General features: G+C 47.2%; 3 non-coding genes across 3 annotated transcripts; 2 read left to right on the top strand and 1 right to left on the bottom strand.

Annotated features, from left to right (window-relative positions):
- Window positions 1–9629: 9629 nt before the first annotated feature.
- On the bottom strand, window positions 9630–9711 carry trnas-gcu (transfer RNA serine (anticodon GCU)). Its single transcript has one exon. It is a non-coding gene; the product is annotated as a tRNA-Ser (tRNA).
- Window positions 9712–44114: 34403 nt separating this feature from the next.
- trnal-uaa (transfer RNA leucine (anticodon UAA)) lies at window positions 44115–44197 on the top strand. Its single transcript has one exon. It is a non-coding gene; the product is annotated as a tRNA-Leu (tRNA).
- Window positions 44198–65316: 21119 nt separating this feature from the next.
- Window positions 65317–65407, top strand: trnar-ucu (transfer RNA arginine (anticodon UCU)). The gene is given in 2 exon segments: window positions 65317–65353; window positions 65372–65407. It is a non-coding gene; the product is annotated as a tRNA-Arg (tRNA).
- Window positions 65408–72089: the final 6682 nt, after the last annotated feature.

Here is a 72089-nt window from a genome sequence, read left to right as displayed (position 1 = left end):
ACCAGGATACAATCCCTCGTTTCATCAGTTTTAATTTGGTGTCTCCATCAGTTTAAGTAGAGAGAATCAGAGGGGAGATTTTCCACTCTTGACCCCATGGGCTGAATTTTAAACGAACGGTGCTGCTCTCGGCAGAGGCACCGGAAGCGGGTGTCGTCACCACACGAGTGAAATGTGGCCGGCCGACCCCGATCACGGAGCAGCCGACCAATTAATGAAGGGGAGGCGTGAGGCCCATGTAAACAAGGACCAGAGGTAGGGAACGAGGCACCGATGGCACCGACATCTGACACAACGGCAGGTGCTGACACCATATTTAAAGGGCTGCCAACCCTGCATTCACTGCTGCCTGGTTTAAAGGAGTGTCTTCCTGAGAGCCCTCTGATGCCCCAGGACCCGTTCTGCTGCCTCTGCTGCCCCAGGACCCGTTCTGCTGCCTCTGCTGCCCCAGGATCCGTTCTGCTGTCTCTGCTGCCCCAAAACCCGTTCTGCTGTCACTGCTGCCCCAGAACTCGCTCTGCTGCCTCTGCTGTCCCAGGACACGTTCTGCTGCCTCTGATGCCCCAGGACCCGTTCTGCTGCCTCTGATGCCCCAGGACCCGTTCTGCTGCCTCTGCTGCCTGCTGAGTAAGGAGCTGAATGCGAGCCTGCAGTGACCATGGTCCCACGGTTTAGCGATGCCTCCCTGCAGGTTCTCCTCCAGGTGGCAAGAGAAAGGTGGAAGATCCTCTTCCCCATGGATGGGAGGTGGAGACCTGCCCACCTGACCAAGCAAAGCTGGCTGAAGATAGTCGGTGAGGTCAGCAGACGTGGGTCACCCCCAGAACATGGATCCAGTACAGGAAGTGGGTCAATGACCGGATCCAGGCTGCTCAGGCGAAAACTCAAAACACTTTGGACCCTTTGGACATTGCATGTGGCAGAGTGAGAGGGAGTGTTTGGTGGAAAGGGAGTGACCACCCAGTCATGTGTATTGGGGAAGGGCAGCAGGACATGCTGCCTGAGGCTTGGCTGCATCTCGGTGAGAGGTGCACGTCAGTCATTGTATCAACTCACACAGTCCCTCGAGAGGGTCCACATGCAGGAGGAATACGTGTGTCCCCATCATGGACTGCTGGACTATCACCGTCAGAGATGTTGGGTTTGTCCCCGCTGGGAGACTAACTTTGTTCATCATTGTGTCTGCAGGAGAAGACATCCCACAATTGGAAAGAGCGTATCAAGACCGGCGGTGAATGCCTTATCTCCATGTCCTCATCCCGATGGAGGAGGAGGCCATGGAACAGGCAGGGCAGCAAAGCAGCTGCTCCATAGCTGATGGAGAGACAGGGACACCTACCCAAGAGAGTGAGTGAACATCTCCTGGGGCACAAGGGAGCATCTGCTGCAAAGGAGCCACACTGCTCATCTGTTCACCACTGCATCAATGGAGCTGCACGTTAGGGGTGGTTGGAATGTCATGATGGGAAGACCCTAACCCTTCAATGTCCCTGTTTTCTCATGAAGGCCCGGATGAACGACAAAAGCAAAGAGCTGGAGAGACTGGGGAACAGCCGGACATGTCTGAGGAGGAGGAGGGAGCCTCAGAGGGTGCACCATCACCTCATTCCCCTGCACCCTTCACCAGCACAGAGACTCTCACGTTGGTGGGTATCCGTTCGCGGTTAGATTCTGGCATGCAAACTGGTGAGCACATCACAGACATGCCCGGGCAGCTGGCGGAGGCTGTGACAGCCGAGGCCACTGGGAGTTGGTGGTTTGTGGGAGGCCAGGCCCATGCTGTGCCCCAGGCTGATGACGTGCCTCTTGTGTCACCAGCAACACGGGAAATGCTGCAGCTGCAGTGAGAGGTCAGGCAACATCTGGCAGAGTTGCCAGAGGCGATGTGTACCCAAGCACGGACGATGGAGGAGTCCATCCAGGCCTTGGGTGCTGCACTGTCTCTGATGGGGGTGTGTCTGGCTTCCTCCATTGAGAGATTGGTGACTCTCATGGAGAACCAGATCCAGCAGACCAATCAGTGGCTGCCGGAGATGTGCGCAGACCTGCACTCCATCACTTTGTCCAGGAGCTCCATCCAGTGGTGACAAGGTGAGAGGGGGGACGAGGCACCTGAACTCTCCACTTGGTCCACGTCCCTCTCAGGTCAGCAGGGAGGTACAAGTGTGTCTTGTAAGGGGGAGGAGCAGCTCGCTGCTACATCTGGGGGCCCCTCTCAGGGTGCTCCTGGTGTGGACGATAATTCCAAAGTCCCTCTGCCAGTGACACCAGAGATGCCAGCACCTCCATCATCCTCGATGACAGAGGGGGTTCCTGTACCTGTGCAGGAGGCCCTCAGTGTGCCAGGGCCCTCCAGGCCTCAGGCAGCAGAGGACGGCCGCCAATGTCATCCCAAGCCATGGAGCAGCAAGGTCAGCAGCCTGTCTCCACCTCAGCTGACAGAGCAGGGGGAGTAGCAGGTAGGAACACCCGGAAGAGATTTAAGAAGAGCACCTAGATTCACTGAGGGGTTCACGGGTGAATGTACATTCCAGATGGATAGGGTTGTGTTTGGTGTCACACAGAATAAAGAAATGATGTTCTCTCACTATGTCTCCTTCCTATTGTTGATGTCCTTTGGGACTTCATTTCAACCCTTCCTCCCAAGGGGCTGGAAGTGAGGGACCAAGCCCTGAGTCCACAAAGCTTCGGCCTTGTCACTGTGCGATGTGTACCTGGGCGCTGTAGTGTAGAAGGAAGGAGGTGACAACAGGGCTGTTTAAAGCTAAGACTTTATTGCTGTGGTTCCAGAAGGTGGTATGGCTCAAAGGAAACGTGAATGTATAAGGGTGTCTCGTGTCTCCCTTGTGTGTATCTCATGGAGGCTTTCCTGCTGTGCCTGAGGTTCTTCATCTGGCACTGCTTGGGCAGCATCCTCCTCCACATCCTCATCATCAGAGGAGACACCACACTCCATGATATCCACACGAGTCAACACCTCACCCCTCTGTCATGCCAGATTGTGCAGAGCACAGCAAGCCACCATGATACGCGAGACCCTCGCCGGGACATACTGAAGAGCTCCACAGGAACAATATAAGTGCGTGAATCTCATCTTCAGGAGACCAATGGCCTCTTTGATGGTAGCTCAGGTTGACCCGCAGCAGGTGTTGTACCTCTCCTCTGAATCGTTGTGTGGGTTCCTCACAGGCGTCAGTACTCATGTTCTCACTGGGTTGCCCTTGTCTCCAAGGATCCATCTCAGAAAGCACATGGGGCCACGGAAAGGTTCTGGCACCTGGGAGTGCCTTGGTATGCAGGCGTTGTGGCTGCTTCCCGGGATTTGTGCACACACCTGTAGGATCCATTTGTGATGGTCACAGACCAGTTAAACACTGAGCAGGTGGAAGCCCTTCCTGTTGAAGGCTGCTGGCTGGTCTGCAGGAGCCTTGATGGTCACATGGGTGCAGTCGATGACAACCTACACCTGGGGGAATCCAGCGATGGCCCCGAATCCTATAGCCCTCTCAGCGTGACTGTTTGGATCGATGTGCACATAGTCACCGGCCCTCCTGAACAGGACATTGGTGACCTCCTTGATGCACTGATTCACCACAGACTGTGAGATTCCACACATATCTCCAGTGGATCCCCGCAATGATCTACTGGTGGAGAAGTTCAGTGGCACGGTGACCTTCAGTGACACTGGCATCAGGTGCCCACCAAGTCCCATGGGGCACAGCTGCATCATGGCAGAGAGATCAGTGACAACCTCCGTGGAGAGGCGCAGTCTGCGGAGACACTGTCACTCGGACATCTGCAGGTAGTTGAACCTCGGCTGACGTGTTCCTCTGCCTCCTTCTCCAGCCTCCTGTTCGAGGCTGGCCCTCCTGTGGGCCCCCAAGCTGCTGTGGTGTCCCTGCTGGTGCCTGCGCCTCCCTCCCTCCCTCTCCACTCCTCCTCCTCTTCAATGGGAGCCTCGAATCCAGGGTGAATGAGGCCCATGACAGGTTACCCCTCCCTGAGAGCAAGGCCTTCACAGTAAACAACACCCAGCCCTATTTACCTCATTTGTCACCCTCAATGAGGTGGCACTGCCCCAATAACACCCGGGTGTGGCTCACCCTGCAGAGCTGGCACATTGGCCCCCACGCCTGACAGTGTTTCCCGATGCCCTTTCCCCCTCCACCCTTGCTGCCAAGTTACGCTGCCTCACCCGACAGCTTCCCAGTGAAGCCAACACTCAGCTCCCACCTCCCTGTCACCTCCTTTAACCAGGCGAGGCTCTGAAGCCCCAGGGTTCCCGTGTGCTATTAGTTCAATTGGACCCAGTGAATAAAATTGCTGACAATTGGACTCAAAAATACTTTAAATGCCTTCTTGCCGTGTGGATGTGCGAAGTCTGCCCTCCATGTCAGCCGCCGACAGAAAAATCCGGTCCAACGTCTTCCATCCCTATTTTATACACCCCCCCTCCCCCTCCCCAGCCTCCATTCCCGTCTCCAACGGTCCCTTAAAATTCTGGCCCATGTCTCTAAGACTAATGGGAGTGAAACTACAGCTGCTCCTTCGACTGAACAGGGAGAGCTGCTCTCTCTGTGTTGAAAGTGAATGAATCTGCTCTTTACCTTGTCTTACTGGAATGTTCACTGTCTGTAAATGTCTGTTTGAAAATGTTTTCCTGTTATATTAATGGAGCAGAGGAGCAGAAGTGAGGTACTGTTCAACAGAGAGGTTTGGAAGTGGGTGAAGGGGTGGAGTGACGGTGGGAGTGAGAGGCGCAGTGAGTTGGCCATTCTCAATAGAGTGTCAGGAATGAAGGTCAGAGGAACAGACCAGGCAGGAAACACAGAAAGAGCGAGGAGAAGCTGGTGTGAAAAACAGAGATTAAACAACAGGCTTGTTCAGTTGGTTTGGGTCTGGTGTTTAGAATACCCGGAATCTGGGTTCACTTCACTTCCAACTCAGCAATTGTACCAACATTATGTTCATAAAACCATAGAATGATACACAAAGAAGGAGACCATTTGGTCCATTGTGTCAATGCTGTCTCTTTGGTTGTGCTATCCAATTAGTTCTGATGCTCAGCTTTTTCCTGTAATCTGTACATTTTCCTTCCAGTATTTATCCCCATTGCTTTTCAAAGTTACTACTGAATCTGCTTTCAAGTCCTGATCAGACAGTGCATTCCAAATCACAACACATCACCGGATAAATCCCGACCTCATTTCGCCTCTGGTTCTTTTCTCAATCACCTGATAAATACATCCTCTGGTTACTGACCCTTTTGCCACTGGAAACAATTTCTCCTTATTTGACTTATTGAAAACCTTCTTGATGATGTCACATACTAGACTGCCAGTAAAACTGAAGCCCATGTAATAAAAGGGACAATGACAGCATGGATATGAAATTAGCAGACTGATAGGAACATAGGAGTAGGAGTAGGCCATTCAGCCCGTCGAGCCAACCCCGCCATTCAATATGATGATGACTGATCATCCACTTCAATGCCTTTTTCCCACACTATGTCCATATCCCCTATGTCATTTGCATTTAGAAATCTGTCAATCTCTGCTTTAAACATACTCAATGACTGAGCTTCCACAGCCCTCCGGGGTAGAGAATTCCAAAGATTCACAACCCTCTGAGTAAAGAAATTTCTCCTCGTCTCTGTCCTAAGTGGCTTTCCCCTGATGTTGAAATTGTGTCCCCTGGTTCTAGATTCCTCAACCGGAGGAAATAGCTTCATCTACCTGTCTATCCCTTTAAATATATGGTAAGTTTCAATGAGATCACCTCTCATTCTTCGAAACTCTAGAGAATACAGTCCCAGTTTCCCCAAAATCTCTTCATAGGACAGTCCCGCCACCCCGGGAACAAGTCTGGTGAACCTTCGTTGTACTCCCTCTATGGCAATGATATCCTTCCTAAGGTAAGGGGACCAAAACTGCACACAGTATTCCAAAGTGCAGTCCAACCAAGGTTATATACAATTGAAGCAAGACTTCACTACTCCTGTACTCAAATCCTCTTGTGATAGAGTCTAACATGTCATTCGCCTTCCTAATTGCTTGCTGCACCTGCATGTTAGCTTTCAGTCACTTACTGACAAGGACACCCAGGCCCCTTTGTCCATCTACACTTTCTAATCTCTTACCATTTAAGAAATGATCTGCACATCTGTTTCTCCTACCAAAGTGGACAACCTCACATCTTTGCACATTATATTCCATGTGCCACTTTCTTGTCCACTCACTAAGTCTGTCCAAATCCCCTTGAAGCCGCTTTGCATCTTCCTCACAACACACATTCCCACCTAGTTTTGTGTCATCTGCGAACTTGGAAATACGACATTTGGTCCCCACATCCGAATCATTGATATATATTGTGAACAGCTGGGTCACAGTGTGGTGGTGAACAGTTGTATTTCTGTCTGGAGGAAGGTTTACAGTGGGTTCCCCATGGTTCCTCATAACTTCAGTTATGTGCAGACACTGGAAAAGCTGGTGTTGTTCTCCTTGGAGCAGAGCAAGTTCAGAACAACTTTGACAGAGTTAGAATCAAGGAATCAAATGGTTACAGTACAGAAGGAGACCATTCAGTCCATCATGTCCATGACAGCTCTTTGCAAGAGCAAATCAGCTAATTCCACTCCTCTGCCCTTTCATTGTAACCCTGCAAATTTTCTCTATTCAGGTGTTTATCCAATTCCCTTTTGAAAGCCACGATTGAATCTGCCTCCAGCACACTCTCAGGCAGTGTATTCCAGATCCAAAGCACTCGCTCTGTCCCACGCCCCTGGTACCATTGCAGAAAATCCCTTCTGTTCATTTCATCCCTCATAAATAATTGAAATGAAATGTTTATTAGGAAATGCACAACATAAAAAGGAGAGAGAAATAAATGCTGAGCAAAATAGAAGTCAATGTTTGGAAGGTAAAAAGAGCAAAAGATGTAACTTTTAGTCTGGACGAGTGAGAGGAATATATCACACTTTGGGGATTTTGTAAGAGGATTTATTGATAAACCTGGGATTTGAGAGGAAGCTGGTTCATGGTTTACAGAACAAATTCAGCCCCTGGGATGGAGCCAACAGCTGCACTGTCCAATAACAGACAGGACGGGGACACTGTCTCAGGCCCAGTGAGCTCAGTCGATGAAAGCATGAAACTCTGAATCTCAAGTTTTTGAGTTTGAGCCCCACGGTGGGTGTTTTTTATTTCCTTTTTAGGCTGATTTTACAGGCATTCTCCAGCTCTGAATTCCTCGGCAGAGAGTTCAAGGAGTGTTTGAAATGAGATTCAACAGCAGTATGAGAAAGTCTCTCCTTGATTCAGGACTCTTACCTCTCTGCAGCAACTCGCTGCTGAAGATTGAACTTTATCTCATTTCATTCTCATTTGAGGGTCAGTGTGGATCACTGGGACTTCCGGCTGTCTCCCACTTCACAATCCATCAGTGCTGAGAAAGCAATGGGGAATATTACTCACATGTTACAATGTTTTATAAATACTTGAATGTATTTCACACTGTGTCTAACAGTGTGAATCTCCCCTGGTATATCAGCTCACCAATACTTCAACAGAACATTCACATAATGTGAGCTCTGAGATCTGTTCAGATCCCATTCCCAAGACCTGGAAAGTGGGATTGGGCTGGATCGCTCTTTTTCAGCTGGCACAGACACGATTGCTAAATGGTCTCATTCTGTGCCATAAATTTTCTCCATTTTCTATGTTCTATGAAGTGAGGTGTGATTGGGAGGGGCAATTCCACCAGGGTTATATTTTCTACCAAAACAATGACACAAGGGATACTTCACTTTTTTATTCATTCATTCATGCGATGTGGGCGTTGCTGGCCAGGCCAGCATTTACTGCCCATCCTTAATTGTCCTTGAGAAGGTGGTGGGGTGGGCTGCCTTCTTGAACCACCCTTGAGTGAGTGTGGCATCAAGGATCCCTAGCAAAATTGAAGTCACTGGGAATCAGGGGGAAAACTCTCCACTTGCTGGAGTCGTACGTCGCACAAAACAAGATGGTTGTGGTTCGTGGAGGCCAATCATCTCAGCCCAGGACATTGCCTCAGGAGTTTCTCAGGGTAGTGTCCTAGACCCAAACATCCCAGCTGTTTCATTGATGACTTTCTCTTCAACATAAGTCAGAAGTGGGAATGTTAGATGATGACTCACAACTCTTCAGATACTGAAGCAGTCTGTGCCTGCAAGCAGCAAGACCTGAACAACATTCAGGCTTGAGCTGATAAGTGGCAAGCAACCTTCTGGCCACACAAGTGCCAAGCAGTGAACATCTCCAATGAGAGAGAAAAAAAATCTACCTTTTGATATTCAGAAGCATTATCATCGTTAAATCCCCCACCATCAATATGTTGACCAGAAACGTAACTGGACCAGTCACATCTATGCTGTGGCTATAAGCGCAGGTCAGAGATTACGAATTCTGCAGCAAGTATCTCACCTCCTGACACCCCAAATCCTGTCCACCATCTACAAGGCACAAGTCAGGAGTGTGATGGAATACATCCCACTCAACAACACTCAAGAAGCTCAACACCATCCAGGACAAAGCAGCGCACTTGATCGGCACCGAACCCACCACCTTAAACATTCAATCCCTCCACAACCAGTAAACAGTGGCTGCAGTGTGTACCATCTCCATATGCACTGCAGCAACTCGCCAAGTATCCTTCAACAGCACCTTCCAAACTCGTGACCACTACCACCTCGAAGGACAAGGGCAGCAGATGCATGGGAACTCACTACCTGCAGGTTCCCCTCCAAGTCACTCACCATCCTGACTTGGAACGATATCGCCATTTATTCACTGTTGTTGGGTCACAATCCTGGAACTCCCTCCCCAACGGCAGTGTGGGTGTTCCTGCACCATTTGGACTGCATCAGTTCAAGAAGGCAGCTCTCCACCACCTTCTCAACGGTAATAGGAATGGGTAATAAATGCTCGCCTTATCAGCGATACTCACACCCAAGAATGAATAAAAACCAAATCACTCTCCACAGATTCCCCACAATCTGGGCTTGGACATTTACTTCAGGAGCACAGAGCTTTATATCACTGCAACATGAGTTCCAATCTTCATATTCTGTTCACTTTTCACATTATTTTCTACCAGTCCACGAGCTTTTATTAATTCAGTATTCGGGTCTCTGCTCCTCAACCGTTTCTAACATCTCACCTCTTACAAAAAAACACTCTGATCTATCGTCGGTAGTCGATGACCCCTCATTTTAAACTCCATCTGCCAAAGCATTGCTCACTCACTTAATCTATCAAGAAGATTTGAAAATAAATTTCTTGCCAAAGGATAATTTTCTGCATCTGCTCCCTCGCCATTTGCTTTTCCCATTTGTCTTTCACTTGGTGCAAATCCAGAGAAAGTAATGATGGAAGGAAGGAGGGGAGGAAAAATCCTGCTCCGTTTCGTGATCCCGATTTGATCTTCATTCCAGTGCAGTTTGGGTGAAGAATTCCAATTGTCTGTCTCAATTTTAATAAAGTATAACCAATTCTGGAATCACTGTCAAGATACTGACAAGAACAGGTTTCGAGGCTGACTTTGCACAGCAGCTCACCCAACATAAATAATACACGAAACAGCTCATAAACCAGCGACAAGGATGGGATTCGAACCCACGTGCGCAAAGCACAATGGATTAGCAGTCCACCGCCTTAACCTCTCGGCCACCTTGTCAATTGCAGACACATAGCTGTCACCTTCAGCACAGCTTCTGGCTGTGCAGCCAGCTGTGGAATGATGGAAATATATCTTCTGCAAGTAAATGAAGTTGGGAATGGAGCAGTGTGAAACTTTTCCAGACCATGTCCAACACGTTTCTACTCAGTGTGAAAACCCACCACGGAAAGACTGGAACATACAATCATTTCATCACATCATGATTAACATCACTCAGACACCTGAACCATTAGGTCACTGATGAAGTCATGATGACCGAATTTCTCATGAAATGAAAACTGAACTAACTGACTGGAAGAATTGCTTTAAACCCACATGATCAGCGAGGCACAGCATCAGGCCGACTTGTCGGGTGGTGTAAACAGATATCACTGCTTCTGATCTTCACCAGAACAGAGAGTGAGATGTAACATTGATCATCAAACAGACTGTGAGAGAATACAACAGAATAAAACACATGGAGAGACACTGTGGAATAACAAATAGATTTGATTGGAATGTTGAAATTTTGATTGGAATGGATAAAACACCAGAAACAGCAGATTAAAGTGGGATTCTCATCATTATATTGATCTGGGACAGAAAAGAGAAACTGATGGAAAGAAGAGAAGAAGGAAGAAAAGAAAGGATGGAACTGTTCAATCTTTTCAGTTTTTTCACTCGCCCATCAAAGCTGATAAAAAAAAGTTGCAAATAACAGAGAATTTCACCAAAAAGGGAGATTAAATGTTGCTGAAACCTTGGATCGAAGGATGCCCCAAAAGATCACCTGTTTAACTGTCTCCTCACTGGGGGATTTCAATCAGTGAGCAATATTATTCTCTACTTTTTTTGTTAATTGGTCCCAGAACTGTCACTTGGAATTAATATCTGTGTTCCGACTCCTGAATAATAAAATTGTGAGTTTCTCGATATTTTCTGGACACAGTTCCTGCTGAAAGAACTAAGAACTCTTTTCTAATTTACACAATACAAAATACACACTCATCAAGCCTGCTAAGCTAGCATCCTTGGTGCTGCTCTCTCTTCTCCCAAACTTCATCTCATGTGACTGTTCCATCATCACTCTGACAGTGGGAGGGGTTGATCCCATTATCTTCAGCATTAACCCTTTACATCCTTATACCACACTGTCTGTCCAAAAAAAATGGGTGGAGGGAACTTCCTTCATTTATCAAAACACCAACAGCAGCACAGTGGCGCAATGGTTAGCACCGCAGCCTCACAGCTCCAGCGACCAGGATTCAGTTCTGGGTACTGCCTGTGTGGAGTTTGCAAGTTCTCCCTATGTCTGTGTGGGTTTCCGCCGGGTGCTCTGGTTTCCTCCCACCTCCAAAAGACTTGCAGGTTGATAGGTAAATTGGCCATTGTAAATTGTCCCGAGTGTAGGTAAGTGGTAGGAGAATGGTGGGGATGTGGTAGAGAATATGGGATTAATGTAGGATTAGTATAAATGGGTGGTTGCTGGTTGGCACAGACTCGGTGGGCCGAAGGGGCTATATCTCGAAATAAGAAAAGTAAAATAAAAGCTACCAGTCGTAAATCAACTCAAACCCATTAGAGAGATAGAGGGAGACTGTCAGAGAACTTCCTGCATCCAGTCCTGACCTTGTCACACTCAGCAGCTTCTCACCCAGACCGCACTCTCATCAACACTGAACATTGTTACCGAGACCCTTCAAATACTGTTTATAAAAGGGAGAAAAATTCAAACTTTATCACAGCTAGATTGAATAGAACAAAGTTTAATATCTTCTCGTCGTCACTCGGTAACCACATGAGACAGTCGTTAAATCAGTAGCATAAATTATCAGCTGGAAGAATGTTTGTCATTGGGTTGAATCATTTCTGTGTGAGGAATGTTCCAGCATCATAAACCAGGGGAACGTGTTGACTGAGCTGTGTCTTCATCTCTTCTGGACAGTTCACCCTTCATTCTGCTCTGATTCACTTTCCCAAAGCGGATCTACAGATTCTCAAATCCGGAGACTGGGTTTTCTTATTTTGTTCCTTTTGATTTTTCTTGCTCCTGAATGTTAATATATTCCAACCTCGGATCAACCTTGCCCTGTCTCCCAGTCTTGGGTAAAAGCGACAAATAAAGGTAACAACATTCTCAAACATACAACACGGTCACATTCTGCTTCAGTGAGATTAATGCTGAGGCCGTTTCTGTGTCGAATGCGATTGTGAACAAATTTCTCTCAAGGAAATTGTGAGTGATCAAGTATTTGCACTGAATTTCTGTGCAAGAAGGGACAGTTCCAACCATCCATTCCCAAATCACTTCCTTCACAAAGATAAAGACTGTGCTGTCTTAACGTGTGAATCAACTTCACAAACAAATTTGAACTCGAAGTTCAGGAGAAGACTGAGATGTGAATGATTGACAGTGTAATCTTTAAATCATAATTTTCCGTTTCTTCGTTGAAGTGAGGCTCAACCCTAAGCCACTAGAGATCGCGGAAAGCTACAAACTTGGATCCAGAAATCAGAAAAGTAGTGAAACAGTTGGTGAGTACATTGTGACACTGAAGAATTTATCACCACATTGCAACATTGGCACATTCTTAGACCGTACATTATGAGACAGATTTGTGCTTATATTGGTGGATGAGGAAAGATACTAAACACACAAAATCCCAATTTGAGCTAGTGTGTAAGATTGCTCTTTCCACGGAGATAGCATCAAAGAATTCTCGTGAATTTCGTCCTATGCCAGTGACAGTAACACACTTCAGAGGATCTTAAACACACTGGTAAAATGGGCTTTCACACAACAGATAAAATTTTACACAGAGACTTGTGAAGTGATACAGTTTGGGAGGAAGAATGAGACAATGTACACCAATCTTTTTTGATCAAGGTTTGAAAAGGTTGCTCAGAGCAAACAGGACACTTGGCTTTATTAATAGAGGCATAGAGTAAAAGCAAATAAGTTATGCTAAACCTTTATAAAACACTGGGGCTGAATGACCTACTCCTGTACCTCCACGGAAAGCTTCCACTCCAGGCTCGGACACCCTCTTCAGGATCACTCTCCATACATCCCGCCACTCCACGCACGGATATCTCCCTCAGGATCAGATCACAGCTCCACAGTCCTGCCACATCCAGTCGTGAATGGTGGTGGATAATTAAATAACTAACAAGATGAGGAGGCTCCAAAAACATTCACATCCTCAATGATGGTGGTGCTGAGCACGTCAGTGCAAAAGATGAAGCTGAAGCATTTGCAACCATCTTCAGTCAGAAGTATTAAGTGGATTTGATCTGTGCTAATTTCAGCTCCTCATGCTCGCTGGTGCCTTGGTTCTCTGGTGCTAATTTCAGAGTAAATCATGCAGCTTGACAATTGGAGCCAAAGAAAAAGACACAGGAGAGGTTGAAAGTGCCAAAACCTGGGATTGAACCAAGAACTGTTTAACTGTTGGTACAGCACGAACTCAACAAAGCTATTTCAACAACACACTAAAGCCACCATTCTGTCACTGCTTTGGAAGACAATATATACATTAAAGTGTTTGTAAAAAGTTACAGAACACAACATGTGAGTAATATTCCCCATTGTTTTCTCAGTACTGAGGGATTGTGAAGTGGGACACAGCCAGAAGTCCCACTGAGCCACACTGACCCTGAGCTGTGAGTGAAATGAGATAAAGTTCAATCTTTAGCAGAGAGATTCTGGAGAGAGGTAAGAGTCCTGAATCAAGGAAAGACTTTCTGACACAATAAAAGCAAAATACTGCAGATGCTGGAAATCTGAAATAAAAACAAAAAGTGCTGGAAATACTCAATAGCTCTGGCAGCATCTGTGGTGAGAGAAACAGAGTTAACGTTTCTGGTCTGTGACCTTTCATCAGAACTGACACAGGTTAGAAAAGAATTAGGTTTTAAACAAGTGACTGGGAGGGGCATGTGGGAGAGAACAAAGGGGAAGGTGTTTGATAGTGCAGAGGGAAGGAGAGATTAAATAACAAAGCTGTCCTGGGACAAAGGCAAATAGTGTGTTTATGCTTGTGGTTGCCTGACACCAGTCATGCTCTGATGTTATTGAACACAATGTTCAATTCACAAGGCTCGAGAGTGCCGAATCAAAAGGTCAGGTGCTGCTCCTCGAGCTTGGGTTGATTTTCACTGGAACACTGGAACAGGCCAAAGACAGAAATGTTGACATGAGAGCAGGGGAGAGTGTTGAAATGGCAAGCAACCCTAGCTCAGGATCATGCTTTCGGCCTGAGCAGAGCTGTTCCATCTAATCTGCGTTTGGTCTCCCCAGTTTAGAGGAGACCGCATTGTGAGCAGTGAATACAGTATACATAATTGAAAGAAGTACAAGTAAATCGCTGCTTCACCTGAAAGGAGTGTTTGGGGCTTCAGATAATGAGCAGAGAGGAGGGAAAAGGGCAGGTATTATATCTCCTGCGATTGCATGGGAAGGTGCCTTGGGAAGGGGACGAGGTATTGGGGGTAATGGAGGAGTGGACCAGGGTGGCGCGGAGGGAACAATCCCTTCGGAATGCTGACAGGGGAGGGGAGGATGCGTTTGGTGGTGGCATCACGCTGGAGGTGGCGGAAATGGTGGAGGATGATCCTTTAGATGTGGAGGCAGGTGGGGTGGAAAGTGAGGACAAGGGGAACCCTGTCGCAGATCTGGGAGGGAGGGGAAGGGGGAAGGCAGAGGTTGAGAGTCCTGTCAACTACACTGGGAGGGGGCGGGGTGGGAGTAGTTGAAATCTGGTGATGTTGTTGAATTTAATTTCAAACACTCCTTGAACTCTCTGCTGATGAAGACTGAAAAAGGGAAGAACAACCACACAACAAGGGTCTCAAATCCAAGACCCTGAGATTAAAAGTCCCATGCTCTACCAACTGAGCTAACAAGGCCTGATACAGTACTTCTACTCTGTCTGTTATTGGACGGATGCAGCTGTTGGCTCCACCCCAAGGGCGGGAATTTGTTCCACCAACTATGAAGCAGTTTCCTATCAATTCCCCAGATTATCAGTAAATCCACTTCCAGAAGCCCCAAAGTGTGATATATTCCTCTCACTCATCAATAATAAAACTGAAATCTTTTTACCTTCCAAATTCTGCCATCCATTTTGTCAGTATTTATTTCTCTCTCCTTTTTATTTAGTTCATGCATTTCTTCAGAATTTTTTTTCAATTATATCTGAGGGAAGAAATGAACAGATCTGGCAGCTCAAAACTGGACATCCATGAGGCACTGTGGGTCATCAGCAGCAGCAGAATTGTATTTAAACACAATATGTTACCGCATGGCCTGGCATATCCCTCACTCTACCATTACCATCAAGCCAAGGGAGCAATAGTGGTTCAATGAAGTGTGCAGGAGGGCATGTCAGGAACAGCACCAAGCAGACCTAAAAATGAGTGAAGCGACAACACAGGATTACTTGCATGTCATATAGCGGAAGCAGCATGCAATAGACAGAGCTGAGTGATCTCACAACCAACAGATCAGATCAAAGCTCTGCAGTCCTGTCACATCCAGTCCTGAATGGTGGTGGATAATTAAACAATTAACAGGAGGACGAGGCTCCACAAATATCCCCATCCTTAATGATAAGGGAGACCAGCATATCAGTGCAAAATACAAGGTTGAATCATTTGCAACCATCTTCAGCCAGAAGTGCCAAGTAGATGATCAATCTCGGCCTCCCCCTGAGGTCCCCAGCATCACTGGTGCCAATCTTCAGCTAAATCCACTTCACTCCACATGATATCAAGAAATGGCTGAAGGCTCTGGATACTGACAACATCCTGGCTGCAGTGCTAAAGACTTGTGCTCCAGAACTAGCCACACCGCCCGCCAAGCTACAACACTGGCATCTACACAGCAATGTGGAAAATTGCCCAGGTATGTTCTGTATACAAAAGGCAGGACAAATCCAACCCGGTCAATTCCTGCCCGATCAGCCTCCTCTTGATCATCAGTAAAGTGATGGAAGGTGTCGTTGACAGTGCTATCAAGCAGCACTTACACAGCCATAACCTACTCACCAATGCTCATTTTGGGTTCCGCCAGGGCCACTTAGTTCCTGACCTCATTATGGCCTTGGCCCAAATATGGACAGAAGAGCTGAATTCGGGAGGTGAGGTGAGGTGACAGTGACTGCTCTTGCCAAGGGCATCAAGGAGCCCTTGCAAAATTGAAGTCAATGGCAATCACGGAGAAAAATCTCCACTGGTTGGAGTCATACCTTGCGCAAAGGAATATGGTGCTGGTTGTTGGTGGCCAATCATCTCAGTACCAGACATCGCTCAGGAGTTCCTCAGGGTAGTGTCCTCGGCCCCAACCGTCTTCAGTTGCTTCATCAAAGAACAAACAAAGAACCAAGAAAATTACAGCACAGGAACAGGCCCTTCGGCCCTCCAAGCCTGCGCCGATCCAGATCCTCTATCTAAACATGTCGCCTATTTTCTAAGGGTCTGTATCTCTTTTCTTCCTGCCCATTCATGTATCTGTCTAGAATCAATAAACTTCCTTCCATCATAAGGTCAGAAGTGGAAATGTTCACTGATGATTGCAAAATGTTCAGTTGCATTAGTAACTCCTCAGATACTGAAGCAGTCCGTGTCCAGATGTAGAGAGACCTGGGCAAGATTGGGCTTGGACTGATAAGTGGCAAGTAACATGCACGCCACAAAACTGCCAGGCAATGACCATTTCCAACAAGAGTGAATCTAACCATCTCCCCTTGACAGTCAATGACATTACCATTGCTGAATCCTTCACAATCAACATCCGGGGGGTTACCAATGAGCAGAAACTGAATTGGATCAGTCATATAAATACCGTAGCTACAAGAGCAGGTCAGAAGCTGGGAATTCTGCTGCAAGTAACTCACCTCCTGTCCACCATCTACAAGGCACAAGTCAGGAGTGTGATGTAATACTCCCCACTTGCCTGGATGAGTGGAGCTCCAACAACACCAAAGAAACTCAACACCATCCAGGACAAAGCAGATCACTTGATCAGCACTCCATCCACTACTTTAAATATTCACTTCCTGCACCACCAGTGAACAGTGGCAGCAGTGTGTACCATCTACAAGATGCACTGCAGCAACTCACCAAGCCTCCTTCGACAGCACCTTCCAAACCCCCAACCTCGACCACCTAGAAGGACATTGGATGAATGGGAACACCACCATCTGCAAGCTCCCCTCCAAGTTACACACTGTCCTGACTGGGAACTATATCACCATTCCTTCACTGTCACTGGATCAACATCTTGGAACTCCCTTCCTAACAGCACTGTGGGTTTACGTACAACACATGGACTGCAGCAGCTCCAAAAAGGCAGCTCACCACCACCTTCTCAAGGGCAATTAAGGATGGACAATAAAGGCTGCGTTTGCTGACAACGCAACCACTAGGTGGCACAACTCGCTTTCTCCCCCTGCTTTGCACCGGCCGCTTCCACCCTCCATAGTCGCTCGCTCCTATCCTCGCTGCTCCCCCCCCCTACTTCCCTGGCCGATTGTCTCCCGATCATGTCACCCCATTCTCCAGTCGTTCGCTCACTCCACACCCCCCCCCCCTCCCCTCCAGCCACTAGCTCTAGGCTGCGCTGCTTCCCTTCTCTCGGCCACTTGCTCCCACGTTTGTCCAGTCTCCACGCGCCGCCCGAAGAAGCAAGGTGGGCTGCAAAGTGTGACATAGGAGTGAGTAGAGAGTGGCCTAGAGGAGGGAAGTGGCATGGCCTAGAGCTGGCGGCTGGAGCGGGGGTTGGGGGCAGAGAGCAAGCGGCCATAGAGCTGGATGACGCGAGTGGGGAACAATTGTCCAGGGGAGCATCGAGGTGTACAGCGAGCGGCTGAGGGGAGGAAGCGTCGAGGCATGGAGCGAGTTGCCGACGGGGGAGAGCTCCAGCCTCAAAGTCTCCTATTCAGCCGCTTCCTCCAGCTGAGTGAGGGGCTGGATACCTGATGACGCTTTAGCGCACATGTGCGAAGATGGACCAAGCGCGGATATGCGATGATGTTGGCGCTGCGCAATGACATCATCCTCCACATGTGCCACTTAATCCTGGCAAGATGTAGCTGTGCCTAGGCACAGCTTGGCACAGTCCGATGATGTCAGCGGGCCGCTCCATTGACAGGAATCACATTGTGTCAGCAGTGCCCACATCCCATGAAAGAATAAAAAAGAGATTTACCACAATGGTAGCAGGGTGAGGGATTTCAGTTATGTGGAGAGATTGGAGAAGCTGGGGTTGTTCTCCTTGCAGCAGAGAAAATTCAGAAAAGATTTGACACATTTGTTCAAAGTCATGAAGTTCTTCAATAGTTTAAATCAGGAGAAACTGTTTCCAGTGGTAAAAGGGTCAGTAAGCAGAGGACACAGATATCAGGTGATTGGCAGAAGAACCAGAGGTGACATGAAGAACCATTGTTTACACAGCAATGTGTTGTGATAAAGAAAGAAAAGACTTGCATTTATATAGCACCTTTCAAGACCACTGGACATATCAAAGCACTTTGTAGACAATGAAATACTTTTGAAGTGTAATCACTGTTGTAATGTCAGAAATGCAGCAGCTAATATCCACAAACAGCAATGTGATAAGGACCAACTGATCTGATTGAGGGGCAAATATTGATCACAACACCAGGGAGAATTGCTCTTCACTTGTTTGAAATTGCAGCATGGGATCTTTTACATTCACCCAAACATGCAGACCAGGTCTTGGTTTAACATCACACCTGAAAGGCAGCACCTTCAACACCCTCAGTGCTGCACTGGAGTGTCAGCTGTGAAATCTGAACCCAGAAGCTTGTGATTTCGAGGTGAGTGTGACCAACTGAGCCACAGCTTTTACCTGAGTCTCAATCCTTCTACCAACAATTTCTATCGGGTCTGTCACGACCCCTCATGATTGTGAACACCTCTATCAAATCTCCTCTCTGAAGAGAACAACCCCAGCTTCTCCAATCTATCCACATAACTGAAATCCTAACCACATGTTGCAGAAATCGATTTTTCCTCAAGTTCCTTCTGGTTTTGTGAGTCACCTTAAATCTATAACCTTCGGTTATTGACCCTTCAGCAGTTAGAAACAGTTCCTCAGTATTTACTCGACCTCAAACCTTCAAGGAAGCTCTGCAAAGTAACTGAAAATCAAGTTGTCAGAAGTGGGATTTAAACACATGCCTCCAGTGAAAGCTGCAACCTGAACAGAGAAGCTGAAACCACTCAGTCACCTCAACTGTTCAGACCTTTTTGACCTCGTCCTCACTTCTGTACTTTGAAAGGTTCACTCAGTTCAGAAACTTGTTCAATGTTGCTGGAATGCTCAGTGACTGGGATATTAACTCCCCCGGGTTTTCCTGAGCTTGTTCTCGGTGTATGGGGATGTTTATCCTGGGCTGTGGAATCTTGCATCCCTGTAATGGACATTAACCCACTGATTGAATCTGTATTCACTGCTTTCCACTGGTGCTGGGTAATTGCAGAGTGTGGGGCCGGAATGTTGCTGCTTGTCCCGGCCTCACTCACTGTGGGAAAGAGTGAATAATTGATGCATCTGTTTCTGTATCTGAGATGTGGCTTAGATCTACTGTTATTAACCGAGGCAGCGCTGCAGAAGGATACGTTAATAATCTCTCACTAATCAACTGCAAACAGTCAGAATGTGTAACTTTGAGCAGCGCTTTCTGCACCGTCAGGGCTGGAAAGTTGAGGGAGGGAGAGACACTGTCAGTATCTGCGTGTTTTCAGCACTGTACAGAGAAAGAGCCAATATAGCGGGGCTGAGACACAGTGCATCTTTTCACATTTAATCACAATAATATCCACAGTCAGGAGCTGAAAATGATGAAAAACCGAATAGCAAGAGCAAAATTAAGAAATGTAAGTAATTATAGATTAGCTGATCAGCTTTCACTGTGTTACCTGGTAGTCTACTGTTTTATATTCAATGCTGTCTCCACTGTGGCCAGGGAATGATTTCTTCTCAAAGGCTGAACATTAACAAAACTGCTTGTAATTTAAAATCTTTTAAAAGTAATTCCATGGAGCGAATGGGGCAAAGTCAAATAACTGCACCAATTCTAGGAGAGCTGGTTGGTGATGACGTGGATGTGTCTGCAGTGTGCAGGACCAGATTGTTTCTATAGATTCACAATGAATGTTCCATCTTTATTTATAACAGTAAAACTGATAGTGGACAATGGCTATTCTGGTTGCAGCAACCTGAAGCTTTAACTCATTAACACCCTCCTTTAGGGTAATTTAGAAAGCACAACATGCAGCTCTGTCAGTTAATATGTTTGTTTGTTAACCCACAATTTGATGGTTCAAGCACATAAATGGATGAGGCTTTATTAACTTAAACTCTTCTACATCTGCTATATTACTCTTGCTGTTGATTTTTCAAAGATAAGGTTCATCAAGTCTTTCTTTATGAAATCCATGCTGACTGTTTTATTATTTTTCATTTCCATCTGTATTTTCTACTTTGGAGGATTACAGGATATTATCATTTTTTTAATTCATTCATGGGAGGTGGGTGTCGCTGGCTAGGCCAGCATTTATTATCCATCCCTAATTGCCTTGAGAAGGTGGTGCTGAGCTGCCTTCTTGAACCACTGCAGTCCATGTGCTGCTGTTATGAAGAGAGTTCCAGGATTTTGACCCAGCAACAGTGAAGGAACGGTGATACAGTTTCAATTCAGGATGGTGTGTGGCTTGGAGGGGAACTTGCAGGTTGTGGTGTTCCCATGCATCTGCTGCCCTTGTCCTTCTAGGTGATAAAGGTCGCGGGTTTGGAAGGTGCTGTCTCAGGAGCCTTGGCACATTGCTGCAGTGCATCTTGTGGATGGTACACACTGCTGCCACTGTGTGCCAGTGATGGAGGGCATGAATGTTGTAAATGGGGTGCCAATCAAGCGGGCTGCTTTGTCCTGTTGAGTTTCTTGAGTATTGTTGGAGCTGCACCCAGCCAGACAAGTGGAGAGTATTCCATCATACCCCTGACTAATGTCCAGGCTTTGGGGAGTCAGGAGGTGAGTTACTTGCCGCAGGATTCCTAGTCTCTGACCTGCTCTTGTAGCCATAATATTTATATGGCTACTGCAGTTCAGTTTCTGCTCAATGGTAACCCCCAGGTTGTTGAGAGTGGGGGATTCAGCGATGGTAATGCCATTGAATGTCAAAGGGAGATGGTTAGATTCTCTCTTGTTTGGGATGGTCATTGTCTGGCAGTTGTGTGGTGAGAATCTTATACATCTTTATTGTAGGGTACTCTATTGTACTGTTGAGTGACTACACTTTAAAAGTCCTTCCTTCATTGGCTGTAAAAGGGTTTGCAATGTCCTGTGGTCGTGAAATGCAAGTCTTGCTTTTTACATTGTTATCAGTGTCATTGTGATCAAAAGATAGGATTCATGAGCACAAAGTTTAAATCAATTTTGATTAAAATAATGTAAAAGCATCTATATTTTTGCACTGTACTTAATAATCTCCATCTTCCTATCCTTACCAAGTACAATGTCTTTGACCCTGAAATTGATTCCACAATCGCAGTCCCTCAGACAATTTCAGCTCAGTTCTGATGAAAGGTCACAGATCTGAAACGTTAACTCTGTCTCTCTCTCCACAGATGCTGCCAGACCTGCTGAGTATTTCCAGCATTTTATGTTTTTATTTCAGATTTCCAGTATCAGCAGTATTTTCTTCTGTGTTACTTTGAAAGTTAAAACTGACCCACCTGTCTACAATTCACACTGGGGTCTCCCATGAAATGATTCTGTATAATGTTGATGTAATGAATACAGACTCCGAGCACAGAGCTTCCTGTGGGGAATTGGGGATATGAAAACCAGCAGACTCTGCAGGAATTTCCACTGGGAGCACAAATTCACAAAATCTACCTTTTATATATCGATTCATTTTGATTGTCCTTCTGGAAAATTATTTTGAAACAATTTAAACATCAACCCACAGCTCCATGACTGGGTCAATTATGAGGTCATCCTCTGACAGGTCATATGACAGCTGGAGCCACAAGACATCAGAACCAGATTTGTGACTGGATTAAAACCCGGAATCCTGTCAAAATGGCTTTTCAAATAAAGCTTTTGCTGTTTGAAAACACAGCAGTTAAACTTTCTGCCTGACCATGAGGGGAGCTAGGGAGAAATTTACAAAATTAAATCCTTTTACAAAATAGTTCAAAAATCATTCACTGAAAAATCATGTGAGGATTCATATGCAGTAGAGAAACAAGCAGAATACAGAAAGTACAGAGGAGAGCTGAAAAAGGAAATGAGATTAGCAAGAGAATGTATGAGAAAAGATTAGCAGGTCACATAACTGGGAACACTGAAATATTTTACCAACATATGGACAGTCAATGAAAGGGTGGGTCAATTAGGAGATCCTGTGGAGGCAGAGGGTGTGGCTGAGGTACTAATTAAGTACATTTCATCTGTCATCACAAAACAAACGGGTGCTGCAAATGTCACAGTAAAGGAGGAGGAAGTGGAGAATTTGGAGGGGATGAAAATCGATAAAGAGGAGACAATAACAAGGTTAGCAGTGCTCACACCTGTCTACAGGTCACCCGGTCTGGACGGGCTGCATCCTGGGTTGCTGAGGGAAGTCAGGGTAGAAATAGCAGAGACTCGAACCACAATCTTTCAATCCTCCTTGAATATGGGAATGATGCCAGAGGACTGGAGGATGGAGGTAAGCTTGGGTAGTTCGATCTCAGTTTAACTTGACCATTTTTATCATGTATCCATTGTCATAACTAACAACGTTAAGAAAGCCATTTTATAATGAACACATGACCAAAGGAACCATTTTGTGTTCAGTACTAACGTTTATATCCTGTATAATTAATGAGTAGCTACCCATCCTGAAACAGATGATTGTAAAAGTAATGAACCTTGATTGAGTTATAATTAATGAATCAATAAACATTTTAGAGAGAATGGGTTTTCATTTAAAGTTAGTTCAATCTAATTACTGTGAGTTTCTGTGTCTGTGTGGGAAAGGACAGTTTCAGCTAAATGTATTCAAACAATGGACCTTTCTCGGACCCCTGATAAAACCAATGGTATGGTACATCGTGACCTTCAAGACTCTAGATTTAATGAACAGGAAACTTGTTTCAGATCAGATTGGGAGACAGTGTGAAACCACTCCATTGTACTCATGTCTGAGATTCTGAGGACAGGTGACTGTTAGTGGAAGACATTATTAAGAACTAATTAAATGTACCTAGCAACAGCTAGGACCAATTATTATTTTACATGGTGGTGTGATGGTCATCCAGGGGTTAAAAGTAGGGATCTTGTAAGGTTTCAGTGTGCAGGAACACTAGAAGATCTCAGGGGTAAAGGCTCAGATCATCAACCAAGTTCTCCATCTGACGAGGGATCTAGACTGGACAAAGAGGACCGTGACACTCTGAGACCAAGCTCGACCAGTCCCCAGAGCTGTAAAGTTATATTCCCCAAGTTTGTTAAGTATAATTTTACTTTCAATTATTAAGTACTATTTTACTCTCAATAAAAGTTCTGGACTTATTAATCAAGTATCCTGTTGCTTTAATTGGTTAAAGTCATGCCCAAAGTGATTGTCTACAATAGACTTTCCAGAATTAAAAGATAAGTCTGCAAGGGTTGTGAATATTACAGCCCTGTTTAAAAAGAGAGATAAACCCAGGAACTACAGACCAATTAGTCTAATGTCTGTGGTGGGGAAACTTTTAGAGACAATTATCCAAGAGGAAATTAACTGTCACTTGGTAGAACATGGGCTAATAAATGACAGCCAGTACAGATTGGTTAACAGAAGATTGTGTCTGAAAAAATTAATGAATTAATTTATTTGATGAAGTTTCAGAGAGAGTTGACGAGGGTGGTGAGGTTGATGGTACGTGTCTGGACATCAAAATTGTGTTTGAAAAGATACCATGAACTAGACTTGGGGCAGCACAATGACACAGTGGTTGGCACTGCAATCTCACAGCTCTCGCAACCCAGGTTCAGTTCTGGGTACTGCCTGTGCAGAGTTTGCAAGTTCTCCCTGTGACTGTGTGTGTTTCTGCTGGGTGCTCCAGTTTCCTCCCACAAGCAAAGACTGCAGGTTGATAGGTAAATTGGCTGTTGTAAATTGCTCCCAGTGTCGGTAAGAGAATGGTGGAGACGTGGTAGGGAATATGGGATTATGGTGTAGGATTACTATAAATGGGTGGTGGTTGGTCAGCACAGACTCAGTGGGCCGTAGGGCCTGTTTCAGTTTTGCATGTCTCGATGACTTGCTAACAAAATTCAAGCAGATGGGATTAAAGGGGCAGTGGCAGTGTGGATCCAAAATTGGCTGCAGGGTAAAAAGTAGGGTGAATGCTTGTTTTTCAGAATGGAGGGAGTAATACAGTAATGTCCTTGTTGTTGCAATATGTTCAATGTCAGACCCCGAGCTGTCCGAGGGATGGGGCAATTTGTGATGTTCCTGCGGTTGCTATATTTGCATTGTCTGACCTTGATCTGTCACAGGGACGTGGCATTTATGAGGCCCCTGTGGGGTGCTGTTTGTTTGGTGTATCACACTGACCTGTCCCAGAGAGCGGGAAGGTTGTGATGTCCTTGTGGGTTGCAATCTGTTCAGTGTCTGACTCTGATCTGTACCAGAGATGGGGCAGTGTGTGATATCCTTGTGCATGTCATACAGGCCCACTGGTGTGTGGTTCCATCCTGATGCCAAGAAACAGAGCCCCATCTCTGGGCAAAAAGTCTCACTTCTCAAGGGGTGTCTCGAGAAGACACAGTGGCGCAGTGGTTAGCACCGCAGCCTCACACCTCTAGTGACCCGCGTTCGATTCTGGTTACTGCCTGTGCAGAGTTTACAAGTTCTCCCTGTGACTGCGTGGGTTTCTGCCGGGTGCTCTGGTTTCCTCCCACAGCCAAAGACTTGCAGGTTGATAGGTAAATTGGCCATTGTAAATTTCCCCTAGTGTAGGTAGGTGGTAGGGGAATTGAGGGGATGTGGTAGGAATATGGGATTAATGTAGGATTCGTATAAATGGGTGGTTGATGGTCGGCACAGACTCGGTGGGCTGGAAGGGCCTGTTTCAGTACTGTATCTCTAAATAAATAAATAAGAAGGCTGAGGCAGTAAACCTGGACAGTAAATCCGGAGTGGAGTCCTGGAGGCAGTTACCTGTTACTTATCAGGCAGTTTTCCAGCAACTCCTACAGCAAAACTGGTAACAAACAGTACTGGTTTTTCCTTTCCTTTGGAAAAAACGAGCAATGCTGAGAGGGGGTTCTGATGCTCAGGGTCTCCATACTGTTTGCCCAGGCCTGTGCCCTGGAGAGGACACTCCAGCTTCGTGGTTAAACATGAGCACAACCCGGGAATAAACAGTTACTGATTATAAGCTCTCATTCAATTGGTGTAGAGTATGAGCGCCAGGGGTTACTTCGGACAGTGGGAGAGCTCTTAGTGTCTCATTGGATAGCTACCATTCACTCCAAGCTGGGCAGCCCCCAGTCAGTTAGGTGCTGTGAAGCCACGACCTGCTTGCTTCAATGGGTGCTTGGAGCTTAGAGAGTCATCTCTCAACAGGCGGATCGATAATCTATGCACCAAGAAAAACAAACTCAACAAAGAAGACACCAGTCCTTCGCATCACAAGCTGGAATGTAAGGACCATGTGTCCTGGCCTTACCGACAACCTTCTGCAGGTTGATGACACACACAAGACAGTTGTGATCGACAAAGAACTCACAAGGCTCAATGTGGACATTGCTGTGCTGCAAGAAACCAGCCTCGTTCAAAGTGGATCCCTCAAAGAGAAACACTACACCTTCTTCTGGCAGGGGAAAGCCCAAGAGGCAACTCGTGAGCATGGAGTGGGTTTCACAGTAAAATACACGCCACTTGAGATGAGTGAACCAGCCACAGTAGGCTCAGAGAGACTTCTTACTCTTCACTTGTCAACAAGTGTGGGCCCAGTTAATCTCATGTGCATCTATGTCCCGACACTCACCTCCACCCCAGATGTCAAGGATCAATTCTATGTGACACTTGACACTGCCATCAGTAGAATTCCCAGCACTGAGGGACTGTACCTTCTAGGAGACTTCAACACAAGCTTGGGTACTGACTACACAGCTTTGCCAATGTGCATAGGGCACCAGGGGATTGGCAAGATGAATGAAAATGGACAGAGATTGCTGGAGCTATGCTGTCACCATGGATTCTGTGTGATGAACAGCTACTTCCAGGTCAAGCTGTGCTACAAGGTGTCCTGGAGACATCCGAGATCATGCCATTGGCACCAGCTAGACCTTATCTTCACCAGACATAACACCCTCAGCAGTGTCCTCATCACTCGCAGCTATCACAGCGCTGACTGTGACACTGACCACTCCCTGGTGTGTAACAAGGTCAGGCTTCAGCCAAGGAAGCTTCATCCATCCATGATGAAAGCTCGTCTTCTGATCAACACTTGCCGAACCACTGATCCAGAAAGGACCCAGGAGTTCCTCAACATCCTCGATCAGGCTCTTTCAGACAACAATGCTCAAGGCCTCAGTGCAGTGTCAAAGTGGAATCATCTGCACACCACCATCTATATCTCTGCACTCACTGTGTATAGGAAAAGAGATGGGAGGAATGCTGACTGGTTTGAGGCTTATTGGACTGAAATGGAGTCAGTTACTGTAACTAAGAGGAGAGCCCTCATGAACTACAAACAAGTCCCCAGCAAACAACATCTAATTGCTCTCAGAGCTGCCAGAAACAAGTCTCTGCAGACTGCTCGGCACTGCACCAATCAATACTGTTTAAAACTCTGCTGATGAATCCGGGGATGCTGGAGGGATGTATGAAGGAATGAAGAAAGCAATGGGCCCAGTAGTAACTAAATCAGCACCTTTTGAAGACAAAGACAGGGGTGATCATCACTGAACCTAACAAGCAGATGGAAAGGTGAGTGGAGCATTATCTTGAACTCTACATAATGGAGAACATTGTCATTGAAGTAGCTCTCAGTGCCATTCCAGACTTCCCTGTCAAGGAGGAACTGGACAGTGAGCCCACCATAGTCCAGCTCAACAAGGGCTCAAAACATGTGTGATGCAAACATTGTCACCTTGTACAAAATTAAGGGGGATCGCAGTGACTGCAGCAATTATCGGAGCCAGCTGCTCAGTTCCACTCACCTGCTCGATCCCTTTCCTCCTGCAAGTTCCTTTGCTTCAAGTATCCATCCAATTTCCTTTTCAAATCATTGATTGTCTCTACTTCCACCACACTCGTGGGTCAGGACATTACCACTCACAGCATAAAAAAATTCCATCTCACCCAAGGATGGGAAATATTTATATCTTCTATATTTAGCTTATTCTCTATCTCTACGAGAATAGAATGGCAGTCAACATGAAAGGGAACCCAAAAATCTTCGAGCAGTATATAAATAATAAGCAGGTAGTCAGCGGTGAAGTGGGCCCCATTAGGGACAAAGAGGGTAATATATACTTAGAGCTGCAGGGCAATGTTAATCTAGTTAATAAGTACCTTGTACCAATGATCACTAAGGAAGTGGAATTAACAAAATATCAGGAGAACTGGAGAGTGTAGAGGCAATGGAGAGGGTACAAATTGAGAGGGAGGTACTGAAAAGGCTGGTTATGCTTCAGGAAGATAAATTACCTGGTCCGGATGGCTTTCATCCCAGATTGCGAAAGGAAATGTGGATGCAGATAACAGAAAGGCTTTCTCTTATCTTCCAATCTTCCCTGGATACGGGGGAGGTGTCAGAGGATTAAACAGTTGCAAATGTGACACCCTTATTCAAGAAAGGGTGTAAGGACAGTCCGGCTAACTACAGGCCAGTTAGATTAACAGCAGTGGTGGGTAAGGTTTTAGAAAGAACAATCAGGGAAAAAATCAACAGTCACTTGTCGAGGTTTGAGTTAATTAAGGAGAGTGAGCATGGATTTATACATGGGAGTTCATGCTTGACTAATCTAACTGGATTTTTTGACGAACTAGCAGAGAAGGTTTATGAAGGGCATGCAGTGGATGTTGTTTCTATGGATTTTAAGAAACGACACATAAAAGGGTGATTAACAACATTGAGGTTCATGGAATAGGAGGGTCAGTGTCCAATTGGATAGAAAATTGGCTTAAGGACAGAAAACAGCAAGGCGTAATAAATGATTCATTCTCAGACTGGAAGGTTGTCGACAGTGCTGTTCCCCAAGGGTCACTGCTGAAACCACTGCTTTTTACTTGCGACAGATAAATGACTTGGATCTTGGAATATAGAGTAGAATCTCAAAATATGCCGATAACACCAAACTTGGAGAAGTGGCAAACAGTGAGGATGAAATGAATCACCTGCAACAAGACAGTGATAGGCTAGCAGAATGGGCAGACAGGTGCAGATGGATTTTAATAGTGACTAGTGTGAGGTGATGCATTTTAGCAGAAGGAATAGGGAGAGGCAATATATACTTAATGGCACAGTTCTAAAGAGTTTGTAGGAATAGAGGGACCTGTTCACGTTGGTACCGGCTTTAATCCAACCCAGGTAAATAGCAGGGTACATTGTGGGCAATGAGCCCAAATTGCTGAACTACAGGTCCCTGTCACTTTAAAGAGTGGGCTGGTGCGATTATGATCAGAGGCTCCTTCTAAGCACATTTCTCACCACCACAACTTCCAGATGCTGGTGTTAGTGTGTGCATGTACCAGCAGTTGCAGTGCTGTTCAGACCCTCAATAGCAGTGAAAGTCTGAGTTCACCGCTATTGGGGCTGTAAAATCCAGGCCAATATCTCACAGTCCTGTTAGATTTGCTCTCCCTCTGTACAAAATCAAACTCCACACATTGTCTTTCACTCACTCCTGTTTCCAGCCCTGATGGTGCAGAAATCCCCTCTCAAAGGTACACAATCCAGTTGATTTCTGATCAAATACCTCCTTCCTCATTCAATAGAGGAAACAGAGACATGAACAGGAGTCAGGTGCAAGAAAGTTTCACCAACAGAGCAAAGAAAGGCACCAACAAAAGTCACACCTACTTTCCAAATCATTTCACTGGAATATTCTTTCACTTGTTTTGTCGGATGACTGCAATAAATCTGAAAATGAGCACCATGAGGTTTGTGTTCACTAGTCACTTGTTCTCCTGTGTTTGTCTGTCAGGTTTGTAATTCAATTTGTATTGGATATTGCAGAGAATCTCTTTTCAAGATGATTACACATTGTACTGTGTTTAAAGCAACCAACTTGGAAAATGGCAGAAAATGAATGTTTCAATACCTGTGTGACCAGATTCTTCCAATGCTTTTCAACAGCTAGATTGATGATGCTTGTAATCTGTATCCTGTGGAGAATGGGAGAGGAGAATAAAAACATGGTGCATGAACAGGACAGACTGTGTAAAATGGGAGCACAGAAATACTGCCACCTCATTGAAAGTTAATGAGATTTATTCGAAGTCAGACACCTGTCCACAATGAACAAGTGAATACATTAATTGTCCACTTTCAATCTAAATGGGACTGAGGTTCCAACAGAGAAGTTTTCTGGAAAATACCTGCTGCAGTTTTAAAATTGATGAACTGGAACATCTTATACTAACTTTCAAATAACTGTCGTGATTGTATAGTTCCCATAGTGGAGAGAAGGAGTTGTTTATAAATATAAGCAGAAAGACACATTTGTGGATTGGCGAATGAACTTTATCTTTCTGAAATATATTTGTCCATTGGTTGCAGGTCACTGGAAATTCTTTTTTACATTTCAATTGTAGCAGCAGCAGTTAGCAGCAAAATGTCTGATTAATCAGAGTAGTGGGTCTGGGAAACACTTAAACAGCCGAGACCCTGTAAAACAGAACTCCAAGTAATAGTTTAAATAAGGCACTGAACTGACAGAGCGGTAAAGGCCTGCTCAGGTCAGGAAAAAAAAACCCGACACGAACCTGACAGAACCACATTGGACCCGAGCCTGACCCGGCCCGAGTATCTCCATTTATTCCCACGCCCAAACTAACCCGAGCCTAACCCGACCACCGGAATGTTCACTTTGTCTACCTCCCGATTCCGAATCTACAGGAAGCCGCAGCATGATCGCAATGACGTCATAGAGATGCTCACTTGCTCACTGCGCAGACTCAGAGTTTCCCTCCTTCATGACCCGGACTCCCGGCTTTGGTTGGCTTTTCAACTTTTGACACTTATTAAACTCAACTTCCCAGCAAAGTTAAATGTAATACTTACTGTGTGTGTCCGACACGGACTCAGACCAACCTGGACCCAGCCTGACCTGAACCTGACCCAACCTGACCCGAGCCCGAAAGCCAGAACCGGAAGAGCGACCCAACACGACCCGAACCCGACACAGGTCGTCGGGTTCAGGTCGGATTGCAGGCCTTCACAGAGTGGAGGTCAGATGAGGATTGAATTAATTTCAATCACTGAATCTAAACAAGAAGTAAATCTGTCAGGAATGGAACACTTTGCTTTATTTGCGAGCTTGTGGCACAACGGTAGCGTGTCTGAATTCAGATCAGAAGGTTGCGTGTTCAAATCGCGTCAGGCTCCGTTGCGTTTTACAACAGCTCAAGTTCCTGGATTTTATATCAGAAGAGAGTTCGATCCACTGGAATGTTCAGTGAATGGTTGAATTTCAAGATCAACTTTAATAGATTAAAGTCCTGATTTCTGGTTCCGTTCCATTTCCATGCTCAGTTCTTATTTCACACTGTTTTATATCAGAACAATGTTTCAGGGATGTGATGTGTCCATTGTTTGTACAATCGCTCTGTCACCCAGTGTGAGAAATAAAACACAAACCGCACAGCGTGCGGCTCAAACCCATACATGGCTCTGTCTATAGGCCGCTTAGTTCAGTTGGTTAGGACGCAGTGTTGATAACAACAAGGCTGTGGATTTGATCCCCATGTGCGCTGTCACATGGTCAGTCAATCATTTGACACATTTTTGTTACACATAAAATCCAACTTTTGGATGCAAACAAGTTTACATAAAATGTCAAAGGGAATTTATTTTGAATAACATCCATTGTATCTTTGTCACTGATCTGGAGTAACACAGAATTCTTTCCAATTATCTTCCATTTGCTGATAAACGTTGAACTCGTGGCCTGTTCACGTTAATGGTCACGAGCAACAAAAACAGACAGAGCGAGTCTGACCACCCAGAGATGTGGAAAAGGCTTCAGTTTGGGACAAATGCAGCAAATCAAATGTTCACCCTGCCCCGAGAGAGTCAAAAACTGGGGAAAAGGACACAGGGAGATAGAGAATAAGCAAAAGCAGACAATGTAAATATTTCCCATCCTTGATATCTCTCTATTCCAATCCAACCTTCAGAGTTGGGTAAATAATTTCAGTGTAAATTGTGCAGCTCAAGAGTCAAAACCAAAGGGTGATGCAGAATAAAGGAGAACTGCCAAAACCCCAGATTGAACCAGGGATCTTCAGTCGAACACACTCCCAACTGAGCTATTTCAGTCTCACAGGCTTGGGATGATAAGTGGCAAGTAACATTCGCACCACACAAGTGCCAGGCAATGAATATCTCCAACAAGAGAGAATCTAACCACCTCCCCTTGACATTCAATAGCATTACAATCACTGAATCCCCCACCATCAACATCATGGAGGTTACCATGGGTAGCCATACAAATAACGTGACTAGACGAGCAGGTCAGAGGCTTGGAATCCTGAGGTGAGTAATTACAGTGCACCTGTTGGCTCCACCCCAGGGGCTGAATTTGTTCTGTAAACCATGAAGCAGCTTCCTCTCAAATCCCAGGTTTATTAATAAATCCTTTCACAAAAGCCACAAAGTGTGTTATATTCCTCTCACTCATCCATGACTCCTGACTCCCCAAAGCCTGTCCACCATCCACAAGGCACAAGTCAAGAGTGTGATGGAATATTCTCCACTTGCCTGGATGGGTGCAATTCCAACTCAAGAATCTCAACACCGCCAGGACAAAGCAGCCCGCTTGATTGGCACCCCATCTGCAAACATTCACTCCCTCCACCATCGACGCACAGTTGCAGAGTGTGTACCGTCTACAAAATCCAAGGCAGCAATGCACCACAACTCCTTGGACAGCACCTTCCAAACCAGTGACATTTACCACCTAGAAGGGCAAGGGCAGCAAATACAGGGGATACCACCACATGCAAGTTCCCCTCCAAGCCACACTCCATCCTGACTTGGAACTATATCGCCGTTCCTTCACTGTCGCTGGGTCAAAATCCTGGAACTCCCTTTCTCACAGCACTGTGGGTGTACCTACCCCACATGGACTGCAATGGTTCAAGAAGGCAGCTCACCACCACCTTCTCATGGGCAATAAATGCTGGCCTAGCCAGCGATGCCCACATCGCATGAATGAATGAATAAAAAAGTGAAGTATCCCTTGTGTCATTGTTTTGGTAGAAAATATAATCCTGGTGGAATTGCCCATCCCAATCGCACCTCACTTCATAGAACATAGAAAATGGAGAAAATTTATGGCACAGACAGAGACCATTTAGCAATCGTGTCTGTGCCAGCTGAAAAAGAGCGATCCAGCCCAATCCCACTTTCTAGGTCTTGGGAATGGGATCTGAACAGATCTCAGAGCTCACATTATGTGAATGTTCTGTTGAAGTATTGGTGAGCTGATATACCAGGGGAGATTCTCACTGTTAGACACAGTGTGAAATACATTCAAGTATTTATAAAACATTACAACATGTGAGTAATATTCCCCATTGATTTCTCAGCACTGATGGATTGTGAAGTGGGAGACAGCCAGAAGTCCCAGTGATCCACACTGACCATGAGCTGAGAATGAAATGAGATAAAGTTCAATCTTCAGCAGCGAGATGCTGCAGAGAGGTAAGAGTCCTGAATCAAGGAGAGACTTTCTCATACTGCTGTTGAATCTCATTTCAAACACTCCTTGAACTCTCTGCCAAGGAATTCAGAGCTGGAGAATGGCTGTAAAATCAGCCTAAAAAGGAAATAAAAGACACCCACCGTGAGGCTCAAACTCAAAAACTTGAGATTCAGAGTTTCATGCTTTCATCGACTGAGCTCACCAGGCCTGAGACAGTGTCCCCATCCTGTCTGTTATTGGACGGTGCAGCTGTTGGCTCCACCCCAGGGACTGAATTTGTTCTGTAAACCATGCACCAGCTTCCTCTCAAATCCCAGGTTTATCAGTAAATCCTCTTAAAAAGCCCCAGAGTGTGATATATTCCTCTCACTCAACCAGAATAAAAGTTACATCTTTTGCTCTTTTTACCTTCCAAACATTGACTTCTATTTTTCTCAGCATTTATTTCTCTCTCTTTTTTATATTGTGCATTTCCTAATAAACATTTCATTTCAATTATTTATGAGGGATGAAATGAACAGAAGAGATTTTCTGCAATGGTACCAGGGGTGTGGGACAGAGTGAGTGGTTCGGATCTGGAATACACTGCCTGAGAATGTGCTGGAGGCAGATTCAATCGTGGCTTTCAAAAGGGAATTGGATAAACACCTGAATAGAGAAAATTTGCAGGGTTACAATGAAAGGGCAGAGGAGTGGAATTAGCTGATTTGCTCTTGCAAAGAGCTGTCATGGACATGATGGACTGAATGGTCTCCTTCTGTACTGTAACAATTTGATTTCTTGATTCTAACTCTGTCAAAGTTGTTCTGAACTTGCTCTGCTCCAAGGAGAACAACCCCAGCTTTTCCAGTCTCTGCACATAACTGAAGTTATGAGGAACCATGGAGAACCCACTGGAAACCTTCCTCCAGACAGAAATACAACTGTTCACCACCACACTGTGACCCAGCTGTTCACAATATATATCAATGATTCGGAGGTGGGAACCAAATGTCGTATTTCCAAGTTCGCAGATGACACAAAACTAGGTGGGAATGTGTGTTGTGAGAAAGATGCAAAGCAGCTTCAAGGGGATTTGGACAGACTTAGTGAGTGGACAAGAAAGTGGCACATGGAATATAATGTGTAAAAATGTGAGGTTATCCACTTTGGTAGGAGAAACAGATGTGCAGATTATTTCTTAAATGGTAAGAGATTAGAAAGTGTAGATGTACAAAGGGGCCTGGGTGTCCTTGTCAATAAGCGACTGAAAGCTAACATGCAGGTGCAGCAAGCAATTCAGAAGACGAATGATATGTTAGCCTCTATCACAAGACGATTTGAGTACAGGAGTAGTGAAATCTTGCTTCAATTGTATATAACCTTGGTTGGACTGCACTTTGGAATACTGTGTGCAGTTTTGGTCCCCTTACCTGAGGAAGGATATCATTGCCATCGAGGGAGTGCAATGCATGTTCACCAGACCTGTTCCCGGGATGGCAGGACTGTCCTATGAAGAGAGATTGGGGAAACTGGGACTGTATTCTCTAGAGTTTCAAAGAATAAGAGGTGATCTCATTGAAACTTACAAAATATTTGAAGGGATAGACAGGGTAGATGAAGTTTTTCCTCCGGTTGTGTAATCTAGAACCAGGGGACACAATTTCAACATCAGGGGAAAGCCAGTTTGGACAGAGACGAGGAGAAATTTCTTTACTCAGAGGGTTGTGAATCTTTGGAATTCTCTACACCAGAGAGCTGTGGAAGCTCAGTCATTGAGTATGTTTAAAGCAGAGATTGACAGATTTCTAAATACAAATGACATAAGGGATATGGAGATAGTGTGGGAAAAAGGCATTGAAGTGGATGATCAGTCATCATCATATTGAATGGTGGGGTGGTCTCGATTTGCTGAATGGCCTACTCCTGCTTCTATGTTCCTATCAGTCTGCAAACTTCATATCCATGCTGTCATTGTCTCTTTTATTCCATGGGCTTCAGTTTTACTGGCAGTCTAGTATGTGACATCATCAAGAAGGTTTTCAATAAGTTAAATAAGGAGAAATTGTTTCCAGTGGCAAAAGGGTCAGTAACCAGAGGATGTATTTATCAGGTAATTGAGAAAAGAACCAGAGGCGAAATGAGGAATGATTTTTTATCCAGTGATGTGTTGTGATCTGGAATGCACTGTCTGATCAGGACTTGAAAGCAGATTCAGTCGTAACTTTGAAAAGCAATTGGGATAAATACTGGAAGGAAAAATGTACAGATTACAGGAAAAAGATGAGCAGCAGTTCTAATTGGATAACATAACCAAAGAGACAGCACTGACGCAATGGACCAAATGGTCTCCTTCTTTGGGTATCATTCTATGGTTTTATGAACATAATGTTGATACAATTCGCTGAGTTGGAAGGGAAGTGAACCCAGATTCCGGGTATTCTAAACACCAGACCCAAACCAACTGAACAAGCCTGTTGTTTAATCTCTGTTTTTCACACCAGCTTCTCCTCGCTCTTTCTGTGTTTCCTGCCTGGTCTGTTCCTCTGACCTTCATTCCTGACACTCTATTGAGAATGGCCAACTCACTGCACCTGTCACTCACACCATCACTCCACCCCTTCACCCACTTCCAAACCTCTCTGTTGAACAGCAACTCACATCTGCTCCTCTGCTCCATTAATATAACAGGAAAACATTTTCAAACAGACATTTCCAGACAGTGAACGTTCCAGGAAGACAAGGTAAAGAGCAGATTCATTCACTTTGAACACAGAGAGAGCAGCTCTCCCTGTTCAGGCTAAGGAGCAGATGTAGTTTCACTCCCATTAGTCTTAGAGACATGGGCCAGAATTTTAAGGGACCGTTGGAGACGGGAATGGAGGCTGGGGAGGGGGAGGGGGGGTGTATAAAATAGGGATGGAAGACGTCGGACCGGATTTTTCTGTCGGCGGCTGACATGGAGGGCAGACTTCGCACATCCACTCGGCAAGAAGGCATTTAAAGTATTTATGAGTCCACTTGTCAGCAATTTTATTCACTGGATCCATTTGAACTAATAGTGCACGGGAACCACGGGGCTTCAGAGCCTCGCCTGGTTAAAGGAGGTGACTGGGAGGTGGGAGCTGAGTGTTGGCTTCACTGGGAAGCTATCGGGTGAGGCAGCGTAACTTGGCAGTAAGGGTGGAGGGGGAAAGGGCATCGGGAAACACTGTCAGGAGTGGGGGCCAATGTGCCAGCTCTGCAGGGGGAGCCACACCAGGGTACCATTGGGGCAGTGCCACCTCATTGAGGGTGACAAGTGAGGTAAATAGGGCTGGGTGTTGTTTACTGTGAAGGCCTTGCACTCAGGGAGGGGCAACCTGTCATGGGCCTCATTCAAGGCTCACATTGAGGAGGAGGAGGAGTAGAGAGGAAGGGAGGGAGGCGCAGGCACCAGCAGGGGCACCACAGCAGCTTGGGGGCCCACAGGAAGGCCAGCCTCGAACAGGAGGCTGGAGAAGGAGGCAGAGGAACACGTCAGCTGAGGTTCAACTACCTGCAGATGTCCGAGTGACAGTGTCTCCACAGACTGCGCCTCTGCACGGAGGTCGTCACTGATCTCTCTGCCATGATGCAGCTGTGCCCCATGGGACTTGGTGGGCACCTGATACCAGTGTCACTGAAGGTCACTGTGCCACTGAACTTCTGCACCAGCAGATCATTGCAGGGATCCACTGGAGATATGTGTGGAATCTCACAGTCTTTGGTGAATCAGTGCATCAAGGAGGTCACCAATGTCCTGTTCAGGAGGGCCGGTGACGATGTGCACATCGATCCAAACAGTCAAGCTGAGAGGACTATAGGATTCGGGGCCATCACTGGATTCCCCCAGGTGTAGGGTGTCACCCCATGTGACCATCAAGGCTCCTGCAGACCAGCCAGCAGCCTTCAACAGGAAGGGCTTCCACTTGCTCAGTGTGCAATTGGTCTGCAACCACTGCAAATGGATCCCATAGGTGTGTGCACAAATCCCGGGAAGCAGCCACAACGCCTGCATACCAAGGCACTCCCAGGTGCCAGAACCTTTCCGCGGCCCCATCCGCTTTCAGAGATGGATCCTTGGAGACAAGGGCTACCCACTGAGGACATGACTACTGACGTCTGTGAGGAACCCACGCACGGATGCAGAGGAGAGGTACAACACCTGCTGCGGGTCAACCCGAGCGACCATCAAGGAGGCCATTGGTCTCCTGAAGATGAGATTCAGGTGCCTAGATCGATCCAGTGGAGCCCTTCACTATGTCCCGGCGAGGGTCTCACATATCGTGGTGGTTTGCTGTGCACAGCACAATCTGGCATTACAGAGGGGTGAGGTGTTGACAAGTGAGGATATCGTGGAGTGTGATGTCTCCTCTGATGATGAGGATGTGGAGGAGGATGCTGCCCAAGCAGTGCCTGATGAAGAACCTCAGGCACAGCGGGAAAGGGGCAATGAGATACACACAAGGGAGACATGAGACACCCTTATACATTCAAGTTTCCTTTGAGCCTTACCACCTTCTGGAACCACAGCAATAAAGTCTTAGCTTTAAGCAGCCCTGTTGTCGCCTGCTTCCTTCTGCACTGCAGCGTCCAGGTACACATCGCACAGTGACAAGACCGAAGCTTTGTGAACTCAGGGCTTGGTCCCTCACTTCCAGCCCCTTGGGAGGAAGGGTTTAAATGAAGTCCCAAAGGGCATCAACAATAGGAAGGAGACATAGTGAGAGAACATCATTTCTTTCTTCCGTGTGACATCAAATGCAACCCTATCCATCTGGAATGCACATTCACCATGAACCCAAGTGAATCTAGGTGCTCTTCTGAAATCTTTTCCGCATGCTCCTACGTGGTGCTCCCCCTGCTCTGTCAGCTGAGGTGGAGACAGGCTGCTGACCTTGCTGCCCCATGGCTTGGGATGACATTGGTGGCCGTCCTCTTGCTGCCTGTGGCCTGGAGGGCCCCGGCACACTGAGGGCCTCCTGCACAGGTACAGGGACCCCCGCCTCTGTCATCGAGGGTGATGGAGGCAGGCACTGGCATCACTTGTGTCACTCGCAGAGGGGCTTTGGAGCTACTGTCCACACCAGGAGCACCCTGAGAGGAGACCCCAGATGTAGCAGCCAGCTGCTCCTCCCCCTTATAAGACACACTTGTACCTCGCTGCGGACCTGAGAGGGATGTGGACCTGGTGAAGAGTTCAGGTGCCTCGTCCCCCCTCTCGCCTTGTCACCGCTGGATGGAGCTCATGGACAAAGCGATGGAGTGCAGGTCTGCACACATCTCCGGCAGCCACTGATTGGTCGGCTGGATCTGGCTCTCCATCAGAGTCACCAATCTCTCAAGGAAGGAAGCCAGACACACCCCCATCAGAGACAGTGCAGCATGCAAGGCCTGGATGGACTCCTCCATCATCCGAACTTGGGTACACATAACCTCCGGCAACTCTGCCAGATGTTGCCTGACCTCTTGCTGCAGCTGCAGCATTTCCCGTGTTGCTGGTGACACCAGAGGCACGTCATCAGCCTGGGACTCAGCATGGGCCTGGCCTCCCACAGACTTCCAACTGCCAGTGGCCTCGGCTGTCACAGCCTCCGTCAGCTGCCCGGGCCTGTCTGTGACGTGCTCACCAGCTTGTGTGCCCAAATCTAACAGCGAGTGGATACCCACCGAGTGAGGGTTTCTGTGCTGGTGGAGGGTGCAGGGGAATGATGTGACGGTGCACCCTCTGAGGATCCCTCCTCCTCCTCAGAGGTGTCTGGCTGTCCCCCAGGCTCTCCAGCTCTTCGCTCTTGTCGTTCATCCTAGCCTGCATGTGAAAACAGGGACATTGAAGGGTTAGGGTCTGCCCATCGTGACATTCCAACCACCCCTACTGTGCAGCTCCATTGATGCAGTGGTGAACAGATGAGCAGTGTGGCTCCTTTGCAGCAGATGCACCCTTGTGCCCCAGGAGATGTTCACTCACTCTCTTAGGTAGGTGTCCCTGTCTCTCCATCAGCTATGGAGCAGCTGCTTTGCTGCCCGGCCTGTTCCATGGCCTCCTCCTCCATCGGGATGAGGACATGGAGATAAGGCATCCACTGCCAGTCTTGACACGCTCTTTCCGATTGTGGGCTGTCTTCTATTGCAGCCACTATGATCAACAAAGTTCGTCTCCCAGCGGGGACAAGCCCAATATCTCTGATGGTGATAGTCCAGCAGTCCATGATGTGGACACACATATTCCTCCTGCATGTGGCCCCTCTCGAGGGACTGTGTGAGTTTAGACAGTGACTGACGTGCACCTCCAACCGAGATGCAGCCAAGCCTCAGGCAGCATGTCCTGCTGCCCTTCCCCAATACACATGACTGGGTGGTCACTCCCTTTCCACCAAACACTCCCTCTCACTCTGCCATGCTCAATGTCCAAAGGGTCCAAAGTGTTTTGAGTTTGTGCCTGAGCAGCCTGGATCCGGTCATTGACCCACTTCGTGCACTGGATCCATGTCTTGGGGTTGACCCCACGGCTGCTGACTTCACCTACTATCTCAAAGCAGCTTTGCTTGGTCAGGTGGACAGGTCTCCACCTCCCATCCCTGGGGAAGAGGATCTTCCACCTATCTGTTGTCACCTGGAGGCGAACCTGCAGGAAGGCATCGCCAAACCATTGGACCATGGTCACTGCAGGCTCGCATTCAGCTCCTTACCTCTCAGGCAGCAGAGACAGCAGAACGGGTCCTGGGGCATCAGTGACAGCAGAACGGGTCCTGGAGCATCAGTGACAGCAGAACGGGTCCTGGGCAGCAGAGGCAGCAGAACAGGTCCTGGGGCAGCAGATGCAGCAGAACAGGTCCTGGTGCAGCAGATGCAGCAGAACTGGTCCTGGGGCAGCAGAGGCAGCAGAACAGGTCCTGGGGCAGCAGATGCAGCAGAACTGGTCCTGGGGCAGCAGATGCAGCAGAACTGGTCCTGGGGCAGCAGAGGCAACAGAACAGGTTCTGGGGCAGCAGAGGCAGCAGAACGGGTCCTGGGGCAGCAGAGGCAGCAGAACGGGTCCTGGGGCAGCAGAACGGGTCCTGGAGCAGCAGAGGCAGCAGAACGGGTCCTGGGGCAGCAGAACGGGTCCTGAGGCATCAGAGGCAGCAGAACGGGTCTTGGGGCAGCAGAACGGGTCCTGGAGCAGCAGATGAAGCAGAACGGGTCCTGGAGCAGCAGAGGCAGCAGAACGGGTCCTGGGGCATCAGAGGCAGCAGAACGGGTCTTGGGGCAGCAGAACGGGTCCTGGGAGAGCAGAGGCAGCAGAACGGATCCTGGGACAGCAGAGGCAGCAGAACAGGTCCTGGGGCAGTAGAGGGCTCTCAGGAAGACACTCCTTTAAACCAGGCAGCAGTGAATGCAGGTCTGGCAGTCCTTTCAATATGGTGCCAGCACCTGCCGTTGTGTCAGATGTCGGTGCCATCGGTGCCTCGTTCCCTACCTCTGGTCCTTGTTTACATGGGCCCCACGCCTCCCCTTCATTAATTGGTCGGCTGCTCCGTGATCGGGGTCGGCCGGCCACATTTCACTCGTGTGGTGATGACACCCGCTTCCGGTGCCTCTGCCGAGAGCCGCACCGTTAGTTTAAAATTCAGCCCATGGGGCCAAGAGTGGAAAATCTCCCCTCTGATTCTCTCTACTTAAACTGATGGAGACACCAAATTAAAACTGATAAAACCAGGGATTGTATCCTGGTTCTTCAATCTAGTGTTCTCCCAACTGAGCTATTCCATCCTCACTGTGAACACATCTTCATTGGAGACAAATATAACTCCAGGCGGAATTTCCCCACCCGTTCATTCCTCACTTCAGGGGAATGGGACCCGACCAGGTCGCGGAACTCAGATTATGTTAATGTTCTGCTCTTGATATCTTAATATTATCTTGCGTTTGAGACACTTTTAATCAGGTTCACGGACAAATTCTTCCATCATCCCTTCTCCCACATTCTCTCTCTCTCATTCATTCTTTATTCCTCACAGTCCAGAAAGGGTTAGGAATCAGAGCTCACCCCCAAACCCTCTGCACACAGACCTCTGTCTGTTACCCTGTTTGATCCAAGAGACCAGTCAATAAATTACACTCTTTATAAACACAGAAAGCTGCCTCACAGTGTTGGACAGAGATAAATACACTGAAGTCTTTTGAAAAAAAGTTCATCTTACGGGTTGTTACTGAGCCCACAGAGCAGGACGGACCCAGGCTCCAGCCCCAGCCTGTGCTGTGTTAGCTGATGCCACCTGGTGTGATACTGAGCCACACGGAGCAGGAAAGGGCCTGGTTGTATTCATGGCCTGTGTTGAGTTAACTGATCCCACTCAATGTGGTAGGAGCCACACAGAACAGAATGGGCCCAGGCTCCTTCCTCAGCCTGTGGGATGATAGTTCTTCTCACACGTTGTTGCACTGAGCCCCACACAGAACAGGGAAATCTCAGGCTCCATCCCCGGCCTGTGGTATTTTACTTCATCGCACCTGGTATGGTACGGAGTCCCAAGAGCAGGAAAGGTCCAGCTTCCATCTCCGGCCTGTGCTGAATTAGCTGATCTGACCTGGTTGGCACTGAACCGCAATCGGGGAAGGATGGGCCGAGGCTCCATGGCCTGTGGTGTGTTAGTTATTCTTATTTGGTGAGGTACAGAGCACCATATAGAGCAGGATGGGCCTGTGCTCAGTGAGCTGATCTCACCTTGTGTGGTCCTGAGACCCACACACAAAGCAGGACAGGCCTAGGCCTCATCCCCGGCCTGTGTTCAATTAGCAGATCTCAGCCAAAAGATTTTGATAAGGTTCCACACAAGACGCTTCTCTATAAGATTAAAGTCCCTGGTATCAGTGGTAATATATTGATCTGGATTGGGAACTGACTGGCAGATGTAGGCAGAAAGTAGTTACAGATGGATCTGGATCTGTTTGGAGACCAGTTACCAGTGGTGTCCCACAGGGATCGGTGTTGGGTCTGTTGCTCTTTACTAGTTTTATTAATGATCTGGATGTAGGTGTCGGGCGCACCATCTGTAAATTTACAGATGATTTGAAGAACTGTGCGAGTGTTTAGACTGTAGACGATGCTCGACTGTTTCAGGCTGATCTTAATGTGTTGGGAGATTGGGTTCATGACTGGTAAATGATGTTTAATTTGGGTAAGTGCAGTGTTATTCATGTGGACAGGGCGAATGCTCAACATTCATACACCCTTCAGGGAAAAACATTAAAGTAGGTGGAAAAAAGAAAATAATTTTGAGCAGAGATCTGGATTTTCTAGTGCACAGATCTCTAAAGTTACTGCAGCAATGCTGTGAAGTGATAGTTGGAGCAAATAGAGGGTTGGGCTGCATTCAGAGGACAATTGAGTATAAAATGAGGCATATTCTTTCATGGGATGTGAGCGACACGGGCAAGGCCAGAATTTGTTACCCATCCCTAATTGTCCTTGACAAGGTGGCGGTGAGCTCCCTTCTTGAATTGCTGCACTCCATGTGGTGTAGGTACACCCACAGTGCTGTTAGGAAGGGAGATCCAGGATTTTGACCAAACATCAGTGAATGAACAGCGATATATTTGCAGATCAGATGGTGTGTGACTTGGAGGGGAGCTTGCACATGGTGGTGTTTCCATGCATCTGCAGCCCTTGTCCTTCAAGGTGGTGGAGGTCTTCGGTTTGGAAGGTGCTGTCTGCGGAGCCTTGGTGAGTTGCAGCAGTGCATCTGGTAGATGGTACACACTACTGCCACTGTGTGTCAGTGATGAAGGGAGTGAATGTTTAAGGTGGTGAAGGGGGTGACAATCAAGGTGGCTGCTTTGTCCTGAACAGTGTCGAGTTTCTAGAGTATTGTTGGTGCTGCACTCATCCTGGTTTGTGCCTTGTAGATGGTTGACAAGTTTTGGAGAGTCAAAAATCACAAAATTATTGCAGTGCAGAAGGAGGCCATTCGGCCCATTGTGTCTGCATAGAATCATAGAACATAGAAAGTTTACAGCACAGGCAGGCCAAAAAACGAGCCACCCAGCTGAATCCCATTGTCCAGCATTTGGACCGTAGCCCTGCAGGTTCAGTTACTTGAGGTGCACATCCAGACTCCTTTTAAATGAGTTGAGGGTTTCTGCCTCAGCTACCCTTACAGGCAGTGAGTTCCAGACTCCCACAGCCATCTGGGTGAAAAAAACCTTTCCTCATCTCCCCTCTAATTGTTCAACGCATCACTTTAAATCTATGCCCCCTAGTCACTGACCTCCCTACTAAGGTAAATAGACCCTTCCCATCCATTCTATCCAGACCCCTCACAATTTTGTACATTTCAATCAAATCTCCCCTCAGCCTCTTCTATTCCAAGGAGAACAACCCCAGTCTATCCAATCTTTCCTCATAGCTGCATTTTTCCAGTCCTGGCAACATCCTTGTAAATCTCCTCTGTAACCTCTCAAGTGCAATTACATCCTTTCTGGAATGAGGTGACCAGAACTGCACACAGAACTCAAGTTGTGGCCTAACTAATGATTGATACAGTTCCAGCATAACCTCCCTGCTCTTATATTCTGTACATCGGCTAATAAAGGAAAGGATTCCATAAGCCTTCTCAACCAACTTATCAACCTGTCCTGCTACTTTCAGGGATTTGTGGACATTCACTTCAAGGTCCCTCACTTCCTCTACACCTCTCAGCATTCACCCATTAATTGTGTATTCCTTTGCTGTGTTTGACCTCACCAAAGGCATCACCTCACACTTCTCCAAGTTGAGTTCCATTTGCCACTTTTCTGCCCACCTGACCAGTCCATTTCTCCAGCTCTCCTAATGAGCATTTCACCACGTGCCTTGAGCTGAGTTACTCATCACAGAATTCCCACTATCTGATTTACTCTTGTAGCCAGAGTATGTATATGAATGGTCCAGTTAAGATTTTGTCAATGGTAACCCCCAGGATGTTGATGGTGGGGGGATTCAGCGATGGTAATGCTGTTGATCGTCAAAGGGAGATGGTTACATTCTCTCTTGTTGGAGATGGTCATTGCCTGGTACTTATGTGGTGTGAATGTTACTTGCCACTTAGCAGCCCAAGTCTGAATGTTGTCCAGGTCTTGCTGCTTCTGGACACGGACTCCTTCAGTATCTGAGATGTCCCGAATTTGTCCTTTTATGAAACCTTGGTCAGGACTCACTTGGAATATTGTATCCAGTCTTGGTCTCCTCACATGATGGGTGATATTGAGGCTTTGGAAAGGGTACAGAGGAGAGACATTCGACGAATTCCCAGTATAAGACATCTTGGTTATCAAGTTAGACTAAAAGAGTTGGGACCCTACACCTTAGAGAAACCTAGACTGAGGGGTGATCCGATTGAGGTTCATAAATAATGAAGGGTCCAATTTTGCATGGGAGAGGAGTCATAACTTTATATTGGAAAAGGCCAGATGGCACCCGGATCACATTAAATTTCATTTTCAGTGGTGGGTCAATGTGCCAGGATGGCCGAGTGGTTCAGGCGTTGGACTTAAAATCCAATAGACATGTGTCTGCGTGGGTTCAAACCCCACTCCTGGTATCTGTGCTTACGAAATGTTGCTTATTCTTTCCCTGACTTTTGCCTTGCACCATCATCTCTTCTGTCATTTAATCACTCTTGCCTTCCAACTGATCACAGCTTCCTATTATTTGATCTGCCCCAGCACCGTTCCTTGGCTCTGCGCTTGCTTATAAACTGGTAAATCTTTAACTTAATCTCCTCTGTACCCTGACAATGACCTTCTCATCCTTCCTGGATTGTGCTTCCTCACAGGATCCGCTGCCTGTCCGACTCCCCTCCAGGTAACTGAAGGCCCTGAGCCTTGGTCTCGCTTTATACGCTAGCTGGTAGTTGATTCCTTGCAGGTCTGCCACCGCTCAGGAGAAGCTCAAGACCCAGATCAAGCAAAGTATCAAGAGGAATGTGAACAAAGGCTCCCTGGTGCAGAGCAAGGGACAGGGCGCCTCCGGCTCCTTCAAAATCAGCAAGAAGGAAAACCCAGGGAAAAGTGGGAAAGAAGGTGAAGAAACCAGCAGCCAAGAAATCTTTAGTGAAGAAACCAGCAGACAAGAAATCTTCAGTGAAGAAACCAGCAGACAATAAATCTTTAGTGAAGAAACCAGCAGACAAGAAAGTGACAACAAAGAAAGTAACAGCCAAGAAAACGAGCAGCAAGGCGGCGGCAACGCCAAATAAGGCGGTGAAGAAAGCAGTGCTTCAGAAAAAGTCTCCTGCGAAGAAGGTCAAAAAAGGCAAGAGTGCGGCGGGCGGAAAGGCGCTGAAGAAAGTGCAGACATGGAAGAGCAAGGTCAAGCCGAAAGCAGCGAAGTCTCAGAAAGCAGGGTCTGGAAAGAAGTGAAAGCGCGGGAAACTTGTAAACATCTGAACACAAAGGCTCTTCTCAGAGCCACCCACATCTCTCAGGAAAGAGCTGATCCCCTGATCAAATGATCCCTGTCCCGGCCCCGCCTGCAGATTCCACATGGAAATGATTTGGATTAAATCCAGGATCCCTGGTGACTCCCCTCCACCCAGCCCTTTCCCCACTCTCTGTAATAAAACAGAGGGATATCCGGCCCTCACTCTAACTGGGGATGTGTTCGGTGCAGTCTCAGTTCACAAATTCAGGGGGAGAGTTTGTAAGACAGTAACACTGGCGGAGAAACCCCACCTCACAACTCAAACCCCAACACATGAGTTTCTCCAATTCAGCTGGAGTCGGGTGACAACAGGAGCTGGGATAGGCTGTGATCGGGAATGTTAGGAATGGATTTGTTCAGGGAGGAATGTACCTGGAATCTCCGAATATAATAGTTCCTTATTTCCCCAGATGACACATTCTGCAGTGAGAGTGAAAAGTCTCTTCACTGCTTCACATTTACTAATTGTTTGGTTCTGGATGAATAATGAGTCAGAGAGTAATGACAGGATCTGAAGCTTCTCTCACACCAGCCCTTGAATGACTCAGTGTGAAGTGTCCAATGTGTGAAGCTACTGCCAGGGTTTGTCAATCTGAACAGTTTCAGCTCAGTTCCTGGGGGCCTGGAATCCCCACAGTTTGACTCTGTCTCTGATTGGTCACCCGCTTCTCAATCCAATTCTTAACCAATAGGAGAATCACATATAAGTAAATAGAAGTTCTCATTGGCTTAGAATTTCCAATTGGAAAAAGCCCGGCAATTCCAGAGCAGGAAGGAATTGAAGTGATGGAAAATTTCAATTTTCAGGCAACAATTTTAAAACCTCTCATTTTATGTTCTGTTTTACTGTATTTACCGTCACAAAATCCTGACGCGATTTTAGGAATCGTTTTCATTTGTCAATCTGTTAACTGTAAGCGGCGGGAGGAAGGTCCGGTTCAGCAATTTAAAACGGGACAAATATCAGCTTCCACTCTGTAAAAGGAACAAATTAGCGACTAACCGCTTCTCACAGGCTTCTCGGGGACTGACAGAAACGAGCGGTTTCTGATCTTTTCTCCTGAAAGAGGCGGATAATGCTGCAGGGAGCAATGAACTGCCCTTCACTTTCTGGCTGCTAATACATCCCTGACTTTAAACAGTTCAAACAGCGACTGATGCTTCTGCCGGAAAATGAGCAGATTCACCAGAATGATCCCGGTCCATCATGGCCAAAGACATCCAGCTGGCCCGCCGCATCCGCGGGGAACGCACCTAAAACCCAGCTTCAGTAACAAGTGTAACAAGGGCTCTTTTTAGAGCCACCAAATCAGCAAAGGAAAGAGCTGCCATCTCTGTTCATCATCAAACCCATTAGATTGGAGGGGCGGCCACATGGTTTCTGTTTTGTCACATCACTTTCCCGAAAGGCCTGTCGGACTGAGAGCTGATCTGGAATTTAGAAAGCAGCATTACCGGAGACTCATTGCTGCTCAGCACAATCTCAACCCCGCTCCTGGGATCCGTTAGCTGGCATTTGGGGAAAAGAAATGGATCGCAGTTTTATTTGGAAGGCATTAATGGAGCCGGGTCAGTTCACATGAGGGTTATTTACAAACATTACCCAATGAGTTCACTAATATTTGAATCCATTGGAGATTAGTACACAGGATATGTAAGGCAGCTCGGTCACTCTGACTGAAACCGCCAGTTCCCCGGTGTTGCAGACCCTGACACTGCGGGGAGAGAATCCCCGACTCTCTCCCGCCGCCGGGGGAAACAGACAGCTCTGTGTCCGGAGAATAGGGAGGGCCGGGGAGAAGGTACATATTAAAGCGCTGCAGTAGACTCAGCTCCTGTGTGTGCACAACTCGCACTGATTCCGTCCTCTGGGAACAGTGCGGTCTAAACAGATCAGGTTAGGAGAGAAACACACAGCCCGAGAATGGCCTCTTCCTTCCTGCATTTACTCTGTTCCGGGAGCAGATTCTCATTGAGAAGCGGCGCTCAGATCACCAGAGAGAAAAAAAAACACAATTCAAACTGTCCAAATGAAAAACAGAGAATTAACCCAGACACTTCCATTATTAAATTAATTCATCAGCTCCGAACCAGTTCCCGTTAATGTGCCGGGATAATCTCGGGATTTATCAAATCGAATGCAGCGGGATTTATTAAATTGTTGATTCTGACACCCTGTAGTTCACTTCTTCACTTAACTAGAGGGGGAGATGTGTGAGCAGAGAAACAGAGCGAAATCCAGAGAGGGAACTGAAAACACACCTGGACAGATGTGAAACAGGTCAATCCACTGTTCCAATAACTCCATCTCTGACTCCCTCCTGACAGTAACCAGCCCTTTCACAGAGACTGTGAGTGGCTCTGAAAAGAGCCTTTGGTTTATTAGATGACATTTTGGCCGCTTTACTTTTTCTGGGAGCTCTTGAGTGCTGGTTTTCTTGGGCAGCAGCACGGCCTGGATATTAGGCAGCACCCCGCCCTGAGCGATGGTCACTCCTCCCAGCAGCTTGTTGAGCTCCTCGTCGTTGCGGACGGCCAGCTGCAGGTGTCTGGGGATGATGCGGGTCTTCTTGTTGTCACGGGCCGCGTTACCGGCCAGCTCGAGGATTTCAGCGGTCAGATACTCGAGCACAGCAGCCAGATCGACCGGGGCTCCGGCACCCACACGCTCAGCATAGTTACCCTTTCTCAGGAGCCTGTGAACACGGCCCACCGGGAACTGCAGTCCAGCCCGGGAGGAGTGAGACTTGGCCTTGGCCCGAGCTTTCCCGCTGGTCTTTCCTCTTCCAGACATTTCCACAATCTCACAAATACTTTCACAAAGAATGAATAATTTCCTTAGCATTGATAGTGCATCGCCGGCAGTCAGGATGGTCGAGCGGTCTGAAGTGCTGCGTTCAGGTTGCAGTCTCCAGTCGAGGCGTGGGATCGAATCCCACTTCTGACAAGTTGTGTTTTGACTGAACTGGAGGCGTTTGGGAGCAGCGGCAAAAAGCAAAGAAAAAGCAGGAAAGAACATGGACAAACAAAATAACAATGGACCCAAAGATGTTGCATTAAAACATTAGAGTAAGAGGCAACTAAACAAACAGCAGGGCACACAAAAGATCAAAAATGTAACCTTTGTATCGGGGTGGAAGATGTTGCCAATATCCTTAATGAATACTTTACTGTTTTCCCGAATGAGAGGGTGATGCAGATATTGTTATTAAGGAGGAGGAGTGTGAAGTATTGGACGTGATAACTTAAGGAGAGAGGAAGTCTTAATGGGATGAGCATCCTTGAATGTGGATAATTCATCAGGACCAGATGAAATGTACCCCAGGCTGTTTAAAGAAGCCAGGGAAGAAATAGTGGAACAAAAACAAGAAATGCCGGATTCACTCAGCAGGTCTGGCAGCATCTGTGGAAAGAGAAGCAGAGTTAACGTTTCTGGTCAGTGACCCTTCTTCGGAACTCCGAAGTTCCGAAGAAGGGTCACTGACCCGAAACGTTAACTCTGCTTCTCTTTCCACAGATGCTGCCAGACCTGCTGAGTGAATCCGGCATTTCTTGTTTTTGTTTCAGATTTCCAGCATCCGCAGTATTTTGCTTTTAAGAAACAGTGGAAGGTCTGACCATCATTTTCCAATCCCTCACTGGATACAGGTGTGGTGCCAGAGGATTGGAGGTCTTGTAACGTTGCAATAAAAGCAAAATACGAGGCAGATCAAGCATGGCTGATCCTTTCGAGTAGAGAAACAGGGCTGAATTCCCTGAACCAGTGCTGCAGCTTTCAGAATCGAAGGAGCCTATACACACCTGATGGGTTCCACTTAAACAAAAGAGCTGGAGGTGTTGACGGTCAGAACAGATAAAATGTGGAGGAGTGTTTGAAGCAGATTCTGTGTGGTTACTGTCGTTGTACTATGGAGTTATTTCACGGAGGTGATTCTGAATGTAATGGATCAACGTGGACCTGTCCAAGGCAAAGGTTCTAAGCTTCCCTGTGGTCCAGCCTGGTTGAATGGAACTGAAGCAAACAAATCATCCGGAAGAGGAAAAGATATGTAAGGCCATGAAAGCACAGAATTCAGATGGATGCAATACCAGATGGTATGGCAAGAGTGTAAAACAGCAACAGACTGGTGAATAAAACTTTCCCATTGAATGAGACAAGAGAAAAGAAGGGTAATAATAGTGTCAGGTGAGTTGTGACACTATTCACATTCCACCTTGATCTGAATAGGACTGTTGAAGGGAATGATTGAGAAGAATAGAGGAGAAATGAAAAGAAAGGAGAAATAAACAAAAGATCTTTTGATTTTAGAATGCTTGTTTTTGGAAATGACAGACTGTAAAGTGTGTGTGTCAGAAGATATAGAGCGAAGTTGGGTGTGACAAGATCACAGGAAAGTTGTGCCCTGAGAAAAGGTGTGTGTTGACAGGAAAGCTGCTCTCTTTTGCACAATATGTATTTTATTCATATAATTTGTGCAATTACATTGCAAAGCAGTTCAAATTTAATATTACATAAGGTACAATACAGATCAGTTTCCTTCAATAATGTACATGATGTATCTCACTATCCCTGCCTGCACAGGTTATATTTACAGTATTTACATTACACATCAAACATTCTCTGGTGCAAACAGCCCGAGGGGTTTTACACAGGTTCCAGCCCCTCACTGTACTATGGCCTACTAGGGCCTCAGACTGCAGCCTTTCCCCATTGAGTCTCCATGGTGGCTTCCCCAAGCTTTAATGCCGTCCCACAGCACATAGTCTTGGACGTTGCAATGTGCCAGTCTGCAACACTCGGTCATGGACAGCTCTTTGCACTGGAATACCTGTCCCACGGCCGGGCTCGTTCTCAATAGAGATCATTTCAAATGAGCATTTCCTAAATCCGTGCTTTCTCTCTCGCAATAAAGAGAACAGGATGTCTGGCAGATTCAGTGTGAGACGATAACACTGCCGGGTAAAGGCCGCTTTCCAACTCCAATCTTAACACAGGAGATTCCCCAAACAGCTGCAGTAAGGTGTTTGTAAACTGCAGGAAGCGGATGTGTGAGGAAATGGTGATGTTACTGAGGAGGTTTCTTAGAAAAGAATGGACTGTGTTTAGGTGGGAATATTACTGAGTGTTAATTGCATCGGGACCATATTTAAAAGCTCCGGCTTTCTGGAAAGCCTTGACTATGAAGGCCGAGTCTGGAAGGGTTTGTGTGGAGAGCTGGGTTTTGGTTCTGCTGTTAATAAAGTGTTTGAAATTGGCAGCCCGGAGGAAACTGGAGGTGGAGCTGAAAGATGAGGGGCCGTTCTCTCTCTGTCTGTCACTCTGGGTGTCTCCTCCATCTAGCTCTCTGTTTAATCTTCACTCTTGTCTCCTTCCCTCCCTGCTCTCACTCTGCCTTTCTCAGCTATGTCCAGGTGGCCTGTATAAAAAGGAGCCTGACAGAATCAGTCTCTTTTATTGTGCACTGATTTGAGGAAAGAATCAACATGTCTGCCAGTAAACAAGAGTATGCTCCAGGCTGGCAGCATGTTAGAATCCATGAGGAAAGGCATCATCACCCTCATCGACAAGCAGAAGGGGGAGAGGACAGAAATCAGAAATTGGTGGCCCAATTTCTGCTTAATGCTGACTACAAGATTCTGTCAAAAGACATAGCCAGTCGATTCAAGTCTGCTCTGGAGTTGGTGATTCACCCTGATCAGACCTATACTATACCAGGCAGGACAATCTCTGATAGCTTTGCGCTACTCAGGGATATGATCACCTATGTACGGGACAGGAGGGTGGACACCTGCCTCATCAGCCTGGACCAGGAGAAGGCTTTTGACAGGATATCGCACACTAACATGATGGATGTGCATTCCAAAATGGGGTTTGGGGAGGGAATCTGCAATTGGATCAAACTACTCTACACAAACATCAGTAGTGCAGTCTCAATCAATGGGTGGGAATCAGAAAGTTTCCCGATCCAATCTGGAGTCAGACAGGGCTGTCCTCTCTCCCCTGTCTTGTTTGTTTGCAGTATTGAACCCTTTGCTGAGTCTATTAGGAAGAATGCGAGCATCAGAGGGGTGACAATTTCAGGCATCGGAGGCACTCAGGTTAAAACCTCCCTGTGCATGGATGACGTCGCCGTTTTATGCTCGGATCCACTGTCTGTGCGCAGAGTGATGAGCATCTGCGACCAGCTCGAACTGGCCTTGGGAGCCAATGTTAAACACGGCAAGAGCGAGGCCATGTTCTTTGGGAACTCGGCTGACCGATCCTTTGTCCCCTTCACCGTTCGGTCAGATTACCTGAAGGTGCTGGGGATATGGTTTGGAAGGGCTGAGACGTGCACCAAAACCTGGAAGCAGCGAGTAGCCAGGGTACAACAGAAGCTGAGCATGTGGGAGCAGCGATCTCTCTCCATTATGGGTAAGAACCCGGTCATCAGGTGCGAGGCGCTCACATTGCTGTCCGTGGTGCAGGTCTGGCCCATACCGCATTCCTGCGCTGTGGCGATCACCTGAGCCATTTTCCGCTTCATCTGGGGATCCAAAATGATCCGAGTCCGGAGGGACACGATGTTCAAACCTCTGGATAAGGGCGGGAAAAATGTACCCAACGTCGCCTTCATCCTTATGGCTACCTTTGTGTGCGGCTACATCAAGCTGTGTGTCGAGCCCCAGTTTGCAAACTTCAAGTGTCACTACGTGCTGTGGTTCTATCTGTCCCCAGTGTTGCAAAGGATGGGCCTGGTCATATTCCCGCGGAATGCTCCATCCAGTTGGACTGTGCCATACTGCCTATCCTTCATGGAAAAGTTTCTGTGGAAAAACACCTTTGACCACCAATCCATCAGGCAGTGGTCTGCACGGAATATCCTCAAGGCCCTACGGGAAAAGGAGATTGTGGATCCTGTCGGATGGTCCCCTGGCAGAATGCCTCATCACCAGAACTTTCAAACAAGCACCAAGATGTAGCCTGGCTGATGGTGAGAAGAGCCCTCCCTGTCAGATCCTTCCTGCACACCCGAAGTCTCACCCCATCCACACGCGGCCCTCGAGGTGGCTGTGGTGGAAAAGAGACGTTGCCCACCTCTTTCTGGAATGTGTCTTTGCAAAGCAGGTGTGGAAGAGATGCAGTGGTTTTTGTCGAGGTTCATCCCAAGCAGCTCTGTAGCACAGGAGTCTGTGCTCTATGGGCTGTTCCCAGGGACGCACACCGAGATAAACATCAACTGCTGCTGGAGGACTATTAATTCGTTGAAAGACGCTCTTTGGTCTGCCCGAAACTTGCTAGTCTTCCAGCACAAAGAGTTGTCCATGACCGAATGTTGCAGACTGGCACATTCCAAGGTCCAGGACTACGTGCTGAGGGACGCACTAAAACTTGGGGCAGCCGCAGCAAAGGCTCAATGTGGAAAGACCACAGTGTAAGGTCCCCTCACCAAGCTGAACGGAGGAGCTGGATCCATGGGAAACCACTCGAACTGTAGCCAGAAAATATTTGTTTGCTGTAAAATGTACATGGCATGACAATGAAATGGAAGGGTTGTGAGGCAACTCACTCCTGTATTGAAGGAAACTGATCTCCTTTGCACTCTTTGTATTGTTTGACTTGGTGCTTTTTGGAACTGTTTTGTAATGTATTTTTTTTTTACTGATTTTTATGAATAAAGTATATTTTGGAAATTAATAAAAGAAAGTCTGGCAGAGGTAAAGGAGGGAAAGGACTGGGCAAAGGCGGAGCAAAGCGGCACCGCAAAGTGCTTCCTGATAATATCCAGGGCATCACCAAACCAGCAATCCGCCGCCTGGCTCGCCGTGGCGGGATCAAGCGGATCTCGGGTTTGATCGATGAGGAGACTCGCGGGGTGTTGAAGGTTTTCCTGGAGAATGTGATCAGGGATGCGGTCACCTACACTGAACACGCCAAGCGCAAGACGGTCACTGCCATGGATGTGGTGTACGCTCTGAAACGGCAGGGCCGCACTCTCTGCGGATTCAGCGGCTGAACAACTCGACCCTTTCCAGCAAACACAACAAAGGCTCTTCTAAGAGCCACCCACCGCCTCACAGAGAGAGCAGTGACCTAGAAACGGGAGCTGGGATAGGCTGTTTAGAACTGTCTGGAATAAGTCTGTGCTGTGTTCGAGATACAAAACTAGAATCCCCAAATTTGACATTTCATTTGCAGCAAGGATGTGCAGTGGTTTTGATTTTCTAAACGGGCTGTGTAAACAGTGCCCGAGGCTCTACAGTTAGTTATTTCCCCAGTCCACACATACCCTCAGTGAAAAGCCACATCACTCCTCCAGAATCACTCATTGTTTTCATAGAATTTCAAAATGATTTCGCTGCAATGAGGGAATCCGGGAGTTTTGCAGCAGCCGTTAAATCGGACACTGGAACCAGACCCACTTGTGATGTTATTTCCCCCGAGACGGTGTTTCCTGCACTGAAACTGACAGGGTTTGTGAAACTGATCAGTTTCAGCTCATTCATTCAGGGACCTGGAATTCCCGCAGTTTGAGCCCGCGCTATCCAGTGCCCACTTCTGATTGGTCACCCTCTTCCCATTCGTTTGTCTTAACCAATTGCCGAGCCTCGAATTAGAAAATACAGCAAATCATTGGCTTAAATTGTCATCCTGGCAGAAAGGTTGAATTCAAAAAAGCCGCCAATTTCAGTGTTGGGCAGAATCGAATTACTCAACGAATCTCAATAACGAATTGGCAGCACATTTTATACTTTCCCCGATTTTCTTTTCCATCGATTGGGGTGCTAATTCACTCGGGTGCGTTTGCTAATACTAACTGCAATCCTCAGATCCATTTAACATTTCAGTAATCCTATTAAATACAAAAGGAATTTTATGATTGAATTTCCATTGGAAGATAGTGAATTAGCACCCCGATCGATGGAAAGGAAAATCGGGCAGAGGATAAAATGTGCTGCCAATTCGTTATTGTGATTTGTTTATATAACTGACCAGGACTGACTTCACCCGAACGCAGCTACTAGCTCCAACCCCACTGACCACTCTCCCCCCTCTGCAACTCGCTTTCTCCCCTCCTCCCGACTGGCGAAATTCCGCACTCTGGCTGTTCGCTCTCCGCACCCCCACCCCCCACCCTGTCCCAGCCCAGCCCACAGCTGCTAGCTCTGGCCGTGACACTCGCTCCCACATTTCTTCACCAGGCGCCACCTGTAGAAGCAGGAGGGCCGCAAGGAGTGACAGGGCGACGTAGGAGTGAGTGGCTGAGAGGAGGGAAGCGGCACGGCCTGGAGCGAGTGGCCAGAGAGTGGGGTGGTGCGAAGCGAGGAACAACTGGCCAGGGGAGTGGGGGGTGGGGGAGCAGCGAGGTCTGGAGCGAGCGGCTGAGGGGGGGAATCGTCGAGGCCTGGAGTGAGTTGCCGAGGGGGGAGAGCTACAGCTTCAAAATCTCCCATTCAGCCACTTCCTCCAGCCAAGTGGTGGGGGGATGGGGTGACTAGATACCCAATGACGCTTTCTCACGCATGCACGAAGATGGATTTGTTGCAGAAATGTGATGATGTTGGCGCTGCAAAATGCGCGAGTATCTGACCGCTGAAATCCTCGAGCTGGCCGGTAACGTGGCCCGGGACAACAGGAAGACCCGCATCATCCCCAGACACCTGCAGCTGGCCGTCCGCAACAACGAGGAGCTCATCAAGCTGCTGGGAGACGTGACCATCGCTCAGGGCGGGGTGCTGCCTAATATCCAGGCCTTGCTGCTGCCCAAGAAAACCAGCGCTCAGAGCTCCCAGAAAAAGTAAAGCAGCCAAAATGTCATCTAATAAACCAAAGGCTCTTTTCAGAGCCACCCACAGTCTCTGTGAAAGGGCAGGTTACTGTCAGGAGGGAGTCAGTGATGGAGTTATTGTAACAGTGGATTGACCTGTTGCACATCTGTCCAGCTGTGTTTTTTTAATTTGCTCTGTTTTTCTGCTCACACATCTCCCCCTCTAGTTAAGTGAAGAACTGAACTACAGGGTGTAGAATCAACAATTCCCAGGATCGGGGGTGAGATTGTGCTGAGCAGCAATGAGCCTCCAGTAATGCTGCTTTCGAAATTCCAGATCAGCTCTCAGTCCAACAGGCCTTTCGTATTTTAAATATCACAACAGAGCTGAGCGGGGGTGAGCGCAGCCTCAGCTGCACCGAGTCTCAGGGGCTCTCACGACCCCAATCAGAGCTGCCAGGCCTGGCGGACGTGCAGCAAGGACCCCGGGGGAGGGAGGGTGCACCATTAAAGTGATGGTGCAGCACCTCCCCCATCCTCGCCGCCACTTCCCGGTTTCTTCTCCCGTTTATCTCAACATTAAGAAGACGCTTTTGCTCTGGACTACACTGGTTATAAAGTAAGACCCAACTTTGTCTCTGAAAGTGATGAATAGCAGCAACAACAGCAGAATCCAACCCCTGCAGTTACATGTGAACTTGCTGATGTTGCAGCAGATTGAATGACTGAGTGAATCCCTTCCCACACACATGGCAGGGGAACGGCCTCTCCCCAGAGTGAATGTGTTGGTGTTTCAGCAGATCATTACTGCTTTTCAAGCTCTTCTCACAGTCAGGACATTGAAAAGGTCTCTGATCAGTGTGAACAACTTGATGTTCAGTGAGGTTGGATGACTGAGTGAACCCCTTCCCACACACGGAGCAGGTGAATGATCTCTCCCCAGTGTGAACTCACTGGTGTTTCAGCAGGTTGACTCTGGCTGGGTTCAGTTCTACACTCACTGGTTCCTCTCTCTCTCCTCCCCTGAAGGTGCTGATTCTGACTGTATGTACGTGCTCTCTCCCCCTCCGACCCTCCCTGTCCAATGTAGTATCTCCCAGTTTTGGTGATGTGCTCTCCCTGACCTGTCTCCATTTCTCCTTCTTATACAGACTTGCCCTGACTGTCACTATTTCATAGAATCATACAGCACAGAAGGAGGCCAATCGGTCTTTTGTGCCTGTGCTGAATCTGTGAAAAAAATGATGCAATTAGTCCAACCCACTGCCTATTTCCCCATAGTCCTGGAGAAATTCACTTTTAAATATTTGTCCAATTCCTTTATGAAAGTTATAATTGAATCTGTTTCCAGCACCCTGTCAGACAATTCATTCCAAATCCGAATCAGTTACTGGGTAAAAAGATCTCTCCTCACCTCCCCTTGACATTTTTTGGCCAACAATCCCAGCTTCACCACCCTGTCCAGAGAACTGAAACCCCTCATCTCTGGTATCATTCTCGTAAATCTCCTCCGAACTGTCTCAAAAGCTTTGATGTCCTTTCTGAAACCTGGTGCCCAGAACAGGACACATTACTGCAGCTGAGATCGAGCCAGCGACGCCCACATCCCACGAACGGATAAAAAAACGCTCCCTGCCAAATCCCCAATTCTTATTCATTTTGAGACGATCCCTGCCCAATCCCCAATTCCTATCCATTTCCAGACGCTCTCTGACCAGTTGACCTTGCTGGCGGGCAGTTTCGGGACGCCTCACAGGGAAAAGCTTCACCGCCACCCGCAGGGACACAAACGGGATTGTTCCATCCTATTGTGGCTTTGACGCCCTGCTCCAGCTGTGTGCACCCGCTACGGGCGCGGTCTCCCTGCACTTTGTGAATATTCCGCTCCAGCTGCAGATGGAGCTCAGCCACTACCGCGCCTGCTCCTTATCAGAGACAAGGCAAATTCTGGAGCGCAGAGCATTCTGGGTACCACAACTGTCATTAATGCCAATCTCTGACATGATAATCAGGTTTTATTTCCTACATTTCATTTCCTGGTATGTTAGTGCGTGTTTTCTTTTGTACCTGTCAGTGCCTGGGAGGAGAGAGTCAGCTTCACTTTGTAGCCGTGAATTTCTGGTGTGAGAATGTGGGTTTTTACTCTGTATGTTTCAGTTTTTGGTTTGTGACTGTTTCTGCTATTGCTATGTGAGTTAACTTTGTGGAAAGAGATGCAGTGGTTTTTGTCGATGTTCATCCCAAGCAGCTCTGTAGCACAGGAGTCTGTGCTCTCCGGGCTATTCCCAGGGACGCACACCGAGACAAACATCAACTTCTGCTGGAGGACTATCAATTCGGTGAAAGACGCCCTTTGGTCTGCCCGAAACTTGCTGGTCTTCCAGCGAAAAGAGTTGTCCATCACCGAATGTTGCAGACTGGCACATTCCAAGGTCCAGGACTATGTGCTGATGGACGCACAAAAGCTTGGGGCAGCCGCAGCAAAGGCTCAATGGGGAAAGACCACAGTGTAAGGTCCCCCCACCAAGCTGAACTGAGGGGCTGGATCCATGGGAAACCCCTCGAACTGTATCGGAGAAATTTTGTGTGCTGTAAATGTAAAAATGTATATGGCATGACAATGAAATGGAAGGGTTGTGAGGCAACCCATGATTGTACAGAAGGTAACTGATCACCTTTGCACTGTTTGTATTCTTTGACTTGATGCTGTTTTAAACTGTTTGGGAATGTAATTTTTACAGATTTTTATGAATATAGTATATTTTGGAAATAAAAAAAATGTGAGTTTCACCACATATCTGTCAACAACATTATGTGAACATCAGCTTTTGTCCAGAACTATCAGTTTCAGATATAGAGTCATAGAGTTATACAGCACAGAAACAGGCCCTTCATCCCATTGTGTCTGTGCTGGCCATCAAGCACCTAACTATTCTAATCCCATTTTCCAGTATTTGGCCCGTAGCCTTGTATGCTATAGCATTTCAAGTGCTCATCTAAATACTTCTTAAATGTTGTGAGGGTTCCGGCCTCTACCACCTCTTCAGGGAGTGCGTTCCAGATTCCAACCCCCCTCTGGGTAAAATTTTTTTCCTCAAATCCCATCTAAACCTCCTGCCCCTTACCTTAAATCTATGCCACCTGGTTATTGACCCCTCCGCTAAGGTAAAATGTTTCTTCCTATCTAACCCATCAATGCCCCTCATAATTTTGTAAACCTCAATCTTATCTCCCCTCAGCCTTCTCTGCTCTAAGGAAAACAACCCTCGCCTTTTCAGTCTCTCTTCATAGCTGAAATGCTCCAGCCCAGGCAACATCCTGGTGACTCTCTTCTGCACCCTCTCCAGTGCAATCACATCCTTCCTATAGTGTGGTGCCCAGAACAGTACACAGTACTCCAGCTGTGGCCTAACTAGCATTTTATACAGCTCCGTCATAACCTCCCTGCTCTTATATTCTCTGCCTCGGACGATCTATATTGGCCTGTAATCTAAGGCTTTCCTCCTCACTATTTACGACACCACAAATTTTCGTGTCATGTGTGAGAAAGGGTTTGATTCTATCCCTATCAGTATCCGTTACATGCATGTGTTTTTAATCTGCACCCCCTCTATTTTATTCTCTGTACTTGTCAGCCTCTTGTAGGTGAGTCTGTGTTTTGCTCTTTATCACTCAGTCTTCGAAGTATGAGCCTGGGTTTGGACCTAATTGTCTTTGTACCTTGCAGTATGGATATTGAAGAGAGGTTTTTACACATTAACTGCCAAATCCTGATAAGTGATTTTTGGGTTTCACACAGTATCTGTCAGTTTCTTGTCTAGGACTGTTGGTTTTACTCTGTCCCTGGCATTTGCTGGTTTGTTAGTGTGGGGTTTACACTGTACCTGTCAGTTTCTCAGATGTGAGTGTTGGTTTCACTTTGTATAGAATCATAGATCACAGAATACTTACAGCACAAAAGGAGGTTTCAGCTCATCGTGCTTGTGCTGCCTCTCTGCACAAGCAACTCAGCTCATGCCACATCCTCATGTATTCAATGAAAACCTGAATTTTTTTTCCCTTCAGATAATTATCATATATCCTTTTGAAAGCTATGGTTGAATCTTCCTCCGTCACACTCTCAGGCAGTACATATCAGATCTTAACCATTTGCTGCATAAAAAAGGTTTTTCCTCATGTTGCCTTTGGTTCTTTTCCCATTCACCTTAAATCGGTGTCCTCTGCTTACTCAGCCATGAGTAATATTTCCCATTGCTTTCTCAGCACTGATGGATTGTGAGGTGGGAGACAGCCAGAAGTCCCACTGAGCCGCACTGACTCCCAGCTGAAAAAGAAATGAGATAAAGTTCAATCTTTCACAGCGAGATGCTGCAGAGAGTTAAGAGTCCCGAATGAAAGAGAGCGTTTCTCATACTGTTGTTGAATTTCATTTCTAACACTCCTTGTACTCTCTGCTAATGAAGCCTAAAAAATGGAAAAACTAAATGGCGCTCAAACTCACAACCCTGAGATTAAAAGTCCCATGATCGACAGACTGAACTGAATATGTCACTTCTACTGTACCTCTGTTTGGATGGAGGCAACTGTATGCAAGGGCAGCTTTCAAATCCTCCCATGGGTCCACACGTCAGACTAAGTTCCATGTTGTAAACTGAAGCAAAGGAAATCTGCTCACTTCCAAAACTATCAGCAAATTGAAGCTGATTAGATCAACATCATCAGAGGTCAGAACTACCTGGTGAAAGAAGACACCCTGAAGAAGAATTCACAATTATTCAAAGGCATCGACAAAGTGAAAAACAAGAAAATCAATGAGTCAATCCAAGCTAAACAGAAACACTGAAGAATTCCATTCCAGACCAGAACACAATTAGAGGCATTTTTTGTATTCAAAGCTGGGCATTAGTATTTAATAGTTGATATATAATTTTGAATATATTTGAATTTCTTTATTCATTTGGCACTGCTGAACATGAAGCAGTCTTAAATCATTTAATTTTTGTAAAATCTGACTTACCAGATTAAAATATTAGATCAAGGGAGAAATTTCAAAGATTACTGGACCAGTAATCCAGAGGCCTGGACTCAAGATCCAGTGACAGCCAGGACGTCAAGGCGGGAAACACTCCGCACTAGTCTGCAGTGAGCGATTCCATCGAAGGTAGAGCACAATCTCTTTAATATAAGAATGTATATTTTATAATAATTAATCACTCAAGACCTTCCTGGTCTCTGCATCTCAGCTGCTCTCTGGATAAGCTTGCAGAAAGTATTTCAACCTGTAAAGCAGGAGTCTAGGGAATGTATAATGATATTTTCTAGCCTTCGGGCAATATTTTAATCAATACAGTGTGGGACAACCTGTCTGGGCACAACTCCATGACTTTCTCTTTAACTAGTGACCTCACAATCACTAAAGTCAATGGTAACAATCTTCAGCTCATCACCTCCGGTACGTAGCTCTAATCTTAATGCACATTTAAACAACCTTTCAAGTCCAGTTACAGTTTTTGTTGCCTTACCTGCACAAGCTTAAAAAGTGAAAAACGGAAGCAAGTTTAACTGAACATTCTGGTGGTCAGTTCGGGCACGGGAAAATGAAAGGACTCGGACCAGGTCAGATGTGGTGCTGTCAGGCTTGGGTCGGGTTTCATTTGCTGACCCGAGCAGGCCTTTAGTTACTGTTGCAACCTTATATTCCCACTTGACAATCTGTATATTTTGTTCATTTCAATTTTGTCGACAAGCTCTTTGAATCCAGTTCCCCGGTCCTCAAGCAGGCTCAGTTTGGAAATCGATTCCGCTTTCTGGAAGGCTGAAAGCAATCGATGACCTTAAACTAAAAATGGCAACAGAGAAGGGGTCATCTGGGATTTGAACCCAGGACCTCTCACATATTAATCACTTATATACCCAAAGCGAGAATCACACCCCAAGAGCCACCGTTGGCATGGTTTTTATTCGCTCCTGTGGAATTTCACTGGCACCCACAGCCGATCATGCATTTTTTTCAGATCAAAACAATATCCTACAAAGCTGAAATAAAAACAGAAAGTGCTGGAAATACTCAGCACCTCTGACAGCATCTGTGGAGAGAGAAACAGAGTTAACATTTCAGGGTTTTCACCTTTTGTTTGAGCCATCTTTTCAGACTGCTTCTGTCCATCCAATCTCACTTTTTACTCTATCCACATTCTAAGGGTGGTGCAGTGGTGAGCACTGTAGCTTCACAACTTCAATGACCCCGATTCAGTTCTGTATACTGCCTGTGTGGAGTTTGCAAGTTGTTTATGTGGGCTTCCACAAGGTACTCTGGTTTCCTCCCACAACGAAAGACTTGTGGGTTGATAGATAAATTGACTGTTGTAAATTGGCCCCAGGGTAGGTGATAGGAGAAATGTGGGGATGTGGTAGGGAATTCTGGGTCAACATAGGATTAGTATAAATGGGTGGTTGATGGTCAGTGCAGACTCAGTGGGCCAAAGGGCCTATATCAGTGCTGTATATCTCTATAACCATTCTCTAAGCAAATGCATTTTTCATGAATTCCTCATTTCTTTTATTAATGACAATTTTATATTTCCGGCCCTTGCTTCATACGATACCACAAGTGGAATCTTGTTTCCATCAACCCGATCAAACCACTTCACTATTTCCTCATATTGCAATGTTTCTTTCACCCTGACAGACTGTGGAGTTTCTGCTGCTTGATTGCAGTTCTTGCTTCCCACCAGTAGATGTCACCTCACTTCAATATAGTGAAGTTCACAAATGTGAGAGAGACACAACAGGAAATAATTGTTCACATTATAGTGAATGTGTGGGATTTAGAAATACTAGGAGTGGAGACGAGTTATTATTGAATTTGTCAAACCAAACATATGTTATAATGTTGTGTTAAATCTGTCACTCTGTTGTCTTGATTCTGAGAGTGACATAGACTCATCGAGTCATTGGGTCATTTGTGGTATAGAAGGAGGCCATTCGCCCCATCGAGTACAGGCCAGCTCTCCATGGAGCGATCCAGTCAGTCCCACTCGTCTGCTCGATCCCCCTAGCCCTGTAAATTTATTTCCTTCAAATGCCCATCGAAATTCCTTTTGTAACCAACGATTGTCTCCACTTCCTCCGCCCTCGGGGGCAGCGAGTTACAGATCATTACCAATCACTGTGTAAAAAAGCTCTTCCGCACATTCCCCCTGCGTCTCTTGTCCAAAACCTTCAATCTGAATCCCCTAGTCCTTGTACCAATAGTTAATGGGAACAATTTTTCCTTGCCAACTTATCTAAAACTGTCATCGCCTTCGACAACTCTATCCATTCTCCCCTCAATCTCCTTTGATACAGGCAGAAAAAACCCTGTTTTTCTAACCTAACCTTGAAACTAAAACCCTCCATCCCTGGAACTATTCTGGTAAATCTCCTCTGCATCCTCTCAAGAATCCGCACATCCTTTCGAAAGATTGGTGAGCAGATCTGGATGCAACACTCCAATTGGGGCCGAACCAGAGTTCAGCATAACAACCCTGCTTTTGTACTCAATGGCTCTATTTATAAAGCCCAAGATCCCACATGCTTTGCTAACCACTCTCGCAATATGTCTTGCCAACTTCAAAGAATGATGGACATGTACTCCAGGTCCCTCTATTCCAGCACACTCTTCAGAACTGTAGCATTGAGTATATATTGCCTCTCCCTATTTCTTCTGTTAAAATGCATCACCTCACACTTGTCACTATTAAATTCCATCTGCCACCTGTCTGCCCATCCTACTAGCCGATAACTATCCTGTTTCAGGCAGTTCATATCATCCTCACTGTTTGCCACTCCTCCAAGTTTGGTGTCATCGGCATATTTTGAGATTCTACTCGATATTCCAAGATCCAAGTCATTAATCTGTAGCAAAAAAAAGCAATGGTTCTAGCACTGACCCTTGGGGAACACCACTGTCGACTATCCTCCGGTCTGACCAAGAACCATTTCATATGACTCGCTGTTTTCTGTCCTTAAACCAATTTCCTATCCAAATGGACACTGACCCTCCTAATCCATGAACCTCAATTTTGTTAACCACCCTTTTATGTGGTACTTTATAAAATGCTTTTGTAAAATCCATATAAACAACATCCACTGCATTCCCTTCATCAACTTTCTCAGATAGTTTATCAAAAAATGCAGTTAGATTCATCAAGCATGAACTTCCATTTATAAATCCATGCCCACTCTCCTTAATTAACTCAAACCTCTCCAAATGACTTGATTTTTTCCCTGACCTGTTGGTCTTGTGCTGATAGCAAGCTCACCACAGAGCATGTATTTGGCAATGTGACTGTCATTCATTTGGCCCAGTCAACAGAGCCGCCTCTGACTCAAGAGGGCAAACGTGCTGCGGATCCCTGCACGCTGGTGTACTTCCTCATTCGGCACTCTGTCCTGCCAGGAGATGCCCAATATCCATCTGAGGCAGTGGAGGTGGAAGCTGTTCAGCTGCTTTTCTTGGCTTGTATAAGTTTTTGATGCTTCTCTACTATAAAGGAGGGTGCTGAGAACACAAGCCTGGTACACATGGAGTTTTGTATTTTCGGTCAGTTTGCTGTCGGTTCACACCCGTCTTCTCAACTTTGACATGACAGCTGCAGCATTGGCAATCCTGGTGCTGATTTCAGCATCAAGGGACAGATTGCTGGTGATTGTTGATCCAAGGTATGTGAACTGTTGACAACCTCCAAAGTGAGGTTGTCAATGTTGATGGAAAGTGGAGTCTCTACGTTCAAGTCTCTACGTCCAAGTGGAGTCTTGCCAAGATGAACAGCTTGTCGTCAGCTCTGATATACAGGTGAACACCCCCATCTGAGTCACTGAAAGTGTACAATAGCAGCATGGAGAAGAATACACCAATTATAAAGGATGTGATAACTAGACAGTTAGAAAATAATGATATGATTGGGCAGAGTCAACATAGATTTATGAAAAGGAAAACAGGCTTGAAAAAACCCGTTGAGTTTTTTGAGGATGTTACCTGTAGAACAGATAAAGGAGAACCAGTGGATGCTTTGGTAATGTCCCACACAGGAGGTGAGTAAACAAAATTAGAGCACATAGGATTGGGGATAATATACTGGTGTGGATTGAGAATTGGTTAACAGACCGAAAACAGAGAGCAGGAATAACGGGCCCTCCTCAGGATGGCAGGCTGTTACTATTGGGGTACTGCAAGGATCAGTGTTGGAGCCACAGCTGTTAACAACCGAAATAAATGATTTGGATGTGGGGATTAAATGTAATATTTCCAAGTTTGCAGATGACACAACGCTAGGTGAAGTGTGAGCTGTGAGAAGGATGCAGAGAGGCTTCCAGGGAACCTGGAGAGGCTAAGTGAATGGAAACGAACATGGCAGATGGAATATAATGTGAATAAGTGTGAATAAGTGCAGTTGGCTGCCATGTGACCAGATTTGCCACAGGTGCGGCAAACTCTGGGCTGCCCAGCGCAGACCAAGAAGCCTCGATACCGATAACCCCTCCACTTCCACTTTGGTGGAATAAACAGAAAGACAGAGTATTTCTTAAATGGTGAGAGGTTGGGAAGTGTTGATGTCCAAAGGGACCTGGGTGTCCTTGTTCATGAGACACTAAAAGCTCTTGTGCAGGTGCAGCAATCAATTAGGAAGGCAAATGGTATGTTGGCCTTCACACGAGGCGTCTTGAGAACGGGAGTAAAGATGTCTTGTTGCAATTGTATAGAGCCTTGGTGAAACCGCGCTGGAGTATTGTGTATAGTTTGGTCTCCTCATCTAAGGAAGGATATACTTGCCATAGAGGGAGTGAAACAGAGGGTCACCAGACTAATCCCTGGGATGGTGGGACTGAAACTGGGCCTGTATTCCTTAAAGTTTCGAAGAATGAGAGGTGATCTCATTGAAACTTACAGGGTGTGACAGTGTGGATGTGGATAGGATGTTTGCCCTGGTTGCTGAGTCTAAAATCAGGGGACCAAGTCTCAGAATAAGGAGTAGGCCATTTAAAACTGAGATAGGGTTGAATTTCTACACTCAGATGGTGGTGAATCATTGGAATTCTCTACCCCAGAGAGCTGTGGCAGTTCAATCATTGAGCATGTTCAAGACAGAAATTGTTAGAAATCTTGATACTCATGACATCAAGGGATATGGGGATAGCACGGGAAAGGGGCAGATAGAGGTAGATGATCAGCCATGATCATCAGGCTCGATGGGCTGAATGGCCTACTCCTATGTTCCTCTTTTCCTAAGAGAGTTGGCGCCAGCGCGCAGCCCTGCTTTACCCCACTGCTGATCTTGAAAGTGTCTGATGTTGCTCCATTGTAACTGATGGAACTGTGCATGTTCTCGTGGAAAGAAGAGATGATGCCCAAGAGTTCAGGAGGGCAGCCGAGTTTCCATCGCAGTTTGAAGAGTCAGTCTCTGCTGACAAGATCAAAGGCCTTGGTGATGTCGTTCAAAGTATGTGTGGTTCTGTGGCGCAATGGATAGCGTGTTGGACTTCTAAATAATGATAAAGAAGGCATTCAAAGGTTGTGGATTCAAATCCCACCAGAGTCAGATTTTGGACCAGAGACAGAAGAGCACAACGGAACAGAGTTAACAAGTGTGTCAAAAGCACCGACTCAGAGACAGAGCGAGAGAGAGAGGAGCACGGCAGGAGCGGAGCACGGGTAAAAAAATCAAGGGGTGACATCACAATGGAGAGTGAGAGCAGGGAAACAGAGAGCCGCTGGGGTGAGTTTCCAGGATTTGGTTCTTGCTTCGGTGCAGTGGAAGGAGCTGTTTGGTGAGGATCTGGTAAGCTGTGACATCACATGCAAGCAGGTAGTTGATTGGTTTGGAAAAAGCTGCATGTTTGATGAGTATCTGGTAAGTGATTAAGGTCCATTTTAGTCCTAATGTTTAAAATAGTAAACAAACTAGTAGAAAGCTTAATAAAATATACAATAAAATAAACAATAGAATAAAATAATTAAGTAGTTAATTGAAACACGTTAAGGATGACAGGACAGGTGATGTGTCACAGCTGCAGCATGTGGGAGCTCCTGGATGCCAGTGTGATCCAGAGCAAACACATCTGCAGCAAGTGTAGTATGTGTTCTTATCAGTGCTTATTTGATTGAGAAGAGACCATGATCATTGCCTTTTGATCCTGGGGGAAATTTGAGTAAAATGGCTATAACCAATTTTCGAGCTTCGGGCCAGGGAGTGCGCAACACTGTTCGGGTGGTCGTGAAGGACAAGGAAGGAGATGCACCGGTCGATCGCACCTTCTTCATCAAGAAATTTCTCTTCGATTGCTGCGGATTTCAAGCGACGGACGTCTTCTGCCTGCAGGATTTCCCCAGCAGTGGATACTTCGACGTGACGTTCCGGAACGTGGCGGGATGCATCAAGTTTCTGAAGGCGTTCAAGGTGAAAGGGGACCGGGCGCCACTGTCGATCCTCACAGCGGAGCCGCTCTTCACGCTTCCGTCACAACGGTACCGGGTGGTGACGATTCACCTCTACAACCCCCATGTTCCGGTGATGGATGTACTCACCTTTCTCGCCAGGTCCGTCGAGGTGGCCGGCAGCAGCACTGATGTCAAGGACCACTTTGGGATCTGGACCAGCAAGCGGCAGGTCAAGGTGACCTTGAAGGTAGATCCCAGTGGAGCCATCATCCACCCTCCCTCCAGCTTCGCTATCGGGGGAAGTCGAGGCTTCTTGGTCTACGCTGGGCAGCCCAGAGTTTGCCGCACCTGTGGCAAATCTGGTCACATGGCAGCCAACTGCAGCACGGTTGTTTGCAAGAACTTCAAGGAGGAAGGCCATCAGACCAAGGACTGTAAGCAGACTAAGTGTTGCAACTTGTGCGGTGCGGCAGGCCATCTCTACAAGACCTGCCCCAAACGTTGCCTCAGCTATGCTCAGGCGGCAAGGTCCAAGGAAAGGCCGGGAGAAGGTTCGACGAAGGCGTCCGCTGTTCGAAAGGAGACCAGCAACCTTCTCCGCAGCGAGGAACTTCAACCTGAGAAGGAAGGGGAGGCAGCTGAAACCAACGACCCAGCACCTATCCAGCGCCCGGAAACCCCTCCTCCACAGACAGAATCAATGGAGGAGGAGGCAGCAGATGGACAAACAGGTCAGTGGCAAGTGGTCCAGAGGAAAACCACAAAGAAAAAACATCCCAAAGCCACCACCCAAACCAGTGGCAAGAGGAGGCTCTCTGCTGAATCAGACTGCAACAACTCCTCTTCACTGGACGGGGAAATGCTGGAGCGACAGCCCCTTCAAAAGAGGCGGCAGAACTCCGAGATGGATGATAGAGCATCCCAGCCCCCGGGCACTGGAAGCTGTGATGGGCCCGGCGTGCCCCAACCCCAATGCCCCACACGTAACGACGTGGCCAACGCATCTCAGCTCCGGGACACCGGGAGCAAAGACACGTCTGGCGCACCTGAGCTCCTGGAGACCGGGAGCTGTGATGTTTTCGAGGAGGAACAGATGGAAGCAACTGAGGACAACCCAATCCTCTCTGCCTACAAGACCCCCCCCCCCCGCCGATGTCACCCGAGCGGCACAAACCCTGCATGAAAAATCAGGAGGGGTTTCTGAGCCCAACCAACGTGAAACTGCTTGCGCATACGATGGGTATGCAGGAACATCCCGAAGGGGAAGGACTGGGACTAGCGAGGACAAATGGTATGGGAAGCAACAACTAATTTTAGTACAAAATGGGTGTACGAATTGCTTCCATTAATGTGCGTAGCATTAAATCTACTACGCGATGTGTTTCAACCTTGGATTACCTTGCCAAGGTCAAAGCTGACCTACTGCTTCTGCAGGAGTGTGGAATACCACACCTCAGCACCTACAGGCAGTGGTCGCGATGGTGGTCCCATGGGCCATCGATCTGGTCGGGGGGTAATGACTGCCGTTCCTCCGGCCTGGGTATTCTGCTGCAGGGAGGTAACTTCACCATCTCCGTAGTTAAGGAGGTGGTGGGCGGCCGCCTCCTCGTAGCAGACGTGATGTACAACAACGCTCCGCTCCGGTTGATCAATGTGTACGCCCCGGTACAACGCGGCGAGCGGCTGACCGTCTTCCAGCAGCTCCCACTGCTGCTGGCGACGTCCAGGCCGGTCATCCTAGGCGGTGACTTCAACTGCATCATCGATGCGGCTGGACGATCCGGCAGTGACGACAGCAAACTGGACGCTACGTCCAGATTCCTAATAGAAACAGTTAAAGATGCCAAACTGCACGACGTCTTCAGCAAACCTGCAGACGGAGCGCAGCGCAGATACACATGGTCAAGATCGGACGGGTCTGCCCGTTCCAGGATTGACTTCCTGTTTGTGTCCCGTGCTGTCACGGTCGGATCCACCGACGTCAAGCCGGTGTTCTTCTCCGACCACTGCCTCTTACTGGCCGACTGTCATTTGCAGGACGACCAGCGGGTTGGCAGAGGGACGTGGAAGCTCAATGCGACACTGCTGACCCCAGAGAACGTTGAGGAACTCAAAAGGGATTACAATGGTTGGAGGACCGTGAAACCCCTCTTTGAGTCTCCAGTTCACTGGTGGGAAGCGATTAAGGAGAACATCAAGAGGTTCTTCATCCACAAAGGTGTTCAGAAGGCGAGAGAGAGACAGAGGGAACTGTCCCGACTCCAGAAAATTATGCAATATCTACTCCGGTTGCATTCAATGGGGGTCGAGGTCAAGGAGGACCTCCAAGAGGTGAAGAGCCAGCAGGCCTCGTTCTTTGCCAAGGAGGCCTCCAAGATCATCTTCCGGTCCAGAATCCGCTCCATCGAGCAGGATGAGACGTGCTCGCGTTGCTTCTTCCAAAAGGTACACAGAGAGAGCTCTGTTATCAGCAGCCTGAAGGAAGAAGATGGCTCGGTAACGTCTTCGCAGTCCGATTTACTAAGGATCAGCAAATCCTTTTATGCTGGGCTGTATGACGCGAAGCCCACAGACAGCAGAGCCTCCCAGTCCTTCCTGTCATCTATCACAGAGGTCTTAGATGACAGCAGGAGGGAGAGACTGGACAAGCCGCTAACTCTGGACGAGCTGACAAAGGCCGTCGAGTCTTTCGAGACGAGTAAAACTCCCGGGAGCGACGGCTTACCGGTCGAGTTGTCCTCGGCCCTGTGGGACTGGGTCGGCCCGGACCTGCTGGACGTATACGAGAGTATGCTCCTGGCCGGCAGCATGTCAGAATCCATGAGAAAAGGCATCATCACCCTCATTTGCAAGCAGAAGGGGGAGAGGGCAGAAATCAGAAATTGGCGGCCTTTCTGACTGCTTAATGTTGATTACAAGATTCTGTCCAAAGTCATAGCCACTCGAGTCAAGTCTGCTCTGGAGTTGGTGATTCACCCCGATCAGACCTGTACTGTACCCGGCAGGAAGATCTCTGATAGTCTCCCGCTACTCAAGGATACGATCGCCTACGTACGGGACAGGAGGGTGGACACCTGCCTCATCAGCCTGGACCAGGAGAAGGCTTTTGACAGGATATCGCACACCTACATGATGGACGTGCTTTCCAAAATGGGGTTTGGGGAGAGAATCTGCAATTGGATCCAACTGCTCGACACAAACATCAGTCGCGCAGTCTCAATCAACGGGTGGGAATCTGAAAGTTTCCCGATCAAATCTGGAGTCAGACAGGGCTGCCCTCTGTCCCCGGTCTTGTTTGTTTGCTGTATTGAACCCTTTGCTGAGTATATTAGGAAGGATGCGAGCATAAGAGGGGTGACAATCCCAGGCAGCGGAGGCACTCAGGTCAAAACCTCCCTGTACATGGATGACGTCGCCGTTTTCTGCTCGGATCCGCTGTCCGTGCGCAGACTGATGAGTATCTGCGACCAGTTCGAACTGGCCTCGGGAGCCAAAGTTAACCACGGCAAGAGCGAGGCCATGTTCTTTGGCAACTGGGCTGACCGATCCTTTGCCCCCTTCACCGTCAGGTCAAACTGCCTGAAGGTGCTGGGGATATGGTTCGGAAGGGCCGGGCGTGCACCAAAACATGGGAGGAGCGAGTAGCCAAGGTACGACAAAAGTTGGGCATGTGGGGGCAGCAATCTCTCTCCATTGTGGGTAAGAACCTGGTCATCGGGTGCGAGGCGCTCACGTTGTTGCTCTACGTGGCGCAGGTCTGGCCCATACCCCACTCCTGCGCCGTGGCAGTCACCCGAGCCATTTTCCGCTTCATCTGGGGATCTAATATGGACCGGGTCCGGAGGGACACGATGTTCAAATCTCTGGACAAGGGCGGGAAAAATGTACCCAACGTGGCCCTCATCCTGATGACCACCTTCGTGTGCGGCTGCATCAAGCTGTGTGTAGATCCCCAGTACGCAAACTCCAAGTTTCACTACGTGCTGAGGTTCTATCTGTCCCCGGTGTTGCGAAGGATGGGCCCGGTCACATTGCCGCGGAACGCTCCATGCAGTTGGGCGGTGCCGTACCACCTATCCTTCGTGGAGCAGTTTCTGCGGGAAAACACCTTTGACCACCGGTCCATCAGGCAGTGGTCTGCACGGAATGTCCTCAAGGCCCGACGGGAAAAGGAAACGATGGATCATGTAAGATGGTTCCCCGAGCAGACCGTCAAAGTCATTTGGTGGAATGCCTCATCACCAGAACTTTCAAACAAGCAGCAAGACGTAGCTTGGCTGGTGGTGAGAAGGGCCCTCCCCGTCAGATCCTTCATGCACACCCGAAGTCTCGCCCCCTCCGCACAGTGCCCCCGCATTGGCTGTGGTGGGGAAGAGACGGTCGCCCACCTCCTCCTGGAATGTGCCTTTGCAAAGCAGGTGTGGAAAGAGATGCATTGGTTTTTGTCAAGGTTCATCCCAAGCAGCTCTGTAACACAGGAGTCTGTGCTCGACGGGCTGTTCCCAGGGACGCACACCGAGACAAACATCAACTGCTGCTGGAGGACTATCAATTCGGTGAAAGACGCCCTTTGGTCTGCCCGAAACTTGCTGGTCTTCCAGCGCAAAGAGTTGTCCACCACCGAATGTTGCAGACTGGCACATTCCAAGGTCCAGGACTACGTGCTGAGGGACGCACTAAAGCTTGGGGCAGCCGCAGCAGAGGCTCAATGGGGAAAGACCACAGTGTAAGGTTCCCCCACCAAGCTGGACTGAGGGGCTGGATCCATGGGAAACCCCTCGAACTGTATCGTTAATATTCTCAATTGCTGTAAATATAAAACTGTAATTGACATGACAATTGTGAAACGGAAGGGTTGGGAAGAAACTCATGACAGTATTGAAGGAAACTGATCTCCCTTGAAATGTTTGTATTTTTTGATGCTGTTTTAAACTGTTTGGCAATGTAATTGTTACAGGTTTTTATGAATAAAGTATATTTTGGAAATAAAAAATAAAGTTTGCGGCTCAAAGAGTGAGAAAAAAGGAATGTAGTGGTAGTAAGGTGGATTGACACTGTTCTCTGCAGCAAAGACGGCTGTGTTGCCTGCCGGTGCCAGGATTCAGGACGTCTGCTCAGGGCTGGAGAGAAACATACAATGGGAGGGGGAGGATCCAGTCGTCGTGGTCCATGTCGGTACCAATGACATAAGCAGGACAAGGTTAGAGGTTCTGCAAAGTCAGTATGAGGAACTAGGCAGCAAATTAAGTAGCAGAACCTCAAAGTTAATCATCTCTGGATTATTACCTGAGCCATGTGCAAATTGGCATAGGACGAATAAGATTAGAGAAATTAATGCGTGGCTCAAAGACAGGTGTGGTAGTAGTGTGTTCTGGTTCGTGGGACATTGGCACCAGTACTGGGGAAAGTGGTGGCTGTACCGCTGGGATGGTCTGCACCTGAACCGTGCTGGTGCCGGTGTTCTAGCGAGCCACATAACGAGGGAAGTAGAGACAGTTTTCAACTGAATAGTGGGGGCAAGGGATCAAATTTGGGAAGATATGGTGAATCAAGGAGGAGAGACAAGGCAAGAGAGAAAGGTATAAATATGGGAAATGATAAACAGACTGTGACAGGAAGGGACAGAGCAGACAAATCTAAGAGTAAATCAACAGATAAGGCTAGAGGTTACAAAAATAATAAAAGGACAAAACTAAATGCTCTGTATCTGAATGCATGGAGCATTCGAAACAAAACAGATGAACTGAGAGCACAAATAGAATAAATAAGTGCGATCTGATAGTCATTACAGTGATCTGGCTGCAGGGCGTCATCGATTGGGATGTGAATATTGGAGGTTGCAT

This window comes from Heterodontus francisci, unplaced genomic scaffold (genome assembly GCF_036365525.1).
Source record: "Heterodontus francisci isolate sHetFra1 unplaced genomic scaffold, sHetFra1.hap1 HAP1_SCAFFOLD_61, whole genome shotgun sequence".
In the NCBI taxonomy this organism is placed as follows: domain Eukaryota; kingdom Metazoa; phylum Chordata; class Chondrichthyes; order Heterodontiformes; family Heterodontidae; genus Heterodontus; species Heterodontus francisci.
This window is presented reverse-complemented; position numbering and strand designations above follow the sequence as displayed.